Source organism: Gossypium arboreum, chromosome 1, assembly GCF_025698485.1.
Source record: "Gossypium arboreum isolate Shixiya-1 chromosome 1, ASM2569848v2, whole genome shotgun sequence".
Lineage (NCBI taxonomy): Eukaryota > Viridiplantae > Streptophyta > Magnoliopsida > Malvales > Malvaceae > Gossypium > Gossypium arboreum.
The window spans coordinates 114,575,575-114,636,522 of NC_069070.1; the positions used below are offsets into that span (position 1 = coordinate 114,575,575).

At 35.3% G+C, this 60,948-nt stretch overlaps 6 protein-coding genes across 6 annotated transcripts; 2 read left to right on the forward strand and 4 right to left on the reverse strand.

The window, feature by feature from the left end:
• Positions 1 to 18,271: 18,271 nt before the first annotated feature.
• Positions 18,272 to 23,752, reverse strand: LOC108480128 (uncharacterized). The gene is made up of 14 exons (XM_053030672.1): positions 23,153 to 23,752; positions 22,265 to 22,377; positions 22,105 to 22,161; positions 21,750 to 21,845; positions 21,609 to 21,679; positions 20,906 to 20,948; positions 20,355 to 20,435; positions 20,203 to 20,262; positions 20,045 to 20,095; positions 19,820 to 19,917; positions 19,669 to 19,717; positions 19,518 to 19,562; positions 18,830 to 19,307; positions 18,272 to 18,424 (listed from the first exon to the last, which is right to left on the reverse strand). The coding sequence occupies exons 1-14, from the start codon at positions 23,526 to 23,528 to the stop codon at positions 18,405 to 18,407; spliced, it is 1,638 nt and encodes a 545-aa protein (XP_052886632.1). The 5' UTR covers positions 23,529 to 23,752; the 3' UTR covers positions 18,272 to 18,404.
• A 10,070-nt stretch (positions 23,753 to 33,822) lies between these two features.
• Positions 33,823 to 34,389, forward strand: LOC108481638 (RING-H2 finger protein ATL28-like). The gene has a single exon (XM_017784747.1). The coding sequence runs from the start codon at positions 33,823 to 33,825 to the stop codon at positions 34,387 to 34,389; it is 567 nt and encodes a 188-aa protein (XP_017640236.1).
• A 12,781-nt stretch (positions 34,390 to 47,170) lies between these two features.
• On the forward strand, positions 47,171 to 47,886 carry LOC108480908 (putative RING-H2 finger protein ATL19). Its single transcript, XM_053030676.1, has one exon. It carries the CDS (start codon positions 47,243 to 47,245, stop codon positions 47,783 to 47,785), a length of 543 nt encoding a protein of 180 aa, XP_052886636.1. The 5' UTR covers positions 47,171 to 47,242; the 3' UTR covers positions 47,786 to 47,886.
• Positions 47,887 to 48,110: 224 nt separating this feature from the next.
• On the reverse strand, positions 48,111 to 50,894 carry LOC108481639 (uncharacterized). The gene has a single exon (XM_017784748.1). It carries the CDS (start codon positions 50,892 to 50,894, stop codon positions 48,111 to 48,113), a length of 2,784 nt encoding a protein of 927 aa, XP_017640237.1.
• Positions 50,895 to 52,752: 1,858 nt separating this feature from the next.
• LOC108481640 (uncharacterized) lies at positions 52,753 to 55,533 on the reverse strand. The gene has a single exon (XM_017784750.1). It carries the CDS (start codon positions 55,531 to 55,533, stop codon positions 52,753 to 52,755), a length of 2,781 nt encoding a protein of 926 aa, XP_017640239.1.
• A 1,090-nt stretch (positions 55,534 to 56,623) lies between these two features.
• On the reverse strand, positions 56,624 to 59,620 carry LOC108481641 (uncharacterized). The gene is made up of 2 exons (XM_053019209.1): positions 59,159 to 59,620; positions 56,624 to 59,113 (listed from the first exon to the last, which is right to left on the reverse strand). The coding sequence occupies exons 1-2, from the start codon at positions 59,558 to 59,560 to the stop codon at positions 56,765 to 56,767; spliced, it is 2,751 nt and encodes a 916-aa protein (XP_052875169.1). The 5' UTR covers positions 59,561 to 59,620; the 3' UTR covers positions 56,624 to 56,764.
• Between the last annotated feature and the right edge of the window lie 1,328 nt (positions 59,621 to 60,948).

Sequence of the window (60,948 nt, forward strand, 5' to 3'; positions counted from 1 at the left end):
AAGCAAACATTAGTAGTGCCTCGTAAGTATCTTAAAATCCATTGAATCGCTTTCCGTGTTCTTTACCGTGATTCGCCATGTATCGCTAAGCTGCCCGATCGCATATGATAAATCGGGCGTGAACAAACCATAGCATACATGAGAGATCCTCTCGCACTAGAGTATGGAACATGTGACATGTACTCAATCTCATTATCGATTGAGGAGATAAGGCCGATGAAAGTCGAAATGGGCTGCTAAAGGAGTACTAACGAGCTTAGCACTCGCATATTGAACTCAAAGAACTTTCTCAATGTACCCCTTCCGACTTAGGTACAATTTACTTGCTTTTCTATCTCGAGAATCTCCATACCAAGTATCTTCTTTATTGGTCCTAAATCTTTCATCTCAAATTCTTCACTTAGTTGGGCTTTAACCTTTCTTATCTCTCTTTATCTTTTCTTGCTATCAACATGTCATCAACATAAAGAAGTAGATACACAAAAGAACCATCAACATTTTTCTTAAAGTAGACACAACTGTCAAAACTACTTCTTTTGAAATCATGAGAAGTCATAAAGGAATCAAACCTCTTGTACCACTGTCTTGGTGATCGTTTCAAACCGTAAAGGGACTTTTTCAGAAGCAAACATAGTCCTCTTTTTCGAGACTATAAAACCCTCCGGTTGTTGCATGTAAATATCTTCCTCAAGTTCTCCATGCAAAATGCGTTTTTACATCTAACCGCTCAAACTCCAAATCATGCATGGCAACAATACCAAGCAAAGCTCGAATCGAACTATGCTTAACAACTGGAGAGAACACATCTGTGAAGTCCACTCGAATTTGATCTGTAACCCTTTGCAACAAGCCTTGCTTTATATCCGGGTTCTTCAACTCCGAGTCTCTTCTTTCTTTTAAACACCCATTTACAACGAACAGCCTTTTTACCTTTAGGAAGTTTTACAAGATCCCATGTTCTGCTTTTTGTGGAGTGATTCCATCTCCTCTTGCATAGCAACCATCCACTTTTCTCGAGTCTTCACAGCTAATCGCCTCGAATAATTAAATGGCTCTTGATTCGCATCTATATCTTCACCACATTTAAAGCATAAGCAACTAGATCAACCTCGGCATACTTCTTTGGAGGTTTAATTTCTCTTCTTGTCCTGTTTTTGGCGATAGAGTATTGCGGTGAAGAAGCAACTCTATTCTCAATTTTGTACTAGCTTGAGGAGTTGATTCAGATTAACTGATGCTCCACCGCTTTTGGTTTTCTTTATTGGAAGAGTCTTTAAGAGATAAGTTAGGTAGCATAGCGGTTTCATCAAAACAACATCTCTGCTAATCACAACTTTTCTATTTTCAGGACACCATAACTTATAGCCTTTTACACCACTTTATAACCAAGAAAAAGCATTTAATGGATCTCGGTTCCAATTTTCCATTATCAACATGAGCATATGCAGGACACCCAAAATCTTTAAATCGAATAATTAGCGGGATTACGGACCATACCTCTTGTGGAGTCTTTTCTCAATGGCAACGGATGGAGATCGGTTGATCAAAAACATGCAGAGAGGTCGCTTCGCCCAAAATGACTTCGGTAAGTTGGCATTTGACAACATACATCGAACCTTCTCCATGATCGCTCGTTCATTCGCTCGCAACGCCGCTTTTGTGTGGAGTATGACGAACTGTCAAGTGTCTCATGATCCTTCGACTTGCACAATCTATTAAACTCATCGTAATGTAACTCTAAGCCATTGTGCATGCGGAGGTATTTTATCTGCTTTTCCTGTCATTTTTCAATCATAATTTTCCAAGACTTAAATGTGGAAAACACATCGCTTCGCTTCGGAAGAACGCCCAAACTTTTCTCGGAAAAATCATCAATAAAGGTTAGCATATAATTAGCTCCACCTCTCGAAGGCACTCGACGGCCCCACAGATCGTAATGGATATACTCCAACGCTTCCTTCGTGTTATGGATTTCTCTAGTGAATCGAACTCTTTTTGCTTCCCAAAACACAAGTGCTCACAGAAATTCAGTTTGCAAATTCCTTGCCCATTAAGAAGTCCTCTTTTGCTTAATTCGCCATGCCATTCTCACTCATATGCCCTAGGCGATATGCCAAAGTTTAGTAATATCATCATCTGAAAAGGAAGAGGAAGCGATAGCTGCATCACCAATAACAAGAGAACCTCAGAAAACATATAACTTGGCAATCTTTCTTTGCCCTTTCATCACAACAAGGACCCTTTGGAAATCTTTAAAACCCCACTTTCACCGTGTATCTGCATTTTTGAATCAAGAGTACTCAACGAAATTAAATTTCTTTTCAATTCGAACATGCCGCACGTCACTAAGTGTTCGACAACTCCATCAAACATCTTAACTTTAATTGTTCCAACACCGCGATTTTACATGAAGCATTATTTCCCATCAAAACAACACCTTCAGATCTTTGTTTCATAAGTTGTAAACCAATCCCGATTGGGACTCATGTGGAAGGTGCAAACTGAATCAAGTATCCACTCTCGCCACTTTAGAATCATTGATGAAGCAACTAGAAGTTCACCATCGCTGTAGTCTTCTACAACATCAGCTTCACCGGAATTTTCTGGCTGTTTTCCCTTTTGATTCGCAGCCTCCCTTTTAATCTTATTTTGTAGCTTATAGCACTCAGATTTAATGTGCCCTTTCTTCTTGCAGAAGTTGCAAGTTTTATCTCTGTTTGAAGATTTCGATCTACCCTTAGATTTACCACGAGGATTCCGTTCCTGTGTTCTACCATGATCATCATCAACATTCCGGTCTTGTCTCCCACGAACAATGAGACCCTCTCCCTGAGAGTTGGGTTTAACCACAAGATGCTTCATCTTATCATACGAGGTTAAAGAATCATAAACCTCATCAACTGTGAGAGACTCGCGGCTATATAAAATCGTGTCTTTAAAGGTTGAATAAGACGGGGGCAACGAACAAAGTAGAATCAACCCTAGATCTTCCTTATCATACTGAACCTCCATGGCCTCCAAGTTTGAGAGAATTTCTTTAAACACATGTTAAGTGTTCGTGTCTGACGCACCTTCCTCCAAACGATGAGCATAAAGACGCCGCTTCATATGCAACTTGCTTGTTAGAGTTTTCGACATACATATTTGTTCTAGCCTCTTCCATAATGCAGCGGCAGTTTTCTCTTTCATCACATCCTGCAAAATTTCGTTGGACAAATGCAGATGTAATTGTGTTAATGCCTTTCGATCCTTACGCTTCTTCTTCATCTGTTAATGTCAAGGCATCTTATCTATCCTAGCAGGCATCCTTTAGATCCATCTGCAAGAACTGCTTGCATCTTAATTTGCCACAACGCAAATCGGTGTTGCGATCCAACAATGAATTTCATACTTCAAAGACGCCATTACCGTGATCGAGATGAATAACCCTAAGCTCGATACCAATTTGTGAAAATAAAATAGAATAAAATAAATAAAAATAAAGAACACATAAATTTTACGTGAAACCCTTTCGGAAAAAAAACCACGGCGGAGGAGAAGAAAATTCACTATGTCGAAAAATTTTACTCAAATACAAGAGGAATAAACTATGTCTATTTATAGGCTTGCAAAGCCATATTCTAGTAGGATTGAAACACCTTATCCTAATCAATATAAAATAGATGGAGTTTAATAAGGTTTAAAACCTTATTCTAAAATAAAATAAAAGAAGTCTAGTTCTATATGGATTTTACTTTTATTTTATTTTCCATCGTATTTTATTTAAATAAGAATTTGGGTCACTTAATTCTAACAATATCTGTGGGTTCTAAATTAAAGAATAATCCAAAATCAATTTACAGTACAAGATGTAATTTAAATTCAACTCATTTATTAAGTTGTAACTTCACTCCTAAACATCAACTAAATTACTCCGTCCACTAAGAATATTTTGACATTCCCTTTTATATAAGGACCGAAAGTCTTCAAAAGAATAATTTCTTTGATTGATTTTACTCAATGATCCAATCCGTTAAATTGCTGCTTAGAATCCAACGAGTTTTTTGATAAAAATGCAACAAATTACATCTAACACCTGCAACTGAGACTAATATGATAATTACTATCCTTTTTAATGCAACACATAGATGATCAGTGAAATTTTGTCAAGTATCATCTCTAAACTCAAGAAAAAATCGTATTTTCCTCAACAAGCATAAAAAGGTAGTGAAAAGAAAGGAGATATCTCACTATCGAATGTAACCATTGGAATTCAAGAGCTAATTTGAAGATTACACTGAGAAATGCTGTCATTTAAAAATAAATAAATGAACAAAAATGGCCCTGGTTCTTCATATGCATCCAGGGTTACAATATAGATAAGACCAGAAGGCTGGAATGGTCCAAAGGAGCGGCACCATACAAGGAAAGGAAGCAGGGAAGGCGTTTAATTATAAATTGGGTTAATTCACTACTCATCCTCAAAAAATGGCCCAAATTCTAAATCAGTCTCAAACTTCAAAACTTATTAATAAAATTTTTAGAATATCAGTATTGCGTCAATTAGATCTTTTTATTAGTCTAGTTGTCAATTTGAACATTAAATGTTAACTCGGATTTTACATGAAGCGTATTTAAAATGTGTGATCAAATTCTAAACATGTCTATACCTATCACATGAACAACTTAGATATGACATGCTAAACAAAAAAAAAAATCCTAATTTTTCTTTTTTTAACACAATATATCCAATTTGTTAATTAGAATGTTTGAATTTTAAGGATCAATTTAAAATTTGAACCTTAGTTTTGGGAGTATGATACAATTAAACCTTGTAAATAATTTATTTTACTAATAATATTGTTAGGATTTCGACCCGATTAAGCAACGAACAAGAAAATAGCAGAATAAATTAAGAAATTGAACACACAAATTTAACGTGGAAAAACCCCTCCACGGAGGATAAAAAACAACGGGTAAAGATAATTTTATTATAATGGCAAAAGAACGAAGAGTACAAAAGAAGGAGATAAAAACTAAATCCCGAAAACCCTAAAATAAAGAACCCACAAAATGTAAACACAAAATTCTCTAAATGTGTTATGAGTTCTAATCTCTAATGGGTGTTTTCTAAGGTTGTAAAAGAGCCTATTTATAGGCTAAATTCATAAGTCAAATAATAGTAAAATAATCTAAACTAATCAGTGTTTGATTGAAACAAGTAAACAGAATTTAACTGAAAGAATATTTTTCAAATTTGACTGAAAATAGGAGTCATATTTAACAAATCTCCACCTTGACTCATATTTCCACAACACCATCTTTGCCATAGCCCGCCACGAGCCTATCCTGAACTATGCAGGGAATTAACTGAGTCGAATTTGTGCTTAGAAATTGGAAGACTTCTAGCCTTCGACTTGTACACTGCCAGATCAAAACTCCCGGGTCTGGTTTTCACGAACACAGTGCCCTAACTTTTCAAAACCTGCATCTAAAAGAGAACCTCTCTTCAACGAAACAGTCATACCTTTTTCCCTCCTATGACCAAGTTGCCTTCGCTCCAAACAAGTTGACTTCAACTCCGTAACGGACGAGGGACGTCCGATTTCACCGGTCACTGTATAACCTTCCAGAATATAAAGACTGTCGGTTCTTTTACCTTTTAACAAAACGAGAGCTCCACGAGATACTTTAATACTGCTCGACTCGATGTTGATTTTGCATCCTTTCAAGTCTAAAATACTTAAGGAGATGAGATTCTTTCGTAAATTAGGTACAAATCTGACATCTGAGAGTGTCCTAATCGTCCCATCGTGCATCTTAATTTTAACAGTACCAATACCAATTACCTTACTAGATGAATCGTTTCTCATGTGCACAACTCCACCTTCAATTGAACTGTATGTGGAGAACCATTCTCTATTGGGACACATGTGGAAAGAACATCCTGAATCTAGGATCCACTCGGACGTGAGCTTGGTGTTATCACTTGTTGACACTAACAAGAAATCATCCCCATTTTCATCGGCCGATTAGCACCACTACATCTTCCTCGTTACTCTCAGCAGCTTTTTTATTTCGCAGTTTATAACAATCTGCTTTGACGTGACCTAACTTTTTACAATAGCGACACCTTTTATCTCGTTTCTTTGATGCTACCAAAACGGACGCTTGCCTATCTGTCTTGCTATCCAAATGAAGCTTATTGTCGAGTTTGTCTCTACTCAACAAATAACCCTTCACGACGAGCGAGAGTTTGTCTATGCCATAATCGGGGTCTCCCGAAAGACTTGTATGAAGGGGTAAAGAGCACAATAATAGCATAGCACGATCTTCATCGTCAATATGAACCTCAACATTCTTTAAATCATTTAAAAGAGTAATGAATTGGTGATGTGATCTCTAAGAAGCTCACATTCGTTCATGCGAAACGTAAATAGACGTTGTTTCAACACTAAACGATTAGCCAAAGACTTAGTCGCATAAAGAGTTTCTAACCTTTTCCACAAGGCGATGAAGTCTTCTCCATCAATACCTCCTGCAATACCGTATTTGTGAGGCACAACCGGATTGCGATAAAGCCTTTTCATCAAGCTCTTCCCATTCTGCTTTTATTTAGATTCTCGGGCTTTTTCCCAATAACAACCTTTTTCAAGCTTTGATTGAACTAGAATTGCCATCATTCGAACTTGCCACAGATTGAAATTTGTCTCACCATCGAACTTCTCAATTTCAAACCTTGTTGTTGCCATCTCTGAACGGGCTGATCTATGAAAATTGAACTAGCTCTGATACCACTTGTTAGGATTTCGACCCAATTAAGCAACGAACAAGAAAATAGCATAATAAATTGAGAAATTGAACACACAAATTTAACGTGGAAAAACCCTTCCAAAGAGGATAAAAAACCACGGGCAAAGATAATTTTATTATAATGGCAAAAGAACGAAGAGTACAAAAGATGGAGATAAAAACTAAATCCCGAAAACCTGAAAATAAAGAACCCACAAAATGTAAACACAAAATTCTCTAAATGTGTTATGAGTTCTAATCTCTAATGGGTGTTTTCTAAGGTTGTAAAAGAGCCTATTTATAGGCTAAATTCATAAGTCAAATAATAGTAAAATAATCTAAACTAATCAGTGTTTGATTGAAACAAGTAAACAGAATTTAACTGAAAGAATATTTTTCAAATTTGACTGAAAATAGGAGTCATATTTAACAAATCTCCACCTTGACTCATATTTCCACAACACCATCTTTGCCATAGCCCGCCACGAGCCTATCCTGAACTATGCAGGGAATTAACTGAGTCGAATTTGTGCTTAGAAATTGGAAGACTTCTAGCCTTCGACTTGTACACTGCCAGATCAAAACTCCCGGGTCTGGTTTTCACGAACACAGTGCCCTAACTTTTCAAAACCTGCATCTAAAAGAGAACCTCTCTTCAACGAAACAGTCATACCTTTTTCCCTCCTATGACCAAGTTGCCTCCGCTCCAAACAAGTTGACTTCAACTCCGTAACGGACGAGGGACGTCCGATTTCACCGGTCACTGTATAACCTTCCAGAATATAAAGACTGTCGGTTCTTTTACCTTTTAACAAAACGAGAGCTCTACGAGATACTTTAATACTGCTCGACTCGATGTTGATTTTGCATCCTTTCAAGTCTAAAATACTTAAGGAGATGAGATTCTTTCGTAAATTAGGTACAAATCTGACATCTGAGAGTGTCCTAATCGTCCCATCGTGCATCTTAATTTTAACAGTACCAATACCAATTACCTTACTAGATGAATCGTTTCCCATGTGCACAACTCCACCTTCAATTGAACTGTATGTGGAGAACCATTCTCTATTGGGACACATGTGGAAAGAACATCCTGAATCTAGGATCCACTCGGACGTGAGCTTGGTGTTATCACTTGTTGACACTAACAAGAAATCATCCCCATTTTCATCGGCCAGATTAGCACCAGCTACATCTTCCTCGTTACTCTCAGCAGCTTTTTTATTTCGCAGTTTATAACAATCTGCTTTGACGTGACCTAACTTTTTACAATAGCGACACCTTTTATCTCGTTTCTTTGATGCTACCAAAACGGAAGCTTGCCTATCTGTCTTGCTATCCAAATGAAGCTTATTGTCGAGTTTGTCTCTACTCAACAAATAACCCTTCACAGCTTCGAACGAGAGTTTGTCTATGCCATAATCAGGGTCTCCCTGAAAGACTTGTATGAAGGGGGTAAAGAGCACAATAATAGCATAGCCTGATCTTCATCGTCAATATGAACCTCAACATTCTTTAAATCATTTAAAAGAGTAATGAATTGACTGATGTGATCTCTAAGAAGCTCACATTCGTTCATGCGAAACGTAAATAGACGTTGTTTCAACACTAAACGATTAGCCAAAGACTTAGTCGCATAAAGAGTTTCTAACCTTTTCCACAAGGCAGATGAAGTCTTCTCCATCAATACCTCCTGCAATACCGTATTTGTGAGGCACAACTGGATTGCAGATAAAGCCTTTTCATCAAGCTCTTCCCATTCTGTTTTATTTAGATTCTCAGGCTTTTTCCCAATAACAACCTTTTTCAAGCCTGATTGAACTAGAATTGCCATCATCCGAACTTGCCACAGATTGAAATTTGTCTCACCATCGAACTTCTCAATTTCAAACCTTGTTGTTGCCATCTCTGAACGGGCTGATCTATGAAAATTGAACTAGCTCTGATACCACTTGTTAGGATTTCGACCCAATTAAGCAACGAACAAGAAAATAGCATAATAAATTGAGAAATTGAACACACAAATTTAACGTGGAAAAACCCCTCCAAAGAGGATAAAAAACCACGGGCAAAGATAATTTTATTATAATGGCAAAAGAACGAAGAGTACAAAAGATGGAGATAAAAACTAAATCCCGAAAACCCGAAAATAAAGAACCCACAAAATGTAAACACAAAATTCTCTAAATGTGTTATGAGTTCTAATCTCTAATGGGTGTTTTCTAAGGTTGTAAAAGAGCCTATTTATAGGCTAAATTCATAAGTCAAATAATAGTAAAATAATCTAAACTAATCGGTGTTTGATTGAAACAAGTAAATGTAATTTAACCGAAAGAATATTTTTCAAATTTGATGAAAATAGGAGTCATATTTAACAAATCTCCACCTTGACTCATATTTCCACAACACCATCTTTGCCATAGCCCGCCACGAGCCTATCCTGAACTATGCAGGGAATTAACTGAGTCGAATTTGTGCTTAGAAATTGGAAGACTTCTAGCCTTCGACTTGTACACTGCCAGATCAAAACTCCGGTCCGGTTTTCACGAACACAAGGTTCTAACTTTTCAAAACACTGCATCTAAAAGAGAACCTCTCTTCAACGAAACAGTCATACCTTTTTCCCTCCTATGACCAAGTTGCCTCCGCTCCAAACAAGTTGACTTCAACTCCGTAACGGACGAGGGACGTCCGATTTCACCGGTCACTGTATAACCTTCCAGAATATAAAGACTGTCGGTTCTTTTACCTTTTAACAAAACGAGCTCCACGAGATACTTTAATCTTTGCTTCGACTCGATGTTGATTTTGCATCCTTTCAAGTCTAAAATACTTAAGGAGATGAGATTCTTTCGTAAATTAGGTACAAATCTGACATCTGAGAGTGTCCTAATCGTCCCATCGTGCATCTTAATTTTAACAGTACCAATACCAAATACCTTACTAGATGAATCGTTTCCCATGTGCACAACTCCACCTTTCAATTGAACTGTATGTGGAGAACCATTCTCTATTGGGACACATGTGGAAAGAACATCCTGAATCTAGGATCCACTCGGACGTGAGCTTGGTGTTATCACTTGTTGACACTAACAAGAAATCATCCCCATTTTCATCGGCCAGATTAGCACCAGCTACATCTTCCTCGTTACTCTCAGCAGCTTTTTTATTTCGCAGTTTATAACAATCTGCTTTGATGTGACCTAACTTTTTACAATAGCGACACCTTTTATCTCGTTTCTTTGATGCTACCAAAACGGAAGCTTGCCTATCTGTCTTGCTATCCAAATGAAGCTTATTGTCGAGTTTGTCTCTACTCAACAAATAACCCTTCACGACTTGAGCGAGAGTTTGTCTATGCCATAATCGTGGTCTCCTGAAAGACTTGTATGAAGGGGTAAAGAGCACAATAATAGCATAGCCCGATCTTCATCGTCAATATGAACCTCAACATTCTTTAAATCATTTAAAAGAGTAATGAATTGGTGATGTGATCTCTAAGAAGCTCACATTCGTTCATGCGAAACGTAAATAGACGTTGTTTCAACACTAAACGATTAGCCAAAGACTTAGTCGCATAAAGAGTTTCTAACCTTTTCCACAAGGCAGATGAAGTCTTCTCCATCAATACCTCCTGCAATACCGTATTTGTGAGGTACAACTGGATTGCAGATAAAGCCTTTTCATCAAGCTCTTCCCATTCTGTTTTATTTAGATTCTCAGGCTTTTTCCCAATAACAACCTTTTTCAAGCCTGATTGAACTAGAATTGCCATCATCCGAACTTGCCACAGATTGAAATTTTTCTCACCATCGAACTTCTCAATTTCAAACCTTGTTGTTGCCATCTCTGAACGGGCTGATCTATGAAAATTGAACTAGCTCGATACCACTTGTTAGGATTTCACCCAATTAAGCAACGAACAAGAAAATAGCATAATAAATTGAGAAATTGAACACACAAATTTAACGTGGAAAAACCCCTCCAAAGAGGATAAAAAACCACGGGCAAAGATAATTTTATTATAATGGCAAAAGAACGAAGAGTACAAAAGATGGAGATAAAAACTAAATCCCGAAAACCCGAAAATAAAGAACCCACAAAATGTAAACACAAAATTCTCTAAATGTGTTATGAGTTCTAATCTCTAATGGGTGTTTTCTAAGGTTGTAAAAGAGCCTATTTATAGGCTAAATTCACAAGTCAAATAATAGTAAAATAATCTAAACTAATCAGTGTTTGATTGAAACAAGTAAACAGAGTTTAACTGAAAGATTATTTTTCAAATTTGACTGAAAATAGGAGTCATCTTTAACAGATCTCCACCTTGACTCATATTTCCACAACACCATCTTTGCCAAAGCCCGCCACGAGCCTATCTTGAACTATGTAGGGAATTAACTGAGTCGAATTTGTGCTTAGAAATTGGAAGACTTCTAGCCTTCGACTTGTACAATCGCCAGATCAAAACTAACTTTCGGTCCGGTTTTCACGAACACAAGGTTCTAACTTTTCAAAACACGCATCTAAAAGAGAACCTCTCTTCAACGAAACAGTCATACCTTTTTCCTCCTATGACCAAGTTGCCTCCGCTCCAAACAAGTTGACTTCAACTCCGTAACAGACGAGGGACGTCCGATTTCACCGGTCACTGTATAACCTTCCAGAATATAAAGACTGCCGGTTCTTTTACCTTTTAACAAAACGAGAGCTCCACGAGATACTTTAATCTTGCTTTCGACTCGATGTTGATTTTGCATCCTTTCAAGTCTAAAATACTTAAGGAGATGAGATTCTTTCGTAAATCAGGTACATATCTGACATCTGAGAGTGTCCTAATCGTCCCATCGTGCATCTTAATTTTAACAGTACCAATACCAATTACCTTACTAGATGAATCGTTTCCCATGCGCACAACTCCACCTTCAATTGAACTGTATGTGGAGAACCATTCTCTATTGGGACACATGTGGAAAGAACATCTTGAATCTAGGATCCACTCGGACGTGAGCTTGGTGTTATCATTTGTTGACACTAACAAGAAATCATCCCTATTTTCATCGGCCAAATTAGCACCAGCTACATCTTCCTCGTTACTCTCAGCAGCTTTTTTATTTCGCAGTTTATAACAATCTGCTTTGACGTGACCTAACTTTTTACAATAGCGACACCTTTTATCTCGTTTCTTTGATGTTACCAAAACGGAAGCTTGCCTATCTTTCTTACTATTCAAATGAAGCTCATTGTCGAGTTTGTCTCTACTCAACAAATAACCCTTCACATCTTCGAACGAGAGTTTGTCTCTGCCATAAATCAGGGTCTCCCTGAAAGACTTGTATGAAGGGGGTAAAGAGCACAATAATAGCATAGCCTGATCTTCATCGTCAATATGAACCTCAACATTCTTTAAATCATTTAAAAGAGTAATGAATTGACTGATGTGATCTCTAAGAAGCTCACCTTCGTTCATGCGAAACGTAAATAGACGTTGTTTCAACACTAAACGGTTAGCCAGAGACTTAGTCGCATAAAGAGTTTCTAACCTTTTCTACAAGGCAGATGAGGTCTTCTCCATCAATACCTCCCGCAATACCGTATTTGTGAGGCACAACCGGATTGCGAGATAAAGCCTTTTCATCAAGCTCTTGCCATTCTGTTTTATTTAGATTCTTAGGCTTTTCTCGATAACAACCTTTTTCAAGCCCGATTGAACTAGAATTGCCATCATCCGAACTTGCCACATTGAAATTTGTCTCACCATCGAACTTCTCAATTTCAAACCTTGTTGTTGCCATCTCTGAACAGGCTAATCTATGAAAATTGAACTAGCTCGATACCACTTGTTAGGATTTCGACCCAATTAAGCAACGAACAAGAAAATAGCAGAATAAATTGAGAAATTGAACACACAAATTTAACGTGGAAAACCCCTCCACGGAGGATAAAAAACCACGGGCAAAGATAATTTTATTATAATGGCAAAAGAACGAAGAGTACAAAAGATGGAGATAAAAACTAAATCCCGAAAACCCGAAAATAAAGAACCCACAAAATGTAAACACAAAATTCTCTAAATGTGTTATGAGTTCTAATCTCTAATGGGTGTTTTCTAAAGTTGTAAAAGAGCCTATTTATAGGCTAAATTCATAAGTCAAATAATAGTAAAATAATCTAAACTAATCAATGTTTGATTGAAACAAGTAAATGAGTTTAACCGAAAGACTATTTTTCAAATTTGATGAAAATAGGAGTCATATTTAACAAATCTCCACCTTGACTCATATTTCCACAACACCATCTTTGCCAAAGCCCGCCACGAGCCTGTCTTGAACTATGCAGGGAATTAACTGAGTCGAATTTGTGCTTAGAAATTGGAAGACTTTTAGCCTTCGACTTGTACACTGCCAGATCAAAACTAACCCGGGTCTGGTTTTCACGAACACAGTGCCCTAACTTTTCAAAACCTGCATCTAAAAGAGAACCTCTCTTCAACGAAACAGTCATACCTTTTTCCCTCCTATGACCAAGTTGCCTCCGCTCCAAACAAGTTGACTTCAACTTCGTAACGGACGAGGGACGTCCGATTTCACCGGTCACTGTATAACCTTCCAGAATATAAAGGCTGCTGGTTCTTTTACCTTTTAACAAAACGAGAGCTTCACGAGATACTTTAATACTGCTCGACTCGATGTTGATTTTGCATCCTTTCAAGTCTAAAATACTTAAGGAGATGAGATTCTTTCGTAAATCAGGTACATATCGACATCCGAGAGTGTCCTAATCGTCCCATCGTGCATCTTAATTTTAACAAGACCAATACCAATTACCTTACTAGATGAATCGTTTCCCATGCGCACAACTCCACCTTCAATTGAACTGTATGTGGAGAACCATTCTCTATTGGGACACATGTGGAAAGAACATCTTGAATCTAGGATCCACTCGGACGTGAGCTTGGTGTTATCACTTGTTGACACTAACAAGAAATCATCCCCATTTTCATCGGCCAAATTAGCACCACTACATCTTCCTCGTTACTCTCGTGACTTTTTATTTCGCAGCTTTATAACAATCGCTTTGGCGTGACCTAACTTTTTACAATAGCGACACCTTTTATCTCGTTTCTTTGATGTTACCAAAACGGAAGCTTGCCTATCTTTCTTACTATCCAAATGAAGCTCATTGTCGAGTTTGTCTCTACTCAACAAATAACCCTTCACATCTTGAACGAGTTTGTCTACGCCATAAATCGTGGTCTCCCTGAAAGACTTGTATGAAGGGGGTAAAGAGCACAATAATAGCATAGCCTGATCTTCATCGTCAATATGAACCTCAACATTCTTTAAATCATTTAAAAGAGTAATGAATTGACTGATGTGATCTCTAAGAAGCTCACCTTCGTTCATGCGAAACGTAAATAGACGTTGTTTCAACACTAAACGGTTAGCCAGAGACTTAGTCGCATAAAGAGTTTCTAACCTTTTCTACAAGGCAGATGAGGTCTTCTCCATCAATACCTCCTGCAATACCGTATTTGTGAGGCACAACTGGATTGCAGATAAAGCCTTTTCATCAAGCTCTTGCCATTCTGTTTTATTTAGATTCTTAGGCTTTTTCTCGATAACAACCTTTTTCAAGCCTGATTGAACTAGAATTGCCATCATCCGAACTTGCCACAGATTGAAATTTGTCTCACCATCGAACTTCTCAATTTCAAACCTTGTTGTTGCCATCTCTGAACGGGCTAATCTATGAAAATTGAACTAGCTCTGATACCACTTGTTAGGATTTCGACCCAATTAAGCAACGAACAAGAAAATAGCAGAATAAATTGAGAAATTGAACACACAAATTTAACGTGGAAAACCCTCCAAAGAGGATAAAAACTACGGGCAAAGATAATTTTATTATAATGGCAAAAGAACGAAGAGTACAAAAGATGGAGATAAAAACTAAACCGAAAACCCGAAAATAAAGAACCTACAAAATGTAAACACAAAATTCTCTAAATGTGTTATGAGTTCTAATATCTAATGGGTGTTTTCTAAAGTTGTAAAAGAGCCTATTTATAGGCTAAATTCATAAGTCAAATAATAGTAAAATAATCTAAATTAATTAATGTTTGATTGAAACAAGTAAACAGAGTTTAAGCGAAAGACTAATTTTCAATTTTGACTGAAAATAGAGTCATATTTAACAAATCTCCACCTTGACTCATATTTCCACAACACCATCTTTGCCAAAGCCCGCCACGAGCCCTGTCTTGAACTATGCAGGAATTAACTGAGTCGAATTTGTGCTTAGAAATTGGAAGACTTTTAGCCTTCGACTTGTACAATCGCCAGATCAAAACTAACCCGGTCCAGGTTTTCACGAACACAAAGGTTCTAACTTTTCAAAACCTCGCATCTAAAGAGAACCTCTCTTCAACGAAAACAGTCATACCTTTTCCCTCCTATGACCAAGTTGCCTCCGCTCCAAACAAGTTGACTTCAACCAGAAGCAGACGAGGACGTCCGATTTCACCGGTCATCGATAACCTTCCGAATATAAAGGCTGCTGGTTCTTTTACCTTTTAACAAAACGAGAGCTTCACGAGATACTTTAATACTGCTCGACTCGATGTTGATTTTGCATCCTTTCAAGTCTAAAATACTTAAGGAGATGAGATTCTTTCGTAAATCGTACATATCGACATCCGAGAGTGTCCTAATCGTCCCATCGTGCATCTTAATTTTAACAGTACCAATACCAATTACCTTACTAGATGAATCGTTTCCCATGCGCACAACTCCACCTTCAATTGAACTGTATGTGGAGAACCATTCTCTATTGGGACACATGTGGAAAGAACATCTTGAATCTAGGGTCCACTCGGACGTGAGCTTGGTGTTATCACTTGTTGACACTAACAAGAAATCATCCCCATTTTCATCGGCCAAATTAGCACCAGCTACATCTTCCTCGTTACTCTCAGCAGCTTTTTTATTTCGCAGTTTATAACAATCTGCTTTGACGTGACCTAACTTTTTACAATAGCGACACCTTTTATCTCGCTTTTTGATGCTACCAAAACGGAAGCTTGCCTATCTGTCTTGCTATCCAAATGAAGCTCATTGTCGAGTTTGTCTCTACTCGACAAATAACCCTTCACATCTTGAACGAGAGTTTGTCTACGCCATAAATCGTGGTCTCCCTGAAAGACTTGTATGAAGGGGTAAAGAGCACAATAATAGCATAGCCTCGATCTTCATCGTCAATATGAACCTCAACATTCTTTAAATCATTTAAAAGAGTAATGAATTGACTGATGTGATCTCTAAGAAGCTCACCTTCGTTCATGCGAAACGTAAATAGACGTTGTTTCAACACTAAACGGTTAGCCAGAGACTTAGTCGCATAAAGAGTTTCTAACCTTTTCCACAAGGCAGATGAGGTCTTCTCCATCAATACCTCCTGCAATACCGTATTTGTAAGGCACAACTGGATTGCAGATAAAGCCTTTTCATCAAGCTCTTGCCATTCTGTTTTATTTAGATTCTCAGGCTTTTTCCCGATAACAACCTTTTTCAAGCCTGATTGAACTAGAATTGCCATCATCCGAACTTGCCACAGATTGAAATTTGTCTCACCATCGAACTTCTCAATTTCAAACCTTGTTGTTGCCATCTCTGAACGGGCTGATCTATGAAAATTGAACTAGCTCTGATACCACTTGTTAAGATTTCGACCCAATTAAGCAACGAACAAGAAAATAGCAGAATAAATTGAGAAATTGAACACACAAATTTAACGTGGAAAAACCCCTCCAAAGAGGATAAAAAACTACGGGCAAAGATAATTTTATTATAATGGCAAAAGAACGAAGAGTACAAAAGATGGAGATAAAAATTAAACCCCGAAAACCCGAAAATAAAGAACCTACAAAACGTAAACACAAAATTCTCTAAATGTGTTATGAGTTCTAATATCTAATGGGTGTTTTCTAAGGTTGTAAAAGAGCCTATTTATAGGCTAAATTCATAAGTCAAATAATAGTAAAATAATCTAAATTAATTAATGTTTGATTGAAACAAGTAAACAGAGTTTAACTGAAAGACTAATTTTCAATTTTGACTGAAAATAGGAGTCATATTTAACAAATATGAATATTAAAAGAACAATTTTTTTTATCTAGATCAGTGATAGAACATCTCACGGTGATTTTGATTTTAACTATGATTTTTGTTCACATTATAGGTATCCAAATCTTCAAGGAGGAGTAGGTGAAACATCAGCAGCAACTAAAATGCACTCATTCCATATCCGTTCAGCCTCCGACAAGACTTCCGGTATAATGTTTGTATGGTAATTATAAAGGGGATCTTCAAGATGTCCGTTCATCATTGCTTCATGGCATGATGGACCAATATTCGTCTATTAATCTGCTCGTGAAAAGTTGGTCCATACAAGGCAACGACACGTGTCCGCGCAACTATTTGCCTTGAGTGAATCAATGATGAGCGCGCCACTCGCCGCAATCATTAGAATTGCGAGATGAGTGTGAACATTTAAACTTGCCATAGCAATGGATGATGATGGGGTTTTGTTTTTATTTATTTACTTGATTTAGTGGGCAGAAGACTTTTGGTGCTGCTGCAAGACTTGACTATAACGACGAAGAAAATAATTTACAGGTTATCCTGAATATTAGAAAACATGCAATTAAAAGAGATAGAATTTATGAAATAACAAAAAACGTTGTAGAAATTAAATTATATTTAAGCTTCATTAACTACACTTTATTCATAGGTATACATAAAATCTTAATTAAAAATAATAAAGGAAAATAACACAATTGGCTTATGAATTAGATTAAAATTTTAAATAAGATATTCTTTAGAGTTTATTGATTTTTTCTTGATAAATCAATTTACTTGACTGCTGAACTTGAAGTTACAAAATAAAATTTTAATTTATCACTTGCTTAAGATTTTCATTATAAGTAGGCTTGTTTGATAATTTATTAGAAAATTTAAATATTTTTATTGATTTAGTTGTTTAAACATGTTTAATAATTTATAATGATAAATAAATGATATAATCCACACGAAAAGTAAATAAAGAATCTTTTAGATCTGTTTAATTATATTCCTATTTAAATTCAATTTTTAATTTTAAATGCTTAAATACACTTATTGCAAAACATCCCATCATTCTATTTTATTAAAAATAATAGGTATTTTAAGTTTAAAAGGAAAAAAATTTGTGTGACAGTCGAGCCGACATGACATTGTTAATCCCTAAATGGCCGAGTGAAGTGAAAATAATTAATTACATGTTAGCAATCCATTAATGGAAAATTTGAACAATTATATTAATAGAAGTGATTAAATTAAGGAAAAATATTATAAATAATCAAAATAAAACAAACTCAACTCGAAGTAACTTTCAAAACAAGAAATGAAGATCATTTATGAGGTTAACAACTAAATGATCTTGATGGTACATTGCAAAAATATTCTAAGTAAACAACCATGTATTATTATAGACAACAAAACTTTCAAGTTGAAAGACTAGCAGGAGAAAGAAGCATAAATTGATGAAAAAAAAAAAAAAGAAGAGAAAGATAAGTAGCTCTTTTACTTCAATTATCATAATCTTGATGGGTACACTGCAAAAAATAAGAATAGAAGTGAATGGCTTGACATATATCCTTTAAGATTCGAACAAAACTGATTCAACTATTTATGGTTACATTTAATTGACCGTATAACGAATTGTTTTAAGATTCTTCCCCTAGTTTTGATCATTTTTGCAGACTATAAAGTGGCCTCACAAGCAAGCTAAAGAACAATGGGGCTGCTGTAATGAACTTAAACCCATCCATGTCCCCGTAAGAAGCTGGGTTCAATGGCGAAAATCCCAGACTCTTGTAGTGATAGAATTAAAATAGCTTACTGACATTGGCGCATATAGACCACGGTTTAGTGTTAAGGTTGATTGTTGAATGATTGAAGCAGATGACCAATAATGAAAAGGTTAAGAGTATGGTAGTTCTAGCGACTCCAGGACGCACCACCGTGATGATAACCGTAACCATTGGAATCTTTATGTTTATGGCTATGTCTAGAACTTTTCTTCCTTGAACTCTTTTCGTTCTTTGAGAATTTCTCTTCATCCCAGTCCTTTGTTACATCAATGTTTTCTATTATCTTCTTTTTGTGCCTTCCTTTGGAAGAAGATTTCCTCTTTCTTCCAGAGGATTGAGCACTAACATCTCCAGCATTTCTGTCCCCTCGAGGCAGCGGTTCTTCATCATCGAACTGCCAATTGCATAAGATGTCCTGCTTCTCTCCATTAAGTGTTTGTAAAGGCTCCCCGGCTCCAGGAAGCAAGTTACTAAAAGTGACATCCCCACTAGGTCCTCCTTTGCGCTCAAGCAAAATTGGATCCGGTCTAATTATGGTACCGAGAATGCTTCTATTGGGGCCCAGAGCCAAAATGTTCTTGGGATTACTCAGGGTCGAAAGAGCCATCCCGAAAGCTGACCTAATCTGCAAGACAATACATAACATTCTCACTACATGTATTCTGATGGTAGCTGAAAACCTTCCACACCTTCAATAGAAGGTTGGAATGAAGCCAACTTGATCCAACTTAACCTACCAGAGAGATACTAGGTTTATTGCATGAATAAGGGGGTAAGAGGGTGAAGGGTTTTCCCCCTCAACATACAGTGAACTAGAAAGGTAAAAACTATTAACCTGGATATAGTTAAATGAGTTCTTCCCAATGTCATTGTCTGGAGTCTGTTTCATCATAAGGAAGAGATTAATAAATTTAAAAAAAACAAAAAAAAAAAAGCATAACTCAGCAGCCAAAGCATGAATAAGAAGTAACAACATTCAGGGCAACCTGTGGGTCCTCGATGGAGATGAGAAATGGTCGTCCTTTGTTTGAAAACCTAAAGAAGAATCAAACCAAAAAAAGAATATACAATTCTAGTCACCAGTAATTGAGGAAGAAAAATGATCAACTCAGCATGACGGAAATTTTTTCCTTTTACCCTTTGCTACTCTTCAAAAAGAAAGTGCCTCTCTCTTTGCAAGATACACCAACATCCACAGTGTTCAATTTTCGTCCATAAAAATCAAAGAAATGCACCTAATTTCAAAATGAAGTACATTTATAACATTGCATGTCAGCTTTTCTTTTCAGTTCTCTTATTTTATTACAAAATGTTCAGATTAAGAGGGAAGCAAAAGAAAAAATGGTTTCTGTGCACACGTACCAAGAGCATCCCCAAGTTATGTTCCGGATAAGCTCTGGATTCACTCAGATTCTGAAGTACGGAAAGCCACAAGATAGGTTAGGCAACACCAATAAATCAGGGGTAAAAGCGAAAGGTGCTAGAGTCCAATGCCTTATCGAAAATCCGAAAATGCATACCTGCAACATGGCTATGATCATTGAAAGGAGAGCATATGAACCTATTCCACCTGAATATACCTGCATAGTTTCAAAAACATTGCAAATCAAGAACAGAGGAACACTACTTTTTGAACAAATCGAACAGATCATCAATATAGATAAACTCAAACCTCATTCAGGTCTCTCTGTTGTAAAAATACTTTCAAGATCAAACACAATGGTCGTAATTGAGGCCATTTTAGTAGTGCTTCCTAGAGAAAACACATAAGCAAAGTTTAAATTTAGAGAAAACAAAGAAAATATCTAGAAAAAGTCCAAAGTTTATGGAACATACAAAGAAATAAACTAAAGAAGCAGAGCTTTAATTAACCACAGGAAAACCACAGAAGTCCTAACATGAGTTAATCGAACCAAAATGACTTACATAAATTTTAATCAACAAATCCAGAAGTAGACATCGGAAATTAATGAAAATTAAGCAGTGATTCCCATTGGAGAAGATAAATCTAGCAAACAATCAAACTCAACACAAGAGCACAATCCTCAAGAATAATTGCAGCTAAAAATGAAACTTGACTCAGAAGAAATCCTAATAAGAAAGAGTCTATGGTCCAACTTAATTGACCTCATCTGACAAAAAAGGGGATTAAAATAACTATATCTTAAGCACCACTAACAAATGAAACATCTGAGCACTGGAAAGTCATTAATTGCAACAAACCTTGATAAACTCAGCAGCTTTTGGTCCATTATCCACATCAAAGCTGCAATATTGAACACCCAATTAAATATTAAATTGTGAGACAGAAGTGCTAAAGAAAATATGAAACATGGCTTTTAAATTGCCACATCAAACCAAGATGGAGATAAACAACTTTCTTTGGTGCACTTATCACATCTGCTATAAGTCAGTCTAGGAACCTAAACATGCCTCCACCCTCATCAAATTCCAAGCATCCCATCAGATCTTGTCAATCAAGAAAATTCAAGAAAATAGGAATCTCAATCAAGTGAACTGTTTATGTGATTAGAGAAAAAATGACCAAGATTTCTTGTTCATGAATTCTCGACAATCTCATCTTCCTGAAATAAAAAATAAAGAAAATTTCTATGTTTGGTAAACTATTTAGCCTGATTCGCTACTAATATCCAAATACTAAGTTTTTTTATGGAATTTCCAAATACTTGGACCTCCCAATTATCATGGACCTCAAAGAAAACAATGAAGACAATTCAAAAGTCCTAACATAATATCTTCCAAAAAACCTCACTGCTAAAATTTCATATTAACCCAGTGTCTTTTATGATGATATTCATACCTGAACTAAAACAAATTCAGAAATATTCGGAGGTGAAGAGAATTTTAGATGAGATGTTGGATTAAAACATACTAGGACAAGAGGGCAAGAGGAACATAGAACTACCTTATATCAAATGCGACACAGCTTTTCTTTTCTACAAACTTAATTATTGGCACGCGAGCTTTTGCAATCACCTGATAGGAATTGAATTGTTAGCTAAATATACTCTATTGTATCAGTAAACTTTCCAAAAAAATAAAATACCTGCATCTTTTTTGCAATTCCCCTTTGAGATAATGCCCTGGAAAGAGCATACAAACCAGTCTGTGGATTTTTTATACCTGACTCTAGAATCACTACCTACATAAAATGGAAACAAATGGCTTAAGAAAGTCAGTCATACAGAATAGGGGAGAAATACAAAAATTTGGGTCAGCTTTCCTCTGGCTGTTGTTTTTCTTTCCTTTCAATAGTAGAAAATCTATATACTAAATTTCATAATCCTAATGAAAAACCCATCAACCATGTTACGCAAGCTACAATATAACAAGATTAAACATTAATATAGTTTGAGTTGCGAGACATAAACTTATGGGATAAAAGGAAGCAAACTACTCACATCAATATCACTTGTTGGTAAATAAAGCCCTGTCCTGAACGACCCAAAAACTTCTGGCTGCAAAGCAACAAATCATTAACATTTGGCATTGTACACTATGTATCCATCTTTATATGTGTGTGCTTTTGTGCATGAGAGAAAGAGAGGCTGCCAATCATACCCCGCAGGCAGGCCATATGTACTTGATAACATCAAAAACACAATGCACAGCTGCATCACGTGCTGCTTGCTCTTCGGGAGTAGGGGATAGAAAATCACAGAAGTCCACTATTTCTGCAACGCCCACCATGGTGGGAAGTATTAAAATATGCTTATGATGTACACACCATAAAAGTTCCATTCAAGAATCTTTATTACCAGCTACCAATTACAGGAACCCAATGTGCTACAAACACACATACTTTTAATAAAATCGAGCTAAATTATACATTTAGCCCTTCTTCAATAATTACAAGATCATATTAACAGAACTCTAAAATCTGAAGTACTTGATTCAAATGCCCACCTATAGACTCCATGTATCATCCCCACCACACATACTGGCCAAAAATGTATGACTCTTCAATCATAAAATCAAGGACCATAATGATCATGGACGTGCAACCCTCCATTTCTTTTCTAGACAACCATATCCACCAAATTAATGTGGTTTCCCCTAAAACTACAAAAATCAGAGTAACAAGCAGATGACAGAATTCCAAATGAATTATCCAGAACTAGCACACAAACCAAGGTAAAGATACAAAATGCCAAAACTTATTAATGGAAATCTCAATTTTAAAACTTAAAACTTCATTTCCAGCTATATTCATCACTTAAATAACTAAAAGCATTGAATTTAAAGGCAATTGAAAAATATGATAGCAATAAAGCTGGCCCGATATTTTGTACGGGTTCAAAAACTGAACTTCAAATCAGCTGAAGCACTATAAACTATAATTAATCATCACAAACTTCAATTTTACATAGAATAACCAAACAGTTCGATAAAAAAACAGAAAAAAAAAGTCAAAATTTCCATTACAAAAAGCTCAAATCATTAGCGAACCTTTATGCAACTGAAGCATTGGACTTTGGAACCTACTATTCCCACGAAACCACCATTTGTTCTCAAGCCTTGGCTCATCCGCAGGACCCGGTGTCTTCGGCTCTGGTTCATCCCAGGCCGAGACTGGAGCCCGAATTACTACTGGTTCATCCGGCTCATTAACATCAAGCGAGAAATAGTCCGGCGCAGCTGAGTCCACGGAGATGGTATTTTCTGCCGATAGAGAGATTTCGTTGCGGAAGACAGTGTACGGCTCAACAGGAGATTGATTGGACGGCGGAGATTCGGCGGTAGGGGAAGAAGGAAGAGAAATTGGGTTTAAGGTTAGGGTTTCGTAGAGGACGGGTTGCGAATTTGTGGGAGTTTGAGGTTCCATTGAAGGGAATTTTGAAGGAACTGAATAGATTATGGTATTGGGGAATTGAGGAAGTTAGGGCTTACAGGTCTGGGTTGACAGGTCGCTAATTGCTGGGTTCGGGGTTCCAGCGCGACTGAAATGCAGTTTCATGGAGGTTAAACGTTAGGGCTTTGGGGATTAGGGAAATTAGGGTTTTTGGGTCTAGGCGGTATGTTTTAATCTTGAAACGACGTAGGATTTATACATCTCCTTTTTGTTTTCAAATTTGTTGTTAAGGTTTAATTCTGGTTTTAGTCCTTCCACAATACTGCAAATTAGAATTTAATTCTTCTACTTTAATTTCTCATTATTTAATTCTCTAATTTTATGTTATTAATAAGTTTAAATCAACTAAATATAATTTATTATTAATTAAATATAACCTATAACCATCGAAATCTCAGCTAATCACTCATCTCACATCCACTTTCTCTTAAGTCTCGTCCATGAAAACTTCAAGCAACTACGTATAAAAAATCAACCAATAACTCTTTTTTTCTGAACTCTCAATTTCTTGCAAAAGTGAAGGAAAAAAAAGTGAGACACCATGATTTGAACTAGAAAACTCTAAGAATCTGGTTGGAAAATCAATTTACCTCTCAAGAATTTAAAAAATATGTAGAAAATAATTTTATATTAATATGTAATATATATATTTTATAATTAAATTTAAATATTTTTTTTATTTTTAATGTAGTGAAACGAAATCATTTCGACTAATTAAGTCTAGTTGAGTTCGAGCCTACAATTTTTTTTTTGAATCGGGCTTAAACTTGGCACAAGCTATAAACACATTTAGTGATAAGTAATATTTTAGTTGAGAAAGGATTACGAGAGGGAAGCTTATAAGAATGGATTGATATATGATGTAGGACTCTGTAGGATAGAAAACAAAAAAAATGTTCTAGTAATTTTTAATTTTATAGCTTTACTTTTATATTTTTATAGTATTTGAATAATTTAAATATATTTTATATATTATTCTATTTTTATACATTTAACATTTTCTATGCTTTTTAAAAATTTTATATTTTTCTAAAAATTGTATAATATTTTTCTATATTTTTCTAAAATTTTTATAACATTTAAAAATTTTCTATATTTTTATATTTTAAATAACTATTTATAAATTTCTAATAATTTTATGAATTTTTAATTTATAGAAAATAGATTTTTAATAATTTTTACTTAAATAAGCCTTCATAAAATAATAAGAAAATCAATTAAGCATCCATGTCATCTTTTTTCCATGTTAGCTTAGCACATCACCCACCACGTCAGTGGTTAATGGCAGTAAAGGGCTTCAATGGAAAAAATAAATTTAATGAGCTTAATTGGGTACCAATCATGATTCAAATGACTCAATTGAGTGCACTTTTCAACAAGGGATTAATTTTTTTAATTATTTTTAGAGGACTTATTTGGCATTCTAGCCGATATTAGATTAAGATAAAACTTTGGTTTAGTAGCAAAATTAATGTTTTATTTATGTAAATAGCATGGGTTCAAATCTAATCACATGCAATTTTTAGTTTTTTAACCAAAAGATTTTAATACTTTTTATTAATATAACTTATTTTAATTACAAAAAATATATTCATAATTTATCTAATTGAATTGGCATTCAGTTAATTCATAATACCAACTTAATAAGAAAATTAAATAATAATATACATGAGAAAGATTAAATTAATTTTTGTACAACTCATACACCCTTAACATAAACAAATCATTATCATGCACATAATACGATTTAAACTCACAACATGAGCTGTCGAATGAAGCCTATAGCTAATAGGCAAAATCCTTAAAAATATATATTTGTTGTAAGAACTATAATTCTATATTTTTTTTGAATTATAAAAGAAGATAAATCTTTAACAACAATTCAAACTCAACACCACATTTAAGAAGGCAAACATTTTGACCATTAAATCAACACAGGACTTGATAAGTTATTAATATTTGATATATCTTTTTAAAAAAAGCCTCAAAATTTGTTATAAGAAAATTGTTGTCGAATGTTATATAATTTGATAAACCGAAACAGCATAATCATTCTGGAATCCCATGAAATCAATTAGTTCACTTTTCCTTTATGCTCAAACAAAAACCAACTCAATCCCAAAATAACTATAAAAAAGAAACCAACTATTCATATATATCAAAATAAAAAATAAGTAAATGAGATTTTGTTGATAATAATTACCTTAACTTAATAACAATAAAAGAAAAAAATCAAAGTTTTTTCCATCTTCACCTGAAATTTTTTGTTAATTTTTCAGGTATCAAGGTTGGTTTCATCAATGGTGGAAACTTAGAAATTTTGGCTACCTGGCCCTTTATTAAATTCGTTTCAGAAAAAAACAAAACTAGAGCCTGAAAAGTATGACAGTTTTGGAAATTAAGAATAAATATGTTTGAAAATCAAAAAGAAAAAAACAACAACTTTAATTATCCCACAAAATTGAAAACTATAATCTTTATAATATCAGGATCAAATCACTGCTTTTCTTCAACTTTCAAGTGCCTTTGCCTTTTACAATTTGCTTTCTTAAAAAAAAAAAAAAGACTCTTCAATAAATCATCAATGGAGGCTTCACCACCATCACCGGACAATAACGAACACATTAACGTCACTTACGATCTTCAAGATTTCCAAACATCGATCTTCGTTTGCCTCGTGGGAATATTGCTCATCGTCCTCTTCATTCAAATCTCCAAGCGAGTCGTCACCTGGCTACGGCACGAAGTCGCCGTCGATCATCTTGACCTCGAATTGGTCCAAATCGCCAATTATCAACTCGAAAATTCTGATTGGCCCGATGAAGCTATGGTTCTGAACAATGTGTGGGTGATGGAGATCTTCAACGGGTTCATGGTGTATTTGGCCGAAAGGCAAGTCTCGGGTCTAACCCCAGAGTTCTTGGAGCAAGCTTTGCCTTGCGTGAGCTACAAAAGCTTGGGACAAACAACGTTAGATGAATGTGTGATTTGTTTGGATGGTTTTGAAGATGATGAAATGTGTCGGGTTTTCCCAGTCTGCGAACATGTTTTTCATTTCAGTTGCATAGATAACTGGTTCAGAAACCATTTAACTTGTCCGATTTGTCGGAATTGTATAGTGTTGAAAAGTCAAATTAAAAGGGGTGTTGAAAAGTCAAAAATGGGAGGTGCAAGTGGCACCGAAAGAAAAAAAGTGGTAGGCAAGTTGTTTAAAGTTGAATGGGATAATTGCAATTTTGGTCCCTAATTTTTTAGGCCATTTGCAAGTTAGTCCCTGAACCTCAACTATAAATAGGCCTAACCATTTCTCATTTCAACCATCCCAACCAATCTTTCTCTCTTAGTTTTCTCTCTTCTCCCATTTGAGAATTCTTAATGAATTCTATTTGTTTGTAATATTTTGGAGATAGTAAAGTTATCATCTTGTGTTAGTGCCCGAGGACGTAGGTATAATTTACCGAACCTCGTTAAAATTCTTGTATTCTTTCTTGTCCTATTTTTCTTTCAATATTTGAGGGTATAATAGTAGTATTTAATTGTCCTATTAAATTACGATAGAAGGAATATTCTGACTAAGGAAAGACTTGGTATTTAAGAGATCCTTGTGATCCACCTCTCTTCCCTGGGAATTGAACTTTGTGTAATTTTTAGTACAATAATTTACACGCTTCCAATTCTATTGAAACAACAAGTGGTATCAAGAGTCAAGGTTAATCGTAGTATGCTCTGTGGTTGCGCTTAAACTGATCTTCCATATCAGAAAGATTTCCTTAGGTATATTGAAAGATTATGGAGAAAACGGTTGGTGTAGGAGCTTCAACATCTTCCATGTGGACAAGACCGACAATTGCAAATGCAAGATTGGCCGTGGAGATCTTTGATGGCACGGGCCATTTTGGTATGTGGCAAAGTGAGGTTCTAGATGCCCTTTTTCAGCAGGGTCTAGACATTGCCATTGATGAAGAGAAACCAGATGATGTACAGGAGAAAGATTGGAAGGCGATCAATCGGTTGGCATGTGGCACAATTCGATCATGCCTTTCTCGAGAGCAAAGGTATGCTTTTTCAAAGGAGACTTCTGCAAATAAGTTGTGGGTGGCACTTGAAGAAAAATTTTTGAAGAAAAACAGTCAAAATAAGCTCCACTTGAAGAAAAGACTGTTTCGCTTCACTTACGTCCCAAGTACCACAATGAATGATCACATCACCAAATTTAATCAGTTAGCCACTGATTTGCTAAATATAGATGAGACATTCAAATATGAAGATTTGGCTTTGATGCTGTTGGGGTCACTTCCTGAGGAGTTTGAGTTCCTAGAAACTACTCTACTTCATGGCATGAGTGATATATCTCTGAGCGAAGTCTGTGCAGCCTTATACAGTTATGAACAGAGAAAGAAGGACAAACAGAAAAACTCAATCGAGATACTGAAGCTTTAGTAGTCCGAGGTCGTTCATACACTCGAAAGAAAACTCGAAGGGAGATCAAAGTCAAAGTCCGACTCGGAAAGATAAATGTGCCTTTGTCATGAGAAAGGCCACTGGAAGAAAAATTGTCCAAAGTCAAGAATAAGGGAAAAGTCATGTAGATGCTTGTGTTGTAAAGCATGATACCAAGACTCGAACTATCATGGTTGCATCATCATCATCGCTCCATTCAGATGAGTGGATATTGGATTCGGGTTGTACCTATCATATGTCCCCTAACCGGGAGTGGTTCTCTGATTTAGTTGAGCTAAATGGAGGAGTTGTTTATATGGGCAATGACAATGCCTGTAAAACTGTTGGGATAGGTTCAATCCAATTAAAGAATCAAGATGGATCAACCAGAGTTCTAACTGATGTTCGGTACGTGCCCAGTTTGAAGAAAAATCTCATCTCATTGGGAGCCTTGGAATCCAATGGTTCAGTTGTTACTATGAGAGATGGGGTTTTGAAAGTGACATCTGGCGCACTTGTGATATTGAAGGGCATTAGGAAAAATAACTTGTATTACTACCAAGGTAGTACAGTTATTGGAGCAGTCGCTGCAGCTTCTGGCAATAAAGAATTGAACTCAATGCAGTTGTGGCATATGAAGTTGGGACATGCCAGCGAAAAATCCTTGCAAATTCTGGCAAAGCAAGGATTGTTGAAAGGTGCAAAGGCTTGCAAATTAAAATTTTACGAGCATTGTGTTCTGGGAAAGCAAAAGAGAGTGAAATTGAGACTGCTATCCATAATACAAAAGGTATTTTGGAATATGTTCACTCAGATGTGTGGGGGCCTTCCAAAACACTTTCGTTGGGAGGAAAACACTACTTTGTTACTTTTGTTGATGACTTTTCTAGAAGAGTTTGGGTGTATACTATGAAAACTAAGGATGAAGTGCTTGGAGTTTTTCTTAAATGGAAAACTATGATCGAAAACCAGACTGGCAAGAAAATCAAGCGGCTTAGGACAGACAATGGAGGGGAATATAGAAGTGATCCGTTCTTCGATGTGTGCCAAGAGTATGGTATTGTTCGACACTTCACGCTTAGGGATACACCACAATGAATGGAGTGGCAGAGCGTATGAATCGAACATTCTTGGAGAAAGTTCGATGTATGTTGTCCAATCTTTGGGTTAGGCAAGCAATTTTGGTGAGGTGTGACATCGCGCCATCTTGTTAATCGTTTGCCATCATCTGCGTTAGAAAGAAAAACTCCTATGGAGGTATGGTCTGGAAAATTGGCTACAGATTATGATTCCTTACATGTGTTTGGATCCACTGCATATTACCATGTGAATGAGTCAAAGTTAGATCCGAGGGCAAAGAAAGCTCTCTTTATGGGAATCACTTCTGGAGTGAAGGGATTTCGTCTTTGGTACTTAGACACAAAGAAAATGATCTGTAGCAGAGATGTTACCTTTGATGAATCTGCCACATTGAAAAAGGTAGCAGATAAAGATATTCAGACGAGCGATACTCCACAAGCAGTGGAGTGTACTCCAAAACAGTGGAGTTTGAGCGGATGGGGATTTGCCCAGTTAATAAGTCTAATTCTCCACCATAATGGAGGAATTAGAGGTTGAAGAGGTTCGACCTAAGAACCGTTAAATACACTGAACCGATTGCGCTTGCAAGGCCACGGAGAGAAATTCGTAAACCGCTCGATTCTCGATATGGTGGCCTACGCCTTCCGTTGTTGATGATGATATTCCTGTCACTTATCAAGAAGCAATGCAAAGCTTAGAAAGTGACAAATGGAAATGCGCCATGGATGAAGAAATGCAATCTCTCCTGAAGAACAATACTTGAGAGTTGGCGCAATTACCGAAAGGTAAAAGGGCAATCGGATGCAAGTGGGTATTCGCAAAGAAAGATGGATCTCCTAGCAAGAAAGATGTTCACTACAAGGCAAGATTGGTAGCTAAAGGCTACGCTCAGAAGGAGGGAATTGACTACAATAATGTATTTTCCCCTGTTGTGAAGCATTCCTCCATTAGAATTTTGTTGGCCTTGGTAGCACAGTTGAATTTGGTGCTAGCTCAACTTGATGTTAAGACGGCTTTCTTGCATGGTGAGTTAGAAGAGGAAATCTATATGACTCAGCCCGAAGGATACAAAGATACTGGTGGTAGAAATTGGGTTTGTAAGCTGAACAAATCGCTATATGGATTGAAGCAATCCCCGAGGCAGTGGTACAAGCGATTTGATAGCTTTATGAGAAGGCGTATACACAAGAAGCAAATATGACAATTGTGTGTATTTGCGAAGTCGCATGACGGATCTTTCATTTATCTACTCTTGTATGTTGATGATATGTTAATCGCTTGAAGAGCCAAAAGAGATAGATAAGTGAAGGCTCGGTTGAATCAAGAGTTCAAATGAAAGATCTAGGTGAGGCCAAGAAGATTCTCGGCATGGAGATAAGTAGAGATAGACAGAGAGGCAAGCTTTGTTTGAATCGAAGCAATATCTGAAAAGGTATTACAATGTTTTGGTGTAAATGAAAACACAAAACATGTAAGTACCCCACTTGCTTCTCATTTGAAACTTAGTGCTCAATTATCTCCGAAACTCAAGAAGAAAGAGAATATATGGCAATAGTCCCATATGCTAATGCAGTTGGGAGTTTGATGTATGCGATGGTGTGTACGCTACCGACATTTCACAAGTCGTTGGAGTTGTGAGCGGTATATGCATGATCCTCGAAAAGGACATTGGCAAGTCAGTGAAATGGATTCTACGGTATCTTCGAAAAACCGTAGATGTTGGTTTAATTTTGAACAGGATGAAGCACTTGGTCAGTTTGTAGTTGGATATGTTGATTCCGACTTTGCTGGTGATTTAGATAAATGTCGTTCAACTACGGGTATCTGCTTACTCTTGCGAAAGCTCCAGTGAGTTGGAAGTCTACCTTACGATCTCTGATGGCTGTGTCTACTACTGAGGCGAATATATGGCGATTCTGAAAGTCATTAAGGAGGCTATTTGGCTTAATGGATTGTTGAAAGACTTGAGAGTTGTTCAAAGTCACATAAGTTTATATTGTGACAGTCAGAGCGCTATTCATTTAGCGAAAAATCAAGTCTATCATTCAAGAACCAAGCATATCGACGTAAGATATCACTTTGTGCGGGAAGTCTTTGAAAAAGGAAAAATTCTACTTCAGAAGATTCCGACAGCAGATAATCCCGCAGATATGATGACCAAGGTGGTAAAAACAATCAAGTTTAATCATTGTTTGAACTTGATTAACATCCTGAGAATTTGAGCACCTTCAGGTGTATGGCGCTTGAGAGCGCATTTGAAGGCACTACAAAAGATAGCTTTATCGAATTTGAGGAGTTGAAGAAAGTGTGTGAAGATGTGATTATCCTAATCAAATCTTCAAGGTGGAGATTGTTGAAAAGTCAAATTAAAAGGGGTGTTGAAAAGTCAAAAATGGGAGGTGCAAGTGGCACCGAAAGAAAAAAAAGTGGTAGGCAAGTTGTTTAAAGTTGAATGGGATAATTGTAATTTTGGTCCCTAATTTTTTAGGCCATTTGCAAGTTAGTCCCTAAACCTCAACTATAAATAAGCCTAACCATTTCTCATTTCAACCATCCCAACCAATCTTTCTCTCTTAGTTTTCTCTCTTCTCCCATTTGAGAATTCTTAATGAATTCTATTTGTTTGTAATATTTTGGAGATAGTAAAGTTATCATCTGGTGTTAGTGCCCGAGGACGTAGGTATAATTTACCGAACCTCGTTAAAATTCTTGTGTTCTTTCTTGTCCTATTTTTCTTTCAATATTTGAGGGTATAATAGTAGTATTTAATTGTCCTATTAAATTACGATAGAAGGAATATTCTGACTAAGGAAAGACTTGGTATTTAAGAGATCCTTGTGATCCACCTCTCTTCCCTGGGAATTGAACTTTGTGTGATTTTTTAGTACAATAATTTACACGCTTCCGACCCTATTGAAACAACATATAGTAGATGGTGTGAGCATGGCATTGACAATGTAAATAACGTATTACAAGATGACCATCTTCTAAGGTAAGGGCAATGTCGAGATCCTCTCCCACTATCTCAGTAAGGCACAGAAGGACCACCTGCACTAGTACAAACTGTTGGCCCCATGGAAACTAGAGCATGAGATCTATCAATAAAGCCTATGTTCTTTGGAAGCACAGAATAAATGAAAAAAAACCCTACAAACAAAAAACGAAGTATCATGAGCCTGCATCAACCACATCAGCCACAAGACCTTCAACCGGACCATCGACAGTGCCTTCCACGACGAGATTCTTGGACAAGGGAGCTTTCACGTGTAAGTGTTCATATACATAACGAAATACAAAATCAGCAGCTCCTTTCTCTTCGCTTAATATCAGCTGCACCAAGTAATGCTCACCGCATGAGGCCACATCGAACGAAGACATCCAACATTTCATTTAGCATGTGCAGAAATTTCAAGTTTTTTGGCAAAAGAGTTATTAGTTTCATACAAAGCAAGTGACGAATTTTCATTAGGGGATTATTTTTACATTAGCCCTACATAGCCTTACATGGTGAGTGTAAAAAATATTTTTTTTATGAAAGATTATTATATTCAAAATAAAAAAAAATGAAAATGTAATAAATTACTTAAGCTAGGAGAGTGGATAATTGACACACCCTCTTCAATAGTAAATCACTGTCACCTATATACCAAAAACGTGAACTGTGGAGTAAATATTCGTGGCGAATAAGCTAAATACTGAGTTAATTATATATTTTATTTTGTAGTTTGATTTTTATGCATTTTCTACTCAATTAAATGTATATGTATATATATATTATAATAAGAACCATAATCTTTGATAAATCCTTTGTCATAAGTAAATTCGTCTTGAATATTGTATCATATAAACAGAAATAACATAATTATTTTTTAATCAGGTAAATTATAAAAATAGTGACTTATACATTTTAGTCATTTATGTTTGAAATATTACGTTTTAGTCACTTACGTGTTCATTTTGTTACAAAATGGTCACTCACCGTTAAACTCCATTATCTCCCTAACGACAGTCCTACGTGGCAGTCCAAATGAGTTTTAAATGCCACTTAGATGTCCAGTTGTTGGGATGAAAATAGGTTTTTAATTAAATAAATTTAATTTGAACTACTACGTAAGGCATTCAAGTTGACATTTAAAACTCATTTGAATTGCCACGTTGGATCGCTTAGGGAAGTAATAGGAGCTTAATGGTAAAATGGTCACTTTATAACAAAATGATAACGTAACATTTTAAAAATGTAATCTAAAGCAGACAAAAGTGATTATTTTTGTAATTTACCCTTTTTTTAATCCGATAAAATCAATTAATTTACGTTTCCTCGTGGTTAAAAAAATCAAACTCAATACCTACTGTAACTATGAAAATCCAACTATTTTTATATATAAAAATAAAAAACTGAAAATTTGTTGATGTTTGTTACCTTACCTTAATAACCAAATTAAAAAAATAACCCAAAGTTTTCTCCATTATCACCTGATTTTTTTTGTTAATTTATTTAGTTATCTACTTACATCAATGGTGGAAACATAAAGCTTTCGGTTAACTAGCCAATTACAAAATTCGTTTAAAAAATAACTAGAGCTTTAAGAGTAAATTTGTTCAGAAATTTATATATAAGAAAAACCCAACTCTGTTAACCCCAAAGCTGAGAACTATAATCTTTATAATATTAGAATCAAATCAACGGTTTTCTTCGGCTTTCGATTGATTTTGCCTCGCTTTCTAAAAAAAAAAAAGAAAATCATCAATGGAGGCTTCACCACCTTCACCAAACGATAATGAACTCCCTAGCGTCACCTACAATCTTCAAGATTTCCAAATGCCGATCGTCATTTGTCTCTTGGGAGTAATGTTCATCATCCTTTTCATTCAAATCTTTGACCGATTTCACAACTGGCTCCGGTACGGAGCCAGCATCGATCAACTTGACATCGAATGGGGCCAAGTTGCCGATTATCAACTCGAAAATTCCGATTGGTCACATGAAGCTACGGCACAGAATAATTTCTGGATGGTGGAGATTTTCAACGGGTTCATGGAGTATTTGGCCGAAAGGCAAGGCACGGGGCTGACCCCGGAGTTCTTGGAGCATGCTTCGCCATGCGTGAGCTACAAAAGTTTGAGAGAAACAACGTTGGATGAATGTGTAATTTGCTTGGAAGACTTCGAAGATGATGAATTGTGTCGGGTTTTCCCTGTTTGCGAACATGTTTTTCATTGTAGTTGCATAGATAACTGGTTGAGAAACCATTTAACTTGTCCGATTTGTCGGAATTGTATAATAGATAGTATTAACATGACATTGAGAATGTAAGTATATATATACTTTTTGAATGTTTTTCATTTTAGTTGCATAGATAACTGGTTGAGAAATCATGTAACTCGTTCGAGTTGTCGGAATTGTATGGTAGATAGTATGAGCATGACATTGAGAATGTAAATATATGTATATTTTTTGTAAATATAGAATCAATCTTTTCTTCTGCAGTTCTTTTCCTTTTTAATTACAAATTGCAGAATTTATTATATCTTTTCTTCAGACATGGTTATATGATAGGATAGTACAGAGAAAATTAATTATATATTTTCAGGAGGAAATTTATAAAGAAAATTATATATTTGAGCTCAAATATAAAAATTGTAGTATTCCGCTTTTCATTAACGTGAAAACATTGATGAGAGAGTTCATAGATATATTTAAGTAACATTTATGAGTTAAATATAATATAATATAATATAATATAATATAATAGTGAATCGTGATTTAATAGATTTTATTAATTGGTCAATTAGTTTAAGTACAAATGGTACGTATTGAAAGTTAATAATTTTGAAAAATAAGGTTTTAATACCTCATTTTCATAAATTGAGCTCATAAATATTATTATTAAATATTACGAAGTGTTATATAAGTGGATTGAAATTTGATCTGGAAATTTTGATGATTTGTGGTTAATTAAAAAGAACTAAATCATAAAAATTATAAAAGTTAATCGCTATTGAATTTTATTGATTAAAATGATTAAATAGTAATAGTTTGAGCATTAAAATTAATGACAATTATTCCATAATGGTTTATAGTAGAGTGGTATTGTTTGTTATAATAGTAAAAATAAAAGTATAATTAAAGTTAAAGTTAAACTCAAATATAATAAAATATAAACCAAACTTATCGTCTCTTTCATTTGGTCATCTTCACCGTTTGGGAATAAGAAATAGAAGAGGAATTCATTTTTGAATGCTTAAACAATCGGCACTCTTGCATGGTAAAGAAATCAATTCCATTTCTTGTAATATTTATATTTTGATATCATTGTAATTAGGTTCAGTTAATTTATATTTTCGATTTCAAAATTATTAAAGATTTTAAAATTTTTCATTGATAAAATTTAGATGCTTTTGATAGAAAATGGTAGATTTGAAAGCTATAAAATGTTTAAGCATTATTTGAGAAAGTAAATTTTGTTAATTTTGCATTTAGGGATTAAATTATGAATATGTCAAAAGTGACATTAAATTTCTGTAAAATTTAATTTTTTAAGGGCTGTAAAAGGACATAAATGAAATTGGAATGAAAAGCGAAGCTCAATTGTGAAAGTTATACTTGTTTCGGTTTTAGGGACTAAATTGAATAAAATTTAAAAATTAAAATTTAGGAAATTTATATAAAATGAAATTAAAAGATTATAAGCATGAATTTGTGTGTTATTATGATATTGATATTGATATTGATATTTTGAATCTTAACTATTATATATATAGATCAAGTTGTTGACTTAGGTGAAAAAGGGTAAAACTATCAAATAGTCCCTAGTATCTAAAGCATTACAGTTTTGTCAGGTAAGTTCATACAATATAAATTTATTAATTATCTATTGAGTTTCATCTGTATGTTCATTAATGTCTTATTGATATCTTGAATTGGCTATGAATTAGTATCTAAATTGAGAAAATTGAAATGGATTGTTGAAAAATGGTATATGTTGAAAGTAAAACCCGATGAAATTAGTAAAAGTCTCGTATATGAGATTAGGGTTATTTCCCCCAGGTTCTGAGCTCTAGCATGTGTTGTGGACTCGAGAATATAGGTATATTAAGTCCTGATCAAACTAATTATTGTGTAGGTTTAACCCTAACATGTAACGAACCGTAAGTCAGTGGTGCCGAGAAGCATACTTCCGGATCCCCGATTTCACGAATCGGGCTAAAAAATATTATTATTATATTTTTGGGAGATACCTTAGTAATGAATTAAATGATAATTAGGTTACTTTAATTATTAGTATTTGAAATTTTAAGTACAAGGATTAAATTAAATAGGTGATAAAATCTATATTGATATTAAATTGCAAAGTGGTATTAGATTAAGGATTTATTCATTAAATAGACCGACAATTATGATGATTTTAAGTATGTATAAATTAATTATATAAATATATTATGTACATGGAATCAATAAGAAAAGAAAATGGATTAGAATAAATATAATATAAATGAAAAGAAATTGTTTAATAAGAAATTAAAGAAATAGAAGAGAGGGGGAAAAAGAAAGAGAGACAAGTGTAAATAAAAATTAAAAGCTTCATTTTGCTCTTGCATGCCGAAAAGGGGGAGAATATTTCAGCCACATTGTTCATGCTTTAAAGCTCAAATTGGTTAGTAATTTTTGGTTCTTATTTCATGGATTTTGTGCTTTTGGAATCCTAAGATCATGAGTTAAATAACTCATGTTGAAATTTTTACAATTGTTGATGTTGGAACAAGTTAGTATGGTAGAAAAATCAAAGTTGTTAATGTTATTGGGGTAGATTCTTGGAATTGGAATGGAAGTGGAAAGAAGTGAAAGATAGTCCATGAATTGGTGCATTGAGATTTTTAATTGAAGCAAACTTTAAAATGTGAGGGTAAAATTTATAATTTTGTGAAGTATAAGGACTATTTTGGTGGATTATTCTTATGCTGGAAATTTGGGATTTAATTACTAAGTTCATTAAGTAAATAAAATATTTTGTGATATGAATTTGGTTAGTATTAACCAACAAGGAGTAAAATGTTATAAATAAATCTAGCATGGTGTGTGATTTTATAAAATTTGAGATTTTAGGGACTGTTAATAAATTAATTGTATATTTGGTGAGTTATTAAACTTAGAAGGAAATATGATCAATTTAATTTTGATGTTAATGTTTGAATTGAGTAAATGGTTATTGTTGTTAAATAAAAGTACGGACTATGATCTAGGATTGATTTATTTTAGTAAAAACAAGAATGGTATTAATTGAGTTAAATTGTTAAACTTAGATCAAGAAAAGAATAGATTAGGCATCAACCGTGGGAAGGAAAAGATCATGAGTAAACATCTGTCGTATTTTGGTAAGTTCGTGGACTCGAACTTAATCTTTCTAATTACTATTTAATTAATCAATGCTAATCTAGCTCTTGATATAAAATGTACGTGTATTATCGATTTAATGTAGAGGAAAATGAATGAGGAATTTGTGGAAGTAAATAATTGTACAATCGTTGATATATTCGACTAGAACTGGGCTCACTATGGATTTTGTCGTTATAATCGACTAGCGCTGGGCGGAATCTTTGTCTGCTTGTCTGACTAGTGTTGGGCACACAATCGTCGGTTTATCCGACTAGCGCTGGATGCAAATACCGTTGGTTCATCCAACTAGAGCTGGACTCACATTTAATATGGTCGGTATATCCCACTAGTGCTGGGCGTAAACATTGTTGGTTTATCCAACTAGAGCTAGGCTCACATTCAATACTATCGGTTAACTCAACTAGTGCTAGGCGCAAACTCCTCTAGGTTTATCCGCTAGACACCAGGTGCCACGTGACTAATAGGTCATACAACAAGGTTACTTGAATTATCGAAAGAATTGAAGTTTTTATTTGGTTAAGTTATAATCTCAAATTATTATTAATTGTTCTTGTAATTAGCTAAATAAATGAAATCTATTAAATGTAAATTGATTTGCATGTTTGCAGTTAGATAAATAGTAGAACCGAACTTGACATCCTTCAGGTATCTCGTATTCAATGTTGGTGATGTTTTCTTTTGTGTTTTTGGCATGTACCTAAGATGCAAATTTAGTGATAACGTCCCTTTTGTTTAGTAAGTCCTAGGGAATATGATTTCACAAGTTTAAATGATTGTAAATACATGTTTGAAGTTTTATGCAATACTTGAAATTTAATGCTGCTTAAATGATTTGGTCATTTTGGTGATTAACTTAGGTTGTTTGTTTGGTAAATGAAGTAAAGCCATTCTTTGTGTCACTTTGGTTGTGAATTGAATGGAATGATATATGCAAGTTGTGCATTTACCAAATTCAATTGTAATGGCCTAAATTTAAGGTTATCGGAACAGTGGTTTCATAACCACAAATCTGATTTAAAGATAAATTTATTTTAATATTTTTGCATGAACATTGATATGATAGGAAAATTTTATGAAAATATCGATAGAAAAATTTTACCAATTTAGTGGTTAGTTAGAAAAAGAAATTATTAAAAAAATTAGGTAAAAACAAGGTATCGAGACCTCAATCTCGTAAAATCGAGTTGGAAATATTTTTATAAATATTTATGAAATTTTAGTAATGTGGTATTAAAATTTTGTTAGGAAATTTTAATGTTTGGGTAGTCAATTAAATAAAAAGGACTAAATTGGAAAAGGTGTAAAAGTGATTGGGATGATTAAATAGCTTAAGTATCTAATGAGAAGGGATTTAAAAGGAAATTAGACCCAAAATTTATTTGGGCTGGACGGCAAGGGAATGAAATCAGCAAGAAAACGGATGATTTAAGGGCAAAATTGGAATATTGCATAATTAACTAAATAAAATTAAGACTAGTATGAAAATATCGAGATTTCTTGTGATTTCTCTTCATTCTCATCAGCCAAAACACCATAGGAGGGGTTCTTTAAGCTGGTATTTTATAATTTTTGCACCAAGTGAGTTAATCCTTACCTTTTTCTTATAATTTTTGTGTTTTTAAGACTTTTACAACTAGGTCCTACTATTAATTCATTAGTTTTTGATTTCATGTATGAAATTGAAAGTCACCATGGTTGAGTGCTGTAAGTTTATGATGAAATAGCATGAAATTGAAACTTTAATTTGTTTATGAGATGATTTTATTAGGTAATTTCAATAGAAATTGATTTTTAGGACCTACTTGTGAAAATGTTTGGAATTAAAATCTAGTGCTGAAATTTTGATTCCAAAAAGTTATAAAGTAGTTTAAAGTGATAGAATTAAGTGTTAATTGAGAAAAATCAGCTCAATTGAGAGGCTAATTGAGTAGAGACGAAATTATTATTTATTAAAAGTTTAGGGGAAAAATAATAATAAACATCTTGTACTAAAACAGTTTTGGACAGCAACAATAGGCTAATTTTGAAAAATCACCATAAATTGTGAAAATCGAATTAGAAGATGAAAAAAATATGGGATTAAATATTATTGAGTCTAGTTTCTCACAGAAGAAACGGTGTAAGCAATAGAATTGTAAATCATGGGATATAATAAATTTTGTGAGACAAGGTTAGAATGAATTTGGGTTCCCCTGTTCTAACTTTGGAAAATCATAAAAAATTGAATAAAAATAATTAGAGGCTTAAATTTAAATTTTTAGAATCCTGAATGAGTCTATATTTTTAGAATCCTGAATGAGTCTATCTTCAATAGAAATAAACGGGAATATTATTTGAATTTTTTATGAGGAGATAATTAATTTTTAGTCGGTTTGTATGTTTTGGAAGGACTGCATAGTCGGTTCGTTAACTTACTGCGTCAGAGGTTGGCGAGCCAAAGAGACAAAATGGCGTGGGATTCGCCATTGAGAAGCGTTGATCTAGCATAGATTACTGGCTAGAGTCAGGTTCCCTAAAAATCGTAAATCTAATCTTTGGAGCTGGTGGTCGTAGGCGTCCTCTTCCACTATAACTGGCTTACTTGAGTCAAGAAGGATCATCCAAAAGCCAAGGATTGAGCCCAAGGAGGAATGAGACAACCGGAGGCTGAAACTTTCCCATAAGAATTTCTTTTCTCTTAAAACTCTTTTATTATTTTTATTATTTTCGTAAACATAATTTCAAGAAACTTTAAATTCTGTTTTATTTTATTTTCGCTTCCAAAATCAATTCTTAAATTCTTTTTTATTTTTTTCCAGAACGCAGTTTTCTTGGGCACGATTCGCCTGAGATTTCGAGACAAGCATTCGTATAATCCGGTCCCCGAGGATTCACCATACTTCCCTTTACTATTTCTTTTTCATTATTTTACAGGGAATAGGATATTTTTGGTGCTCTCAACGACCGCATCAGTATTGAAAATATTAGGTAAATATAATTCTTGTTACATGAGCTTAGTAAGCACAAAGTGCTTACCCTGTTTCCTTTTCTCCTGTTTTATAGTGTTAAGAGCTCGGAGGTCGGATTCGGTTGGAGACACATCACACTATCAACCTCAATATTTTGGTATATTAAGAAACTTTATTTTGGAAATCAATGGCATGTATGAGTTAATAAAGTAAAAGTTAAGGTGTAATGAATGCAAAGTAAGCCATTGGTTTGGCTAACAAATCCTAGTTTTGGTATGTGACGAGGTTATCTTATGAATATGCATGAATCTATCTTGAAAATATGTTGAATTGGATTGGTTGATATGGATTGGTCTCGGTTTAAAATTACAGGGAAGGTTAGATATCTATAAAGGGGTTACATTGAGTTTGAAAAAAAAATTTAATTCGTAAACTCCGGTAATGCCTCGTACCCTATTCCGGCAACGAATATGAGTAGGGGGTGTTACATCAATAATTTAAATGTTTGAGCTTTGAATGAGGTACCTATGAATGGTATATTGGTTGTTGTTGATAAAATTAAATGTGGTGTCAATGAGGGAACACTGATTAGGCACCTAAGATGCTTGTTTGAGCATGTTTGATTATGTTTTGTTGTTACTTAAGGCCCTTTTAAAATGTGCTTAGATGGGTTAAATGATCATGCTTGATTTGATTTTGGAAAAGCTTGTTTTAGATAAAGATTTTGTCCACATGGCTGGCGACACAGCTGTGTGTCCCTTGTAGGTTCCTTTGCATGCTATTCATGTTGTTACATGGCCTAGCTCACGGGCGTGTGAGGCCATTTCAAGTGTCACACGGCCTGGCACACGGGCGTGTGGCTTGGCTGTGTGACCCAAGTCAGTGAGTTACACGGGTATAGGCATGGGCACGAACACGGACACGGGCTGGGATACGGCCATGTGTCCCTACTTTGAATGCCCACATAGTCTGAGACACGGGTGTGTGTCTTGGCTATGTGAGTCACACGGTCTGGTCACACAGTCGTGTGACCCTTGTAGCCAAAATTTTGCAATTTTCTCTTTAACTTTTCAAATAATTTCTATTTAGTCTTGAAATGTTTTTAAGGAAATTTTAAGACCTTTAAAACTCGATTTAGGGACAATTCGCATCTTTCTTGATGATTTAATATATGCTTATAATTATTCATGAATTGATTGTTAAACATTTCGATTAGTTGTTAATACTTTGTAACCCTACTATAGCGACGAATACAGGTTTGGGGTGTTACATAACAGGTGACCAGGCGCTATTATTCAATTCGTGTAGGTTTAATCCTGACGGGTGACCAAACACTATTATTCAATCCATGTAGGTTTAACCCTGATGGGTAACGCATTATAGTTCATTATTTGTGTAAGTTTAACCCAAACAGGTAACCAAACACTATTACTTTCATTTGTGTATGGAGTTCTTTTACGAAGTTTAATCGGATAGAATTATGAAATGAAAACATGATGATATGACATTGGATGTTGGCAAAAGAAAGTGTCGAAACCATTTTTTTTGAAAAACGGGGATCAAATTTGGTTTTGAAAATGAAAAAGAACATGGGAGTCGCCACCAATCTTTTTGGTTTAGGTGCGGTCGGATCACCTAGAAATTTGGTCGTTTTAATAAAACATTTCGATTTACTAAAACAACGATTTTGGTCTACGAAGTTCAAGAAAACGGGTTCGGGAGTCGGTTACATACAAAGAAGGATTAGCACCCTCGTAACACCAAAATTGGTACCTAATTGATTAATTAATGTCTTGATGTTGAAAATTTGATAAGATTTTGCAAGAAATTTTAAATACGATCCCTTGATATGAATGTTTGAAAAACTTGAAATGGATAATAAGATTCTCTTGTTTCGAAGAAATACAATATCACATCCAACACGTAAGACACGATATTTCAACCTTCGATACCAAAATCGTCTCATAATTTCCAAAATTTGTGTATTGAAAATTTAAAAAGGATATTCGATCGTTTAGTCAAACAATGAATCGAAACCCAACACGTAGGGCACAATTTCTCGAAATTTCCAAACGCCAAATATTGCCTTGTCTAAAAATCTCAAAGGAATGCAATAGTATGAAACAATTAAGATTCTCTTGTCTCGAAGAAATAAAATATCACATCCAACACGTAGGACACGATATTTCAAACCTTCGATACCAAAATCATCTAATAATTTCCAAAATTTATATATTGAAAATTTAAAAAAGATATTCGATCGTTTGGTCAAACGATAAATCGAAACCCAACACGTAGGGCACAATTTCTCAAAATTTCCAAACGCCAAATATCGAAGTCGACCCAAAACACATTAATTTTGACTTGAAAAAAAAGGGTGGAACCATTGACTTTGGATTAACAAGTTGAAAACTACAATGCGACAATTACGAATGATGAATAAGCATGGAACAATATACATGGATAAGATACTATGCAAATGGGTAACAATAATATAAAAATACAAACGAACGAATTATAATACACGATGACAATAATTACATAACATAGGTCACTTAGATACCAACATTAATAATCAAAAGAATGAAATAAACTACATGAAACCTTTTAAAATAGATAATGAGACAATTTTAAATAAATAATACATAGAAACGAGTTTAAATTAGGTATTATAAAAACAATTTAAAGGAATGGTATAGTACAATCTAAAATAATTGATGCACAAAATGATTTCAAAATGCAACTTAAGATGAATAGTGTATATAACAAGTTGAAAGAATACATAGAATATCTAAAATAAATAATATATGAAAAACAAATTTTAAAAATATAATATATAAGAAGTATGTAAAACAATTTAATACAAGTAATATATTAAATCTTAAGGTAAATAATAATAAAAGGTTTGCAATAAAGAACTTAAAATCGTTTACATATAAAATAGTATAATGAATAACATATGAAAACTTAAAATAAATAATATATATAATGATTTAACATAAATAATGTATAAAATATTTAGAATAAATGATATGAAAAGAGAAATTTGAGATAAAATAACGTATAAAAATCGTTTAAGCAAAAAGTATGTGTATATATATATATATATATAATATTTAAAGTACAAAGATACATATAACAATTTCAAAATGAATACTACGTATGATGATTTAGAAGAGATAATATATGTAAAATATTTAAAATTGATAATAGTTTAAAACATATGATATGTTCAAAAATAGTGACAATAATAATAGTAATAATAATGTAGATACAAAAAAGAAGAAAGAAAAAATATATAACATGACAAGTATCAATATAAAATTAATAATATGATGATTGTAATAATAATAATGTAATAATAAAAAGTAGTGAATGATAACAATACATTAATAGGAATAATAATAGTATGTCGATAATAACAATAATGGAAGATAATGATAAAATAATAATAACTAAGGAATAATAATAATGCTAACAATAATATAATGTAAATAATACAACAAGAGAATGAAAGTAATAATGATAATAATAGTAAATAACAAGCATAAAAATAAAATATAATTAAAAACAATGATATTTAATTGATTAATAAAATAGCAAAAAGAACGAACATGGACCAATTTGAAATTTAAACAGATATTCATGGCAAATTTGAAAGAAAAATAAAAGAGAGAATGACCAATTTGAAAACGCGAATGATATGGGAGGACCAGATAGGTAATAAACCCGTCTCCCCCAAAACGCGCAGTTCTATCAGGGACCCGAATAAAATATTAAGGAAATTTCAGGGGGAAAATTAGAAATAAAAAAAGAATTGGACCCTATTGAACCAAGCCTCAAAAGCGGAAGGACTGAGGGCGAAAATATACCCTCAGTCCAAAACGCGCGGATCCTAGGTCGGGTTAGGGTCGGATTTTAGGTCTGGGTCCTTAAACGACGCCGTTTTGAGGCCATGGGAACGGCCTTAAACAATGTCGTTTTATACTTCTTATAAAAGGCTAAATTTTCTTCAAAAGCTTCATTTCACCTGTGCTTTAAAACAAAAAAAAAAAAAGGAAGGGAGTTTTGGGTTTTTTGGGAGCCTCTGTTTCCGGCGATTGGACCACCGTTCGTCCGTCGCCGGCGACCGCTGTGCACGGATGCCGGAGGTACTAAACGGATCCCTTTTTAACCCTTTCACTCTCATTACCTCAAATCTAAACCCCAAACACGCAAAAACCTCCTAGCAAGTCGGAGAAAGCCAAAGGAACCTTCCGATTCCGACTTCCCCAACTCGACATAGGTAAGACCGATCGTATTCCTCTCTTTTTTATGTATGTACACAAACTATACTGAATAAATTTGTAAAAAATGTGTAAGAACAGAACGAAAGACCACCTTTTCGGCCGAATATCCTTCGATTTTTTGATTGATTTCTTTTTGTAACATAAAAAAAATTGTTTTTTCGAGGTTCTCTTATAGCCAAATACAAAGGCCTTCTTTTACTGTTTGTTACTGTTTTGCTATGCTTTTGCTTCTTTGCTTTCTTTTTGTTTCTATTTTGCAGGCCTAGGCGAAGTCAACGGGGGTGGGTTCTTGCCATTTTAGTGCAACCGGAAAAAGGGAACCAGGCCTCGGGCGTTGGGCGTGCCGACGAAGCACGTGTGAGGGCTACAGCGCCAGGGGGAAACTAGGGTTTCCTAGTTTGCCAAAAAAATGGCTTGAGTTTTGGGCCAATCGGGCCACCAGAAAAATTAGGTTAGGGGTTTAAGTTAATGGGTTTGTAATTGGGTTTTGGAAATATGGGCCTATTTAACTTTGTAACTGGACATTTAATGGTCTTGGGACTTTATTTGGTTTTTTTTTTGGGTTTCTAATGGGCCGGGCAAAATAGGGCTCTTACAGAAAGTTTATAACATGGATAGTTAATAAAAGTTAGTTATGATAGATATATGAACTATTGTGGTTATGTTTATGGTTTGTACTTAAAACCTTATGTATTTAATGAATGTTTATGATAAGTATATATGATACAAATTGAATGGTGCACGTGAGCAAATAGATAAATTAGAAAATGAATTCATGGTATACATTGGGTTGAATTTGGTAATTCACCATTTGAAGCTATATACATATATATGGATTTGGCTTAAACCTCATTTGGTTGATGTTGCTTGAATGCCATGATAGGTTGGGTAAGTGATTAAGGTAAGCTAATTGTTTATATTGTATGAGCTTACTAAGTATTTTATAATACTTACTCGTGTTACTACTTTTTTTATAGATTTTGGACGTTTGGAACGTGTCGATTGGATTAGTGAGAAGCACATATCTTTTGTCTTCCAATTCGGTACACATTTTACATTTCAAGTTTGGTTATTTGTGACATATACATAGGTTGGATTAACGTATTACAATAGTATGAACTTTGGTATAATAGCTTAGTATATAAGCTTATGTTTGTGGTTTGATATTTGATTTACGGTAAATGTCAAGTTTGATGTTTTGTATGGCAATATGCATATGATTTAGATGGTGGTATGAAATAACTATAGACTTTGGTTTGTGATAAGTAAATGTTATATTTGGCATTGTTGAAGTTGAGAAATGAGATAGTTAAAACATGACAGTTGGTTGATTTGGGTTTAATGTTTGTTAGTGCCAATAAAGGTGTATTGGTTGTATATTTAAATGATTATGTGAATTGATATTTTGGTCTGGAACTGTGTATGTTTTGGTATTAGTTTGAATGACAAAATGATATTATAGGCCACTTTGTATAGTATGAAACTTACTCAAATAGGTAATTAATGCTGCACACGAGCTATCATACAGTCGTGTATCACACATGGGTGATTGACACGACCGTATGTGCTACATATTTATGTTAGTTTTTAATTGATATAGCCATAGTGAGTTACACGGGCTAGCGGTACGACCGTGTGACCTTGGATTTCACGACATTAGACTGCTACATGGCTTAGGGACACGATTGTGTGATACAGCCCCACATGGTTGTGTTATATAACCCCACATGGCCTCAACTTGATTTATAACCGAACCGAAAATTTTTTCAAATACAATAATCGAACCAAAATATTTCGCTTAATTCTATCGATTAACCAAAATTTATATGTTTTTTGTCTTTTGGTTAAAATAAGTATAAAACATATAAAAAAATACATTGTTAATATTCATTTTCTTTTATTTAATAGTTCAAAAAACTTTATATAGAGGAGAATACATTAAATAAGACTTTAGAAAAATTATTAACCGACTTTTGACCTAATTAAATTTGACCACCAACCGATTTACCAAATTAAATTGATTCGGTCAATTAATTCAATTTTAACCAACCTGTGAACACTCCTACCTATCCCAGGCTTGCCCTATATGCTAAATTGCTAATATAAACATGTCGTTTATATATTTTTCATTTTCTTTAACGTCTTTAATTGTTAGTTTGATTCTCAGAATCAAAAGGATATTTTCTTAGATGTCAAACATGTAAAAACTACTAATGATTAGTTTGTTTTTTTCTATATATATTTTCTAATTTTGCAAGAAAATCTGGTTTTACAGCTTCATTTTTCTGGGTTATAAAGGAAAATGATACGACAGAATCTAAATAAACCTCCCAAAACACCTGTTATAGTTTTCTCCATTAAAAACATAACAACCTTTTGGAATCAAATACCTAAAATTGGAATCCCAAATCCAATCTCTTACAAACAATTTAAATAATTTTCTCCTGTTTTCCTTTCATTACAGTCAAAGCTACAAGCTTTTGGTGTCTTTTAAGACAATTTTCAAGCCAAAAAAAAGAAAAAAAACAGACATTAATGAGGATGATTACGCTAAGTTTCGCCGTCCATTCATTAAATTTACCTCTTATGATATCTTCTCTTACAGCCCTTGGCATTGCTATTGTCTTATTATCCTGCATTGTTGGAGCCTGCATCATTGCTACCTCGTTCGTCTTCATATTCATCTACGTCATCTGCGAATGTCTCAGTTGGCCGATATTCGAAAAGTTGTTTTCCGATATTCTAAGGAGAGGGATTCATCGAGTCCGGGCTGCGACTTACCGTGCCATAATCGTTAACTACGTGCAACCATTGGATATGCTTGAAGGTTTCCCAGAGAGCATAAATGGGAGATTGTTGTTGAGGCAACAGGCCTTGGACAAACTATTGCCACCAATGGCTTATGGGGTGGATAAACATGCATTGAAATCGAGCGAGTGCCCGATTTGCTTGGACGATTATGTGGTTGGTGAATCGTGCAGGGTTTTCCCTGATTGTAAACATATGTTTCATTTGAGTTGCATTGATCATTGGCTCAAGAATCATCTAACATGCCCTGTTTGTCGGAAATGCATTTAAGATGCATAAAAACATTACATGTAATGATCATTAAAAAGACAGAAACAATTTAAAACCATGAATCAGTTTGATGTTTCAAGTTGATATCTATTTTCAAAGTTTTTCCATGTATTCGAATTTTGAACGATTATACCTGCAATCTCGAGTACCTGTGGCTGAATATGCATCGGATATAAATACTGGTTTCATGATACATAACTGTTTAGATTACATTAGACTTTGGAAACTTACAATACAACAGACGAGTTTACAGAATTATTTCGGAAACAGAACACAGGAACATTTTCATGGTAAGCACAAGTAGTAGTAACACAAGCTGTCACCTCTAGGGGCTAGATTTCAACGGTGATTGCTCCTCTGAATCGATTGGAAGCTTGTCATATGTCGCTGATTCACGGAACCGCTTTGGAAGGAAACAACGACCGCTGAGGCGCTGTTGGAAGTATATGATTGCAGCAAAGAACAGGCCCAACATAGGAATAATGATGTCCCAAGCGGTTGAGTAGTAATCTGCAGTAGGATCTGCATAAATGTACGAGTCGTTCATATCAACATAGTTGTGTACCCTGTAGAGATCATATCCGTGAGGGACCATGCGAACAAGGGTGATTCCGATATAAAAGAACCGAGAAAGAGCTGGTTCTCTCGAGTTTAAGAACATGTTGAAGATGATTTGGGGGAAAAGAAAGGCATCAAGGATCAAACCAGCATATGCTCTTGAACCTCCTAAAATGGTCTGCTCTATGTAGTATGACGAATGCTGTCTTGTGGTGCCAGTGATTAAGCCTCCGGCTATGTATACAGGAAGGCATACATAGAGCCCCCTCTTTTCCGCAATCCACAACGGCTTGTTCTTTCCCTCAGAACATCTAGCAGTCCATGAGAGCATCAGAAGACGGAAATGCATCAGAAAAGCCACCATTGTGACTGCTCTAATGACCACCTCGTTCATTTCTAGCCATGTTCCGCTTCTTGCCCAGACAGTTCGTTCACTATCTTGATTGAACATTGCTTCGAGATTTAGAACCAAAGGCATCAAGTGTCCCAGGGCTAGGATGACGAGCATTAGAAATGAAACCGAAGGACAAACAGCAGGGAGCCTCCTCACATGAAAGATTTGAAGTACTACAAAGACAATTGCAAGAGTGTTGGATATGACAGACATGATCATCTCGAAATCCATTCTCCAAACTGATTCCATTGCCCAGCTACCATAATAAGCTCGTCCTGAAAACTCCAAAGTTTCGAAGTGCAGATGATCGGTTTTGACACGCGTGCTCTCGATACTTCCCTTTATATTACTTCCTTTCCTATCTGAGTCCAATGGAGGAAAATGAACATTTACAAGGATGTCGCAGTCCGTTGATCCGTTGAGTGACCTCAAATGTCTGCAGCCAACCATGCACAGATGACCTGTTTCAGCATCATAAACCCCTTCAGCAGAAATTCGGATTTCTAAATATCCATTTGAAGATTGGTTAAATGAATTGAGGCCATGATCCAATTTCAAATTATGTAGCTCAATTCTCATCTTATAGCTGATATTAAGCAAGCTACCACTGGCAATTGATTCAACACCAGCACTTTTAGGTCTTGAGCTTGAGGATGGTATTAGAAGGGGAAACCTCTGCTGAGGTTGATCGCCGACTGCAAGAGGATTGGAAGAACCCCATCCGATACTTCTCTTTTGATATTTGATTGACATACTAAAAGCCATGTCTTGAGAATAGCCATCTAGGTACTCTTCAGTACTGTTCCTATTACTACTCTTCTTTGGGCATGACTTCTTCACTTTGTCAGTTTCCTCGTACTCATACTTCAAGCCTTGAAGTTGAAATTGCCCCCGGTTATTGTCAGTATTCCGGAACATGATCCTATTGAAGAAACCAGATTGATTCTTGTGCTTGTCACTCCAAATTTCACCCACAACAGTACTTGTATTTCTGATAGATAGGATTGCAGGGAATCTTACGCTCAACCTTGTTGTGCAGTCCCCAACATGAGACTTCTCCAAGGAGCTGCTTGTTGCATCTTCGATCCGGCAAGCAATGATACAAAGCCGGTTCTGCTTTGCATCCCAAGATCCTTCTCCAATTAAAGAAGTACTGAAATTGGAAGAAGCATAATACCTCGTATAGGCATCATCCTGAAACTCTATCAGAAACCTCAAGCTTAGCTTATCATCCGAGCACTGGATCGTCCTCAAATGCATGAACCGAGGCAAATATCCAATACCATCACCAAAGGGACTGCAACTCTTTGAAGAATCACAACCACTTGCATATTCCAATTCAAAAGCAGTTTGTCTATAGAACATATCACAAACAGTTATAGTCCTTGACAAGCTGAGGGATGACTTTTTGGGGACATCAGTTCCCCCTGGGCACCCTTGACTAAACTGTTTCGCGACCTTGGTGTATTTGTAACTCCCTTGAGGAAACATCAACACCGAAATTGGCTCAAAGTAATTCGGTCCATCGGCAGGATTCAAGCTATCCATGGTTCCAGTGATCAGAGTATTGATATCACTAGAGCTCTTGACATTATTGAACTTAAGAACAGCTGCAAGATGGAGCACATTACCTTCTTTGGAGTAAGTGTAGCCTGATCCCACCATGCAAAGCTTCCCGGTCGTTCTGGACCAGAAGCCATGTAAATCGAACTCCAGAGCTCCGCGACTACTCGAATCACTTGAATACGAATGGTAGTATCCCCTACCATTGGAGAAACTTCGTTCATAGTAATACGAGGTTTCGAAGATCAAGTTTCCTTCAACCTTAAAGACATCCTCAGCATTTGTTTTATAAACGTGGTGTGTTTCGAAAACGAGAACTTTCGACACAGGTCCATAGTAATACCCATCGGAGCTACGGTTCAGGACATTATCCCCACCACTGTAGTAACCATTTTGACGTCCAGGAAATGGTGAGATGTTGAACTCCTCATCAGCTGGTTTTGATTCATGAACAACTGGATCACAGTGAAGCCCATAATCAGACTCAGTTGCAGTGACAGAGTCTACATTAATACACATGAAAAAGATGATAAACAGCAAGGAAGTACAAAAAATCAAAAGCTTAGATGAAGTAGAGAATATGGAACAATCCATTATAACAAGGCTTGAATTTCTTTTAAACAAGATTGGAATGAAGTACCCAGTGCAAACCAGGAAATGAGTTTTAAGTATAAATAATCATACAGCTCTCACTTGTTGTGCCAATAGTATGGTCCTTACTATTTCGTAGGAAGTTTCCAAGTTCTAGAGCTTGGAAAAAAATGGCATCCTAGGACTTTGAGTCAATCCTTTATAATTTTTGAAATATTAAATTGAAAATTTTAGCATTTTTGAAGGTTAAAAACCAAACATGTAATTCGATGTTTGGTTTGATTCCTCATACAAGAATAAATGTATATATTCAATACATGTAAAATGGGAGCAATAAAAGAAAAACAAAAACCCTCATATATTCAACTGGTTAATTATTAGTGCCCTTAACTAAGTTTTGGTTAGGTGAGTCTGGTTTCTTTGTTTCATTCAGCAGCAAAAGTCTTTTGGGACCCTTACATTAATCGTTTCTATTTAGTGTTTACTCTGCTTAGTCTTGGATGGAACCAATGAAAGCATAGCAAAACGGTTAATGTCATTAATCATCATTAAAAATTAATGGGTTTTGTGGGATTTAGAAAGATGATAATAGGTAAGGAACAAAAAAAGGGGCAGGGTAAAAAGTAAGAGTTTTTTTTTTAAATATAAGTCTAAAAAATGAGTTTGAAAAAAAAATAGCTATTTAGAAAATGAGTCAAGTCTTGAGCAAGATTTGTTTGGCTTAACCCGAATTTGACAATAAATTCTGCTGTTGTTTGTTGCTATTTATTGTTATATTTTTGTTTTGCTACTATTTTGTTATTATTTTTTTGATATTGTATAACTTTTGTTTTATTGTTAATTTTGCTACTATTTTAGAAGTATTTATTTGTTAAGTTACAATTATGTTAGTGTTATTTAAATATAAAAATATTTTTTATATATATTTTTAACTTGTTACGAGATATTTATTTTAATATTTTTAATCTATTTGATTTATTATATTTTTAAAATTTATTTTTATATAAAATAATACAAACAAGCCAAATCAAACTCAAATTAATTATTTTTTCCGAATCGAATTTAAACAAAAATTTAAGCTCCTAATCTAGTCGTAAAAAACCAACCTATTTTTTTACTGAACCGACCTATGATAACTCTAAACCAATCCTGCCATATTAAATACGTTAAGAAAAATTTAGTCTTCCCTTGAGTACGAAATAAAAACATTAAAAAAAATCAAAATTTATATAAAAATAAGAAAATATATGATTATGATATGAAAACAAATAATGCCCTCTCAGAAAAAACAGCTAATGGAGCTAAGGGGTGGGTCCAAGCTAAATTTTGGCCCAGTCTTGGGTTTGAAGGCTTTTCCTGAAGTTGACTTTGGTATGGCTGAAACTTTCAACCATGCTTTCAATTTATAAAATAAACCCATAATTTACTCTTTAAAAATGATAAATAAAAATCGACATTGATATTTTTGTCCCTTATTCCCGAACTTATGAAGTAAGAGAAAATGTCAAATTACACCCCTCAGACATTTTACAAAAAGCAAATCCTGAAGTTTTAAATTCAGTTGATCCATATTTATTTTATTCAATATTCAAATTTTGATATTGTAAATATTAAACATAAATTTTACATATCATAAGTGAATAATAATACATATTTTAATAAACATCAAAGTTGAATAATTATAAGAGATTAAGTGGTGAGATTAGATACAATAGTAATATTGTAGCGTGAGATAAAAAATGAGTTAAAAGGCACTAATAGCCTATCTAAACCCATCCAAACCCATGCTAAGATACATACATAAGAGACAGACACCAACCGAGAAATACACAACAAATGAATTACTAAACTTGTGACAAGTTTATGATTCACTGACCATCGGGATATTCTCATAGCTTTCTGACCATCTAAATCTCTTAGGAACAATGCAGCAACCACCAAATTGCTGCTGCAAATAAATGATTGCAGCAAACAGCGAAACACCAATAGGGATAATCACATCCCAAACATTGGAGAAAAAATTCTCAGCTGGGTTCGCATAAATGAATGTTCCCTTGTATTCAACATAGCTGTGGTCACAGTAAAGATCATATACATGTGGCAGCAACCGAACCAGACTGGTACCGATATAGAACGAGGGCCTAAGTGCATTTTCTGCAGAGTTAGAGAATATATTGAACAGTATTTGGGGCAAAAGGAAACCATCTGAGATTAAACCTGCATACGATTTCAGGTCCTCCAAAGTCGAACGCTGCCAGTAGTCAACGGGACTAATGGGAAGCAACACGATGTCGCGTTTATAGTTTGCCCTATCGACAAGCAGAACAATGATTGCACCAGAAACATACAATGGTAGTGTCACAAGCAAAGTCATTTTCTCAGCAAACCATAGGCCTTTTCCGTTTCCATCTTTTGATCTACTTGAAAATGCTTGCTGGAGAATACGGAAATACAACAAGAACGCTACCATTGAAGTAATCCTTATGATTACCTCATTTGCTTCGAGCCATCCACCGGTTTGAAACAACACGGTACCTTGATCGTTTTTATGGTAGAATAAAGCTTCATAGTTAAGCACCAGAGGAATCAGTTGACCTAAGGCAAGGATCACAAGCATAACAAGCGAAGTAAAGGGGAGTCTATTCGGATGTCTTTTCGAATGATAGAGTTGAGGTCTCACAGATAGACATACAAGTGTTTGAGATATTACAACCAAGGCAATCTCAAGATCCATGGTCCAAATGGTATGCCTTGCTTGCTCCCTATTGTAAGCAACTGAAGACACATCTAGATGATCAAAGTATAGAAGATCAGATTTCTCCCGTATGCTTTTGATTTCCCCCCGAATATAACCTCCGTTCTCCAGCCCTTTTACTGGAGCAAATTGAAAGTTAAGAAGAATGCCACAGTCCATAGAATCATTTCCGAGCGGTTGGTCGAGCTTTCTGCAACCAATCATACACAAACCTCCAGTGTCAGCATCATAAATCCCTTCAGCAGTGATCTCCATTTTCTCATCAGGTACAATAGATGCATTATCTTCGTCAGTTAACTTCGGAGGAGTGTGCCATTTGATATCTATCCTGTAGCTAATATTGGCACGGCCCTGAGGTTCCCACCTTGTAGGCTTCGAGAAGTCATCACGGATAGAAGCAAAACTAAGACGGGCATGCATGTACAACTGACTATTCACGGTCAGAGCATTAGCAGAACCCCATCCAGTCCTTCCTTCAGAACTTTCAACCAACATGTTGAACTTCATCCCGATTGAATTGGGACTAGGATACCTTCGTCTCCTGTTTCTCCCAAGTTTCTTTTCCGGGCATAAATTCCTTACTCTGTAATGTTCAGTGTATTCATACTTTAAATCAGGAAGAGCATGCATGTGATTTTCAGTACTTCGAAACAGGATATTTTCAAAGTAACCTGAATCTTCCTCAGTTTTGTTGGTCCAAATTTGCCCCATTATGGTACTGGTCTCTTTGATAGACCATATCGTGGGGAACCTCAAGCTCAGCCTTGTTGTGCAATCTCCAACGTGAGCATTAGACCAAGAGTTTGCTATATCAAGAAACCGACAAAGCAAAACGTGCAACTGATTCTTCTTATCATCCCATATTCCTTCTCCAATCAATGTTTTGCTGGGATCGAAACGCTTGTCATGCCTTGAATGCTTGATATTATCATCAAACTTTAAGAAAATCCGAACTCTCTTTAGAACACCCGTACAATTAATGGCACTTAAAGAGATAGAACTAGGCAAATTCGCAATCACCCCATCACCAGGGAGGCACTTCTTGCTGGATCTGCATCCTGTATACTGCAAATTAAATACATTTCTAAATACAAGGCTCGTGAACTTTGAACAAAAGGATCTTCCTTGCAGTACACTGTCTATTGGAAAATTCTCTTCGAAATCACTTTCGCCTGAAATTTCGTCCGCGGAATCTCCGGACACAATAGTGAACTTGTAATTCAATTGTGGAGGCATCAATATGGAGATTGTTTCAAAATAATTGTTATCATTGCTAGGACTCAAACTCTCCAAAGTGCCAGTAATCAAAGTAGTAATGCTACTTGAAGTCTTGATATTATAAAGCTTAAGAACAGCTACAGGTGTAAGCAGAGTACCTTCTTTTAACAATGCAGAACCTGTTCCAACCATACAAAGTTCCCCTGAAGATTCGGACCAGAAGCCGTGGAGCTTTAAAATGAACGGGTTTGAATAATCAGCGACCACAGGTGGCACGCGAGGTGGAACTGAAATTTGTGATGACCCACTTCCGTATAAGACGCTTTCAAGAAGACCTTGGAGCTCAAAGCTTCCTTCGATCATAAACACGCCATCTTTATCGGTTTGCCTCACTGCAGTGGTGTAAAAAGAGAATAAATTTGTATGCCTGGTTATGTTTGCAGTAACAACTCTGAAATCTCCATCAGAGTAGTAGAAACCAGACTGGGATGGACCAAATGGACCAAACTCGTAAACGGGAGGTTCCGATTTGGGGACTGGCTCGGGAACAATTGAATAACAATGATCGGAGTAAGAGTGTGCAACAGATGAGACAGACTTCACTGAGAAACTAATGCAAAGAAGGGAAATTTGGAACGTACATAGCCATAGAAATATTGAATGTTTCATTGCCTTTGTAATTTGAAAGAAGGAACTATTCAGTTTTTGATGTGTAAATGAAGTTGTGGTACATATATCAGAAATGAATTTTGTTGAATTTGTCAATGTCAAGTTTCCAGCATACTTAATCAAAATATTTTTTTATTATAGAATGGATAAAGACTACATCAAAAGTCCAGAAAGTCATTGGAATCTCCCCGATTAGATATTTTTCTTTAACAGGCCTGCATTGTCTCTTTTCTGCTGGAAACTTATTAAATGTTGACATAATTTGTATAATAATAATTTATTATGTAAATGGACCGAACTCGTAAATGGGAGGTTTGGAATTGGGGCCTCACTCAGGAACAATCGGAGAACAATGATCGTACATAGCCATTGAAGTATTGAAGGTCTCATCGCCTATGTAATTTCAAAACAGGAACAAACAGTTTTTTGAAGTGTAAATGAAGTTGTGGTACATATATCAGAAATGAGTTTTGTTGAATTTGTCATTTATAAGTTTCCAGCTTCCAGAATCAAAATATTTGTTTATCATAGAATGGATAAAGACTGCATCAGAAGTCCAGAATGTCATAGAAATCTCCCCAAGTAGTTTTTTTCTTTAACAGGCCTGCATTGTCTCTTTTCTGCTGGAAACTTATTAAATGTTGACATAATTTGTATAATAATAAATGGAAGATGGAATATAAAGGGATGCAACTATAGGGTGTCTTTGGTGACAGTTCATACAGTGGGTCGAGAGGTGCAAATGGCGTTCACGGAAGAGGAGAGGTTTAGGAATTGCTAGAGGGGAGAGGGGAAGAAGTTAGTTGATAATGTTGTTCTCTCTCTTCACGAGTTTTGGAGATTTATTCAAGGGAGATATGCGTAGGCCACATGTCTTTTCTTGGTTGGCAGGTTCACTTAGGATATGCAGTGTAGATTTCTGGTTACCTCAATGATGTAACTTGATGTGATGGAATTACAAAGCATGTTAATTATGAATGATAGGGGTCTCACTAGAGTGATTGAGCTTGGCATTACCTTAATCATGGACGAGCGTGGTGCTTGGCGGAGTATCTCTCTAATGGGATTTGATGGGATATTTAGCTGGATATGTCTTAACACTCTTGAATCAAAGTACATTTTTAGGAAACATTTTTTGAACCAAAAGCACAAGTTTCTTGGGGTACATACATAGTAGATAGACACTGACTGGGAAATACACACCAAATGAAGCACTAAACTTGTGAGGGACTTATGATTGGCCCACCGCTTGGATTTTTTCATAGCTTTTCCGCCATCTAAATCTCTTTGGAACAATGCAGCAACCACCAAATTGCTGTTGCAAGTAAATGATTGCAGCTAACAGCAAAACACCAATAAGGATAATGACATCCCATGCAGTGGAGAAAAAATCCTTTGCAGGGTTCGCGTAAATTGATGTTCCCTTGTATTCAACATAGCTGTGGTCACAGTAGAGATCATATGCATGCGGCAGCAACCGAACCAAACTGGTACCGATATAAAACGAGGGGCTAAGTGCATTTTCTCTAGAGCTCGAGAATATATTGAACAGTATTTGGGGCAAAAGGAAACCATCTGAGATTAAACCTGCATATGATTTCAGGTCATCCCAAGTCGAACGCTGCCAGTAGTCAACTGGACGAGTGGGAAGCAACACAGTGTCGCATCTATAGTTCGCCCTATCGGCAAGCAGAACAACGAATGCACCATAAAGATACAATGGTAGTGTGACAAGCAAGCTCATTTTCTCAGCAAACCATAGGCCTTTTCCGTTTCTGTCGTTCGATCTACTCAAAAATGCTTGCTGGAGAATACGGAGCTGCAACAAGAAAGCTACCATTGAAGTTATCCTTACGATTACCTCATTTACTTCGAGCCATCCGCCGGTTTGAAACAACACGGTACCCTGATCATTCTTTTGATGGAATAAGGCCTCATAGTTAAGCACCAGAGGAATCAGTTGGCCCAGGGTAAGGATCACAAGCATCACAAGTGAAGTAAAGGGGAGTCTATTTGGCTGCCTTTTCGAATGATAGAGCTGAGATCTCACAAACAGACATGCAAGTGTTTGAGATATTACAACCATGGCAATCTCAAGATCCATGGTCCAAATGGTATGCCTAGCTTGCTCCCTGCTGTAAGCAACAGAAGACACATCTAGAGGGTGAAAATAAAGAAGATCAGATTTCTCTCGTATGCTTCTGATTCTTCCCCGAATATACCGTTCGTTCTTGAACCCCTTTACTGGAGCAAATTGAAAGTTAAGAATAATGTCACAGTCCATAGAAGCATTTCCAAACTGATCAATCGATGAAATCTTTCTGCAGCCAACCATACACAAGCCTCCTGTGTCAGCATCATAAATCCCTTCAGCAGTGATCTCCATTTTCTCATCAAGTGCAATAGATGCACTACCTTCGTTAGTTAACTTCAGAGGATTGTGCCATTTGATGTCTATAATGTAGCTAATGTTGGCTCGGCCCTGAGGTTCCCACCTTGTAAGCCTCTCGAAGTCATCATTGATGGCAGCAAACATAAGGTGGGTGTGCATGTACAACTGATTATTCACGGTCAGAGCATCTGCAAAACCCCATCCAGTCCTTCCTTTTGAACTTTTAACCGATATGCTGAACCTCATCCCGGAAAATTTGGGACTAGGGTACCTTTGTCTCTTGTTTCTTGCAAGTTTCTTTTCCGTGCATAAATTACTTACTCTGTCAAGTTCTGTATATTCGTACTTTGATCTATAAAGAGTGTCGATCCGATTCTCAGTACTTTGAAACACAATTTTTTCAAAGTAACCTGAATCATCCACAGTTTTGTTGGTCCAAATTTGCCCCATTATGGTACTGGTCTCTTTGATTGACCAGATTGCAGGGAACCTCAAGCTCAACCTTGTTGTGCAATCCCCAACATGTGCATTAGACCAAGAGTTTGTGATGTCGAGAAACCGACAAAGCAAAACATGCAACTGATTCTTCTTATCATCCCATATTCCTTCTCCGATCAATGTTGTGTTGGGATCAAAACGCTTTTCATGCCTTGAAGGCTTGGTATTATCATCAAACGTTAGCAAAATCTGAACTCTCTTTAGAACATCCGAACAATCAACAGCACTTAAAGACATAGAACCGGGCAAATTTGCAATCACCCCATCACGAGGGAGACACTTCTTGTTGGATCTGCACCCTGTATACTGCAAATTATATACATTTCTAAATACAAGGCTTGTGAACTTTGAACAAAAGGTTCTTCCTCGCAACACATCATATACCGGTAAATTCTTTTCGGGATCACTTCCATCGGAAAGCTCGTCAGTGGAATCTCCAGACACAAAGGTAAACTTGTAGTTCAATTGTGGGAACAACAATATGGAGATTGGTTCAAAATAATTACTATCATTGCTAGGACTCAAACTCTCCAAAGTGCCAGTAATCAAACTAGTAATGCTACTTGAAGTCTTGATATTATGAAGCTTAAGAACAGCTGCAGGTGTAAGCAGAGTACCTTCTTTCAAGTATGAAGAACCTGTTCCAACCATACAAAGTTCCCCCAAAGATTCGTACCAGAAGCCGTGCAGCTTCAAAATAAACGGATTCTTATAATCAGCAACCGTAGGCGGTACGTGAGGTGTGGAAACTGAACCTTTTGATGATCCACTTCCGTATAAGAGGCTTTGTAAAACAAATGGACTTTGGAGCTCGAAGCTTCCTTCGATCATAAACACACCATCTTTATCTGTTTGGCTCACCGCAGTGGTGTAAAACGAGAATGAATTTGTATGCCTGGTTATGTTTGAACTAACAACTCTGAAATCTCCATCAGAGTAGTAAAAACCAGATTGGGATGGACCAAATGAACCGAACTCGTAACCGGGAGGTTCGGAGTTGGGGACTGGCTCGGGGACAATTGAAAAACAATGATCAGAGTAAGAGTGTAGAACAGATGAGACAGGCTTCACTGAGAAATTAAAGCAAAGAAAGGAAATTTTGAGTGTACATAGCCATAGACACATTGAAGGTTTCATTGCCTCTGTAATTCCAAAGAAGGAACAATCAGTTTTTTTATGTGTGAATGATTTTTCGTTGTTGTTGAATTTGTCATTTTCAAGTTTACATAAATTATATAGTTGAAGCATCCAAAACCGAAATGTTTGTTTATTAGAGATTGGACAAAGACTGCATGTGGAGACAATTTGCTACAAACATTTTTCTAATTTCTGAAACTGATATGCATATATGCCGAGAAGGTATCATTGGAATTGATTAGAAAGCAACTTATTAAATGTTGACATAAATTGTATAATAATAAATGGAAAATGACAATATTTTCTCTAGCTCATCCTAAATTACTTGCATTCGCGGACGAGAAACATAAATCATTTATAAATTTAGATTTTTTTTTTATTTTTTAATGTAAGAAGTGAGTCTAGTAACTAATCCTCCACATTCGATAGACTCATTGAGTGATTAGATGTTGACCAAATCAAACAATTTCTTTTGGACAAAACAAGTGTTAGTACAAAAATTTCGGTGAGAAAACACCCAAATACATGAATGGAACTCGAACAAAAAAAGAAAAAAATAGGACAAGGCTCCAAAACGTGTATCAAACCACTATTTATATTCGCCCCCACTTATTTTTGGTGTGCAAAAAAATTCCTCGAGGATACAATGAAAACTCATTCCTATTTATAGGAATTTTCATTTATCTTTATAGAGATGTCTTTCAATAAGCATCTTTTCTAAACAATAATGTCTCTAAAAAATATATAATTATTCATTTTATATTTAACTATTCAAACAATATTGCTTGAATAATTTTTTTCAAAAATCAAATGATATAACTTTTGACCAATGACCAAAAGATTTATCTTTTGATTAATTTCATCAATTCATTTATAGTTATTGGAACACTATAAATATTTGAAAATATTCCAACAATCTCCCCTCATTTTCAAAATATTTTAGATTTTGATATTCTTGGAAATCAATTTGTATAAATAAAGGTGTCTTACGATTGAACCTTCAATTAGCGAAAACATGTTAAAGTTAATCCAAATTACATGGTAGACTAAGTTTTGAACCAACTATTTCATTTGATTAACCAAACACATTTTACACAATGATTTCAATATCAATCAATACATAGTATCCAAGGACACTATTATGGTCATGTGTCTGTGTCCTCTTTTCATACGTGCTGTCAGAACCAAGCCTTTGAGCTTCTAGAAGCGGCCACACTTCCATTTACATAGGTAAACCCCATTAAGAGTGTTCTCATAATTATAACACTCTACCATATTTATGTTATGGGTCCATTAAGAGTACATTATTGATCATTCCCTTATCATTACGAGTACCTAGCACTTTAATCTTAGGATAGATTTATTTATAGTACTAACAGTCACATACT

Excerpts from the sequence above, each read along its gene's own strand:
- LOC108480128 (XM_053030672.1), bottom strand. The coding sequence starts at position 23,528 with ATGGAACCTCAAACTCCCACAAATTCGCAACCCGTCCTCTACGAAACC. Across the intron at positions 20,949-21,608 it reads TGTGTCGCATTTGATATAAG|CTTTGATGTGGATAATGGAC; the intron begins GTAGTTCTATGT and ends TCAATATTGCAG. Across the intron at positions 19,918-20,044 it reads ATAACTTGGGGATGCTCTTG|GTGCATTTCTTTGATTTTTA; the intron begins GTACGTGTGCAC and ends TTTTGAAATTAG.
- LOC108481638 (XM_017784747.1), top strand. The coding sequence starts at position 33,823 with ATGGAGGCTTCACCACCTTCACCAAACGATAATGAACTCCCTAGCGTC.
- LOC108480908 (XM_053030676.1), top strand. The coding sequence starts at position 47,243 with ATGAGGATGATTACGCTAAGTTTCGCCGTCCATTCATTAAATTTACCT.
- LOC108481639 (XM_017784748.1), bottom strand. The coding sequence starts at position 50,894 with ATGGATTGTTCCATATTCTCTACTTCATCTAAGCTTTTGATTTTTTGT.
- LOC108481640 (XM_017784750.1), bottom strand. The coding sequence starts at position 55,533 with ATGAAACATTCAATATTTCTATGGCTATGTACGTTCCAAATTTCCCTT.
- LOC108481641 (XM_053019209.1), bottom strand. The coding sequence starts at position 59,560 with ATGAAACCTTCAATGTGTCTATGGCTATGTACACTCAAAATTTCCTTT. Across the intron at positions 59,114-59,158 it reads GTTCAGTTTCCACACCTCAC|CTGCACGGCTTCTGGTACGA; the intron begins GTACCGCCTACG and ends TTTATTTTGAAG.